At 44.6% G+C, this 72,089-nt stretch overlaps 1 protein-coding gene across 2 annotated transcripts; it reads left to right on the plus strand.

The window, feature by feature from the left end:
- Window positions 1-26,225: 26,225 nt before the first annotated feature.
- On the plus strand, window positions 26,226-42,667 carry LOC103650329 (uncharacterized). 2 transcript variants are annotated; one of them, XM_008675925.4, is made up of 15 exons: window positions 26,241-26,621; window positions 26,825-26,896; window positions 27,036-27,164; window positions 27,249-27,322; window positions 27,949-28,042; window positions 28,308-28,350; window positions 28,838-28,900; window positions 39,496-39,725; window positions 40,289-40,409; window positions 40,486-40,583; window positions 40,700-40,813; window positions 41,020-41,190; window positions 41,269-41,412; window positions 41,480-41,625; window positions 42,036-42,667. In XM_008675925.4, exons 1-15 carry the CDS (start codon window positions 26,314-26,316, stop codon window positions 42,182-42,184), a joined length of 1,956 nt encoding a protein of 651 aa, XP_008674147.1. In that variant the 5' UTR covers window positions 26,241-26,313; the 3' UTR covers window positions 42,185-42,667. The 2 variants fall into 2 exon arrangements, with proteins under 2 accessions (XP_020405844.1, XP_008674147.1); XM_020550255.3 differs by lacking the exons at window positions 39,496-39,725; window positions 40,289-40,409 and having other exon boundaries at window positions 26,226-26,621.
- The last annotated feature ends 29,422 nt before the right edge of the window (window positions 42,668-72,089 follow it).

A 72,089-nucleotide genomic window follows, 5' to 3' on the forward strand; every position in this document is an offset into this window, starting at 1 on the left:
TGCCAAAGAAGATAGTGTCGGACAGAGGAACGCAGTTCACCTCTCATTTCTAGCAGCAGTTGCATGAGGCTTTGGGCACACATCTGAATTTCAGTTCCGCCTATCATCCGCAGACAGATGGTTAGACCGAAAGGACCAATCAAATCCTTGAAGACATGTTGAGAGCCTGTGCGTTGCAAGATCAGTCCGGATGGGACAAGAGGTTGCCTTATGCAGAGTTCTCCTATAACAATAGTTACCAGGCCAGCTTGAAGATGTCACCATTTCAGGCGCTCTATGGAAGGAGTTGTAGAACTCCATTGCAATGGGATCAGCCTGGAGAAAAGCAAGTGTTCGGGCCAGACATTCTGCTTGAAGCTGAAGAGAACGTCAAGATGATCCGAGAGAATCTGAAGATAGCGCAATCGAGGCAGCGAAGCTATGCAGACACAAGAAGAAGAGATCTGAGTTTTGAGGTTGGAGATTTTGTCTATCTGAAAGTGTCACCGATCAGAGGAGTCAGAAGATTCGGAGTCAAAGGCAAGCTAGCATCCCACTACATTGGTCCATATCAGATTCTCGCAAGACGTGGAGAAGTGGCCTATCAGCTCAGTTTGCCAGAAGGCTTGTCTGCAGTGCATGATGTCTTTCATGTGTCTCAGTTGAAGAAATGTCTGCGTGTGCCAGAAGAGCAGTTGCTAGTGGAAGGTCTGAAGGTCCAGGAGGACTTGACCTACATTGAGAAGTCAACACAAATCCTTGAGACTGTAGACAGAGTCACCCGAAGGAAGACCATCAGAATGTGCAAGGTCAGATGGAATCATCACTCTGAGGAAGAAGCAACCTGGGAGCGTGAAGATGATCTAATGGCTAAATACCCTGAGCTCTTTGCTAGCCAACCCTGAATCTCGAGGGCGAGATTCTTTTAAGGGGGATAGGTTTGTAACGCTCCGAATTTTAGAGTTAAATTTTTCTTTCTCCATTACTCACCAAACTTGGGCGTTACCTTTCCTCTTCCTCTTTTCCTCTCGCTATGCCTCGTTCTTTTTCAAAGCTATAGCGAGATTCGGGTTGAGATCTCGTGTAAGTAAAACCCTAGAAATACTTTCTTTTGTTTGTTGCACCATGCCGAACCATGCATTTGTTTTGATTGATTGAAATTGTGAAACCATTCATCTAGAAAATAGAGAAAAAGGAAAAATCTTTTCTTTTCCTCTCTCTCCTCCCCTCCTCCCCTTTCAGCCCAGCCTGGGCGGCGGCCCAGCTCGCCCCTCGCGCGCGGCCCAGCCTGGCCGGCGGCCTAGCTGCCCCCCCCCTTCCCTTCATGGCCTGGCTCGGCGGCCCAGCCGCCCCCCTCCCCCGCTTTGGGCCCATTTAGCAGCCCAGCCCCCCCCCCCCCCCCGCTCCCCTCGCGTGTGGTGCGCGCGCGGGGGTTACGCCACCGCCGCCTTCCCCCTGCGGGCCCCACCCGTCAGCCCCCCTCCCCAAACCCCTCTCTCTCTTCTCCCCTGCTCGACCCGTCTCCTCCGCCTAGCTCGCCCGCTGCCCGGAAACCGCCGCCCGCCTGCACCCTCGCCCCTCGAGCGGTGAGCCCTCCTCCCCCTCCTCCTCCCCGCTTCCCTCTTCTTCTTCTTCCTCGGTCCACGACGCGACCCCCCCTTCCTCTCCCTTGCGCCTGCCCTGGCCATGGCGCCGCTCGGCCCGGCGCGGCCGAACATGTTGTGAGCGCCCGCCCTGCCCATCGCCGGCGCGGCTCCGCCGAGCCCCATCCCCGCGCGGCGGCTCGCCCCGGTCCAGCGTTCCGCCCTGGCCCGGCGTCCCGCCCTCCCCTCCTCAGTGTGGGCGCGGCCTGGCCTTGGCGTGCTCACGGCGGCCCAGTGCCCCCGCCCGGCTCTCCCTCCCTCGCGCCCCATCCTGGCGCGGCCTCGGCCCGACGCGCTCGCACAGCCCCGCCCCGGCGCGGCTCGCCCCCACCCGACCTCGCCCCTGCCCCGGCGTGCCCCCGCCCGGCGCGACTTCCCTGCCCCGTCCACGTTTCCCTGCCCCTGCGCGCGAGCACTCTCGCGGCCCATCTACCCCCGTAGACGTGCCCGTCTACCCCCGTGTATTTCATGCGTAGTGATCGCGTTATTTAATTCAGTAAATGGAAACTCAATTTAGAAATTGGTTACGTTAGTTAATTCAAGTAGTTAATCATTTACCTTGTTTTACGTTGAGCAATTGAAAATGGTTATAATTCTATTAGTGCATGTGCCTAATACCTGTCATTGGAACTAAGTGGAACTAGATCATGTAATGACTGGTTATGTATCTGCCCGTAATATGCTTCGATTATAGCTTTGACCACTGCGAGACCTTCTTTCTTCTCTTTCTAGCCATGGCGAATGCAATATCATATGTCATACTCTATGCATATTCAATCTATCTGTTCTCTTGTATGGTGTACTGTTTATTTCCTAATTCGAATGGATGGATGTATGTATGTTTGCGCTCGCATAGAGAACGATCTGGTTGAGGAGCCCGAAGAACTCGCAGGAGAAGCCCCTGAGCAGCAGTCGGTTGGTGGAGGCAAGTGTCCCTTAACCCATCTTTGTCCTATACATTCTTTAATTCACCTCCCGCATTTCACATTTATGCCTAAGGATTGACTAGCTTTTGTTATACATGTCCTTGTTTACCTATTTGGGTTGGATTATTATTGTTTAGCTTTATGCTATTGCTCAACTCTAATCAATGAACATGATGAGAATTATCAATGATACACTGTTTTCCCCTCCTTTATTATGATGTTATACTTGTGGTATTCAAGGGGGCTCGAGCGGTTTCTCGAGTGCCTCTCCGTAAGGACTTGTTTGTTGGATGACCGCCCGAGAAAACAGTGCAACCATGAGGGTGGAATGGTATGCCCTTAGCTGAATAATTAGAGGAACTGGGGTGTAGTTCGCTTAGCTGTCGTGCCATTAATGGGGCTCGTTGTATGAGGCTCGCTCTGCCAAGTTGGTTCGCCCCTTGGGGAGGAGTGCGGTGCATTTAGGAAACCTAACGGGTGGCTACAGCCCCGAGGTGTCTTTGTAAAGGTTATGTAGTGATGCCCTGCTGGGTCACCTTGGTAGTGATCAATGGAGAGTCATGATCTCCGGGCAGAAAGGGAATCACGGCTTGTGGGTAAAGTGCACAACCTCTGCAGAGTGTATGAAAACTGATATATTAGCCGTGCTCGTGGTTATGAGCGGCCAAGGGAGCTCCAATGATTAGTGGTACTTGATCAGAGATGTTCGGATTACAGGTGGCAATGAGATTGATGGTTCTTGGTATTGACTCTGGTATTGGTAAGTGGTACTCTTTCCGTTTGGAAAGGAGTACGTTTGGGTTAATAACGTGGGTTAATTCTAAAACTTGGCTTTCTATACTAGTAATAATAATCTCACCAACTAAAAGCAACTGCTTGACTTACCCCTCCCCCCACATAAAGCTAGTCCACTACAGCCAAATAGGATACTTGCTGAGTATGTTGATGTGTACTCACCCTTGCTCTACACACCAAACCCCCCATCCCCAGGTTGTTAGCATTGCAACCACTGCTCAGGAGAAGATGAAGCCGTGGGAGGAGACTTCCAGGAGTTCCAAGACTACGACGAGTTTTAGGCGTGGGTTAGCGGCAACCCCCCAGTCGACTGCCTGTGAAGGCCGCGTGTATCTACGTTTCTTTTTCGCACTTTGATTATTGTAAAGACTATATGGATGTCTCAGACATATGATGTAATCGACTATTTTCCCCTTTTTTAATACTATTCGAGCACTGTGTGATGATGTCCATGTTATGTAACTGCTGTGTACGTGAATTGCTGATCCTGGCATGTACATGGTTCGCATTCGGTTTGCCTTCTAAAACCAGGTGTGACAGCTTAATCATTTCCTATAATCGATTTTGGTGTTTGACGTTCATCACAAACCACGTGGACTAACTAGTTTGCCTAGTTGATCATTTCTCAGGTGCATAAGTTCATCTACAACTATTCTAAGTCGACTGTCCGGAATACAATAGATTATTCCGGACAGGAGAAGCTTTTTGGAAAAACACCTATGAGCGGACCGTCCGGGCCCTTGCGGCGAACCATCCGCAACACCAGGGTGAGCCACGGACAGGAACACTGCAAAAACACGAGTTAACACTATGGACCGTCCGATGGAGAAGCAAGCACCATCTGAGACCAAGCGCGGACCGTCCGTGCAACCAGAAAAACCTGAAGGTGACGGGTTGAGTAAAAATGCATTCTTAGCGTCCTCGCGGACCGTCCGAGGTGCACGACCAAACCGTCCGCGACTGCTTTATCTGACATCTGACGACGCATTAAATGCTCTATAGCCGTTGATATAGCCGTTACTGCTGACCGTTGCGATTTCAGCCGTTGATGTGCAGGGGCGAACCGTTCGGACCAGGGGCGCGGACCGTCCGCGGTCGGCAAAAAGGAGCAATGGCTAGGAAGTGGTTGGAGGCTATAAATACAACCCCAACCACCTCCATTCATCACATCCAAGCACTCCACTCACTCACATTCAATACAAGAGCTAGCAATCCATTCCAAGACACACTCAAAGCTTTCAATCCCTCAAAGTCCCATGATTTAGACAAGTGATCATTAGTGCTCAGTGACTTGAGAGAGTGTGATATGTGTATTTTTTTTGTCGCTCCTGTTGCTTGGCTTTCACAATCGTGCCTTCTTCATCTCTTTCTCAACTTACTAAGTGAATTGTAAAGCTAGCAAGAGACACCTAATTGTGTGGTCATCCTTGCGGGGTCTTAGTGACTCGTGTGATTAAGAAGAAGCACTCGACTGGTCTAAGTGACTGATTGAGAGAGGAAAAGGGTTGGATTAGACCCGGCCTTTGTGGCCTCCTCAACGGGGACTAGGTTCTTTGGAACCGAACCTCGGTAAACAAATCATCGTGTTCATTTGTGTTGATCTCCATTCGATTTGTTTATCCCCTCTCCTCTCTCTAAAAGTTCCCTTGCTCATATTCATTTGAGTTGGCTCCAAAGTTATCCACATTGATTGAGCAACTCTTGGCAAGGAGATCTATCTTCCACACTCTGAATTATCTCTAACACTAACCCCGAGTATAGTGTGTGTTTAAAGTTTGTAAATTTCAAGTTTCGCCTATTCACCCCCTCTAGGCGACTTCCAGTGAGGACATTGATACAGAAGGTGATCCCACTACATATGAAGAAGTTTTGAGAAGCACAAATTCATCCAAATGGTTATCGGCCATGGAAGATGAATTAGAATCCATCAGAATGAACAAAGTTTGGGACTTAGAGGTCATTTCCCAAGGAACCAAAATAGTAGGTTGTAAGTGGGTCTACAAGACCAAGCATGACTTTAGAGGAAATGTAGAAAGATACAAGGCTAGACTTGTGGCCAAAGGGTTCACATAGAGAGAAGGCATTGACTACCATGAAACCTTCTCATATGTCACAACAAAAGATTCATTCAGGATCATTATGGCACTAGTGGCTCATTTTGATCTAGAGCTCCATCAAATGGATGTAAAGACAACATTCATAAATGGAGAGTTAGTAGAAAATATGTTCATGGGACAACCAAAGGGTTTTGTCATGAGCGGTAAAGAACACATGGGATGTCACTTAAGGAGGTCCATTTATGGATTAAAACTAGCCTCTAGACATTGGTGTATCAAGTTTGACTAGACTATCAGAAAGTTTGGTTTTGAGGAAAACAAGGAAGACAATTGCATTTATGCAAAATTTAGGAAAGGAAAGTATATCTTCCTTGTTCTGTATGTCGATGACATACTTTTAGCTAGTAGTGATAAGGATCTATTGGCAGAAACAAAAAGGTTTCTTTCCTCGAACTTAGATATGAAAGACATGGGAGAAGCCTCTTATGTTCTTGGAATAGAAATTCACAGAGACATACAAAAGGGAGTATTAGGACTCTCATAGGAGTCATATATAGAAAATGTACTAAAGAGGTACAATATGCACAAGTGTAATGCCTCGCCTAGTCCAATAGTAAAGGCTCATAAGTTTGGGGAATATCAGTGTCCCAAGAATCAGTATGAGAAAAATAAGATGAAGTCAGTACCATATGCTTCAACTATCGGAAGCATTATGTATGCTCAAGTATGTACTCGCCCTGACTTAGCATTTAACACCGGGATGCTTGGACGCTATCAGAAGAATCTAGGCATAGATCACTGGAAAGCAGTCAAGAAGGCTCTAAGGTACCTTCAAGGTACTAAAGGTCTCATGCTTACATACAGAAGATCTAGTCGCCTACAAATAGTTGGCTATGAAGATGCCGACTAGGGAGGGTGTAGAGATACACTGAAGTCCACTTTAGGGTATATATTTATGCTCTCTAGAGGGGCTATCTCTTGGAAGAGTTGTAAACAGACAACGAGAGCATCATCAACAATGCACGATGAGTTTGTAGCTACATATGAGGCAACTGGACAGGCGATATGGATAAAGAAATTCATACTCGGATTAAGAGTGGTTGATAGCATAGAGCGACCACTAAGAATTTACTGCGACAATGAGCCAACGGTTTTTTCTCCCATAACAATAAGTCAAGTGGCGCTACCAAGTATATTAACATTAAGTGTTATATTGTTAAGGAGAAGATTCTGGATCAAACTATTGAAGTTGAGCATATAAGAACCCATCAGATTCTTGCGAATCTGCTTAAAAAAGGCCTTCCACCCAGCGTGTTTAGTAAGCACGTAGCCGGCATGGGATTAAGGGAGTGCCTATGATCTTGAATCATAGGGGCTACATATTTCACCTAGTAAAGTCTTTTCATTCTGAAGAAGGGGAGCATGTTGTTGTCAATGAGTGTGATGATACTAATAGATCATTGTCACACATTGGTCTCTATGTGTAAACTTGTCGAAGGATGGAATTCATAAAAGTTTGAGTGATAGGTATGTAGAGAACAAAGGGGAGATTATTAGGATGTGTCCTCTACACTAGCCGGTTAACAGTAACCAGGGTAGGGTTAATCCTAACCGTCTAATTGTGCTCCTGATGGGGGGGCTATCCTAACCGTTTGTTGTAGCCCCCGGTCACACGACGCCATATAAATAGATTAAGGGGGCTGACGGGTTTAGCTAATGCTAATCACTTGACCACAAAACCCTAATCGACACTCTGTGAGGTACCGATCACCTAGGTGGAGTGACTAGAAGAGCTGCGACCTATGTCTCAGATCCCCATCTCCCCATCAGGAATGGGATCTGAGCCTCCCCTGTAGGTGCCACTAGAGGAGCCGATCCGCTGCCGATCAATGACAGGAACCAGTCTCCTTGTCACACGCAGGGAGATCGAGGAGGAGGAGGCGGGTCTTTGCTGCAAGACACTGCCGCAATGCCTGTCGCTATGAACAACAATGAAGGTATGTATACCTATTCCTCTTAGTAGAATAGATCTACTCATCATCGAGGACTTGTAGTTACGGATTGGTATTCTAGGGGATTAGGAATCGATCCTAGGCACCATAGAATATAATAGTTTGCTCATTTCGGTTAGAAACTACCGCTGAGCCTTTTCCTACATTCCTTTCTCAAAAAGAGAAACTTTATTGGGACCATTATAGTTCATACGTTACCCAACATTTTTTATAAGTACAAAGGCAGGTCTACCGTCGATAATGTCCTCTTTTATTTTTAGCAAATGGAGGCTTACTTAATCCTAGCACTGATGGCATCATGATTCCTTTTGTTACCAACGTCTAGAGCCCTCGTAGGGGTGACCTCATGTGTTGAGGTGCCTTAAGAGTGTGACCGAAAGTCGACCTCATCACGCGCCAACACTAGGTGGTAGCTTACCCCACTCGACGGGGGTGTCGAGGTCGAAGTCCGAGTTTGTCGAAAGGCCGTTAAAGACCAAATCTCCCATCTTGTCAGTCATCCCCGTGAACTCGAGGTCACCGAGCGTGGGCATGGATCCTTGATTTATGAGGGAGGCTATCATGCCCGCTGCTTTGCGGAGGTCGGGGTGGAAAGTTGGTGTGATCGCTACCACTGAGGGCATCCAGAGAGATCAACCCTTCCTCGACGAGCTACAACATTAGGTTAACAAAGCAAAAGGAGAAAGCCTGCAAATCCCTCTAAGGTGTATCAGACCCCACGTGGATCGTGGGCTGTCGCCTCAATTCCTCGATGGGAGAGGGACAGAGCGGGCCTCACAACAGGACGTAGTCCTGTGGGGGGTTGATTTGAAGGTCCATGAATGCCTCATTGATTGCACCAAGATCTTCCGCTAGGGGTGCTTGGGGGCCCAAGCCTTGACCAGTTCTCTCGCGGTGGTGACGATGAAGTCGAGGCTCCCAAAGAGTACAGTCGCTACGAGGACCCATGCGATGTCATGGCTGGCCATTCGGTACCTAATGAGGAGGATGGTGAAAACATGCAAGGCCCCTATCTAGTGTGCCAACTATCAGTTTTTCAAACAAGCACCGGTGAGTAAATTAATGTATGCGTGTTTTAGGATCGGATGAGGCACTCATACTTGTTTAGAATGAATGTCTCTACTCCAGTATTCGGTGGCTTGTGCTACCAGCACTTGATTGTTTGTAGTAGGAGGTTATAAACAAGTGAGAGAGAGAGAGGAAAAGTTCCCATGTCTATGTGTTATTGTTTCGTGCCTCATGAGATTGACCCTTCCTTTAATAGAGTAAGGAGGGACCTCTTACAATGGCTTCTCTGATAATGGAGCGTAAAAAGGGTAAAAAGATATCACTCCTCGGTAACTCTTGTCATGTGTCATTGCTCTTCCCTGCGTGGGTCCTTGATCCTATCCTGGAGACCTTGCAGAGATGGCATGATCTGCACTGATGGCGCGTGCCTCGGCTGGTCATCATTACAGAGTTTTTTCTGTATCCTCCTCCTACACCGACCTTCCTACTTTGTAGCCTATAGGTTCTATTTCCCATGTGGGGGTTGTATGTCTCCCCAGTAGGCTTAGACCTAAGGGGCGTAGGTCACAAGTGGAGAAGAGACGAGTTTGCCCATGTCGTGCCCTATCGGCTGGCAAAGTAGTGGGGAGCACGTAAAGCTGGCGGCTCAGTCGGTCTAAACACGTTGAATCCACTCGACTAAATCTTCATAAGTTTGCTCGATCCTCCTGCTAGTTTTTCGCCTCTCCCGACCCTCGCGGCTCGACCCGTGGGGGTGCCCTCTATGCTGGGCGGAGGCCAGTAGCCTATAAGAGGCTTGCACGAGATATCTCTCTTTGCTGACCCTTGGGCCCAAAAGGTTCAGGGTTTTGCACCCTGACAATCACATTGGAGAAGTTCAACGTAGAAGCTCTCCCCGATTTGAGGGGTCTACCGTTGGGCCTGCCAAATACAAGGATTCTAGATCCTAGTTTCATGACGGGTAGGACTTTGACCTTCGGCCTCTGTTAGGGGCCTTCTTCACCGCCGAAGGTCCTTTAAGAAAAAACACCTTCGGCAAGACGATGTGCAAATAGATACGACATGAAGATATATGCCGAAGCTACAATTGAAAGAGCTTCGACATGATGGCATGCATAAGACGAAGGATGGCACCGACTTAAAGAGGAAAAGACCACATAGTCCCTGATGATTTGTATTATGGTTATGATTAGTTGTCAAGGACACAAATGTAATTTTGTCCGGGCTGTGTCCCGTGCCTATAAATAGATGAACAGTACCCCTGTACTGTTCACGCTGACTCGTAATCACTCACGCGTCATTCTCGGATTTTTACCTTCTGCCAAGCAGAAGGTACAAATGTAATTTATATATCATTGATGTTTGTTTATGATTATATAATGATGATATGAGTAATCTAATGATTCAAGATGAGTATTCATACTTTTTCTGTGTTTCATATGTCCCTATTTATATCTTTATACATTGAAGTGATGAAGGTATGTCCTTCATGACCTTCGTCTAAAGATCATTATATCCTAAGGGAGATCATGCTTCGAAGGACGAAGGTCTTTAACCATTAACATTTGTATTGCCTTGTTCTTAATTCATAGCATTTGAGAACAAGTGACCAACATTGGCGCCCACCTCCGCTGAACTCACTTCCACTGTTGTGACGATGGCTTCGTACAACAACCAAGCTGTAGCACCTCCGGTCACGAAGCTGGTGCTCCCAATCACAGGTGGTTCAAGCTCAGAACCAGCCAACAAGAAGCAGAAGAAGGAAGCACAAAGAAGAGTGCAGCATGTTGGGGTGCAAGGACCCTTTATCAGATCCATGTGGTCTCACATCCCAATTACCTTCTCCCAGGAAGACCTTTAGCTTAAAGATTATCCTCATAATGATGCCATGGTTATATCTTGTGTCAGGAAGCTTCAGCAGAATGACTGTCAAGGTTCTTCACTCCCAAATAGGCAGAAATGTGCTAACTTATGTTGATGACATTATAGTAAAAAGCACAAAACAAGAGAATCATGTTGTCGACTTGCAAGAGACATTTGCCAATTTTAGGCAAGCTGGTCTCAAGTTGAATCCAGAAATGTGCGTCTTTGGAGTGAAGAAGGGTAAGTTTCTTGGCTGTCTGGTGTCAACAAAGGGTATCGAAGCTAATCCAAGCAAGATCGAAGCTATCCTTCGAATGGAACCGCCAAACTCGAAGAAGGGGGCTCAACGGTTGGCAGCGAGACTGGCATCGTTGAATAGATTTATATCAAGATCAGCAGAAAGAAACTTACCATTCTTTGAAATACTAAAGTCAGCTGAAGTCTTCCAATGGGGTCCGTCTGAACAGAAAGCCTTCGAAGAGGTAAAACAATATATGATAGATTTGACAACTCTAACTCCACCTTCATCAGGAACTCCATTACTCCTGTATGTGGCTACCGCCCATTCTGCAGTTAGTGCGGCACTGGTACAAGAGAAGCAAGATGTCCAAGTAAAAAGACAAGCACCGGTATACTTCGTCTCCGAAGTACTCAGTTTATCAAAGAAAAACTACACAGAGTTGGAGAAGGTATTGTATGCTATGTTGATGGCCTCTAGGAAACTTCGGCATTATTTTCAAGCATATCATATAATAGTACCGTCATCACAACCTCTGAAAGATACAATGAGAAACAGAGAAGCTACAGGAAGAATTGGAAAATGGGCTGCAGAGCTTAATGAATTCACCATTGATTATGTACATAGATCCTCAATCCAATCTCAGGCGTTAGCAGATTTCATTGATGATTGGGCGCCCGGGGCTCAAGGAGAAGAAGCAACAAAAGATGCCGAAGCCTGGACGATAGTCTGTGACGGTTCTTGGGGAACCTTCGGTGCAGGAGCGGCTGCTGTTCTAGTAGCGCCTGTTGGGAACCTTTCCGTCCGGGTAGGTTAATCCAACGGGGAAACAGAAAGTGTTTTTGTAAGGTTTAGTATGGAATGCCAAAAGCTTTTCTCATCATTGTTGTGGGCACTGTACAGGGGTATTTATAGGCACTTGAGCGGTCGCCTATCCCTTGACAAAGACGTTTATGCCCTCGAGTACCTGGTTTATCCCTAGAATATTCCCACGAGGGGAGGTTACATGCAGTCATTATGGTAAGGCTATTACAGACATGGCCCTTAACGAGCTTATCCTCGCGGGGCCCATTACAATGGGCTGAATCCCACATGGTCCTCCCGTGGCAGTGACGACGTGGGAGACCTGTAGACTTCGACAAAGCCTTCATCTTGCAACCCGTCTGCAAAGGGGACCGCACAGGTCTCCATCTGGTCGGTGCCTTTGGCATGTTCGGACGCGTTGTGGATGTGGCTATCCGCACAATGGGCAGGCGAAGTCATAGAGCGAAGGGTAGCGTGTTCGTCCTCACCCCAACTTTTGCCCTCCGAGGGACTAGTTCGACCAAGTCAGCTGGTGCCGAAGACGCCGCTAGATGGTGAAGACGGTTCCCTCGCTCGAAGTGGTCCCGCGGGGGTTTTTGAAATGACCGTTGATGGACGTGTTACTGTTGGACTGCGTGTTTTCCAAGGCGTCGTGTCCTGTCTATAAAAAGGCGACTAGCCTGGTCCCGTCTTCTGCTCGCGCTGTAGAAACCCTAGCTTTCCTGAACTGCTCGCTTTCCCTCCTTGGTCTCCCACTTCGGAATTCTGGCTCACATCAAGCAGACCGCGCGACGCCGCCGATGGTACGTTCTGATGCCTTCTATGGAGGTCTTTGCTAAGAATTATTGCCTGCATTAGCAAAAGAGGAAGATAGGGAATAAGATTGCTCAATTTGGATCGTGCACCTTCACGCCGAGGACTGGAAAGACTTCAGCGGAGGTCATTGAGATAGTTCCTTGCACCAGGAACAAGTGAGGCAACTGGTGGGATTACTGGTTCTATGTTTCTCCTAGTGATGTCGAAGACCTGCCTGGCCTACCTCCGGCCAATCTTTGCTCACATTGCTATGTGGCGTTCCCTCGATTCGAGGTGGCAGAAGATGACGAGGATGAGGGGGCCCTTTGGTATGCTGCCCGCTTAGGTAGCGGGCGCGATTTGGTGGAGTTTATCGGGTATGGTGTGTGGCCCTTGGCACATGGCTGGGTGCTAGGCGAAGTATGCCCCCAGCAGATGCCGACCCTGGGCGACCGGTTGGTGCGAAGTCCTGTCTTCGATGTGGATTTGCGTGGTCGAAACCCGGCCGCATTTGTGCGCGAAGTGGAGGCCGAGGCAGTGAAGATTGTGGGGAAGTATGTGCCAAGGATGGAGACCCTGAGGAGTTGGGATATCCACGGTTCAAACATTCGGTTGAACCGCGTCTTTTTTTGAATAGTTTGCCTTATGCTGGCTACCCGGGGAACGACGACACCGATACTGCTGTCCGCCGGGGGAAAAGGCGATGGCGACGGTTGATGAAGGCCCGTCGCGGGGAACAGCGCCGAGCGCGCCCGCCGGGAAGAGGAAATTAGGTACAACGACCGAAGGGTTGTGGGCTTCCGAACGTTTTGCTGCAGAATTGTTAGAGACCTGCGCAACTCCCGGGGAGACGATGTCTTTGCCCGAGCTCCGGGAGTCTTCTGCACGAATGCTGAAGGTCACCGGAGGTCACTGGCCTAGGAATGTTCCGATTCCCCGGGCCGCTGGCGAGGGCATTTTTACATCTCGATTAGCTTGTGAGATGAAAATTTTCCCTCACGGACGGAATGTTGCTACTGTTGTGACGACAGTGATGGAGAAGGATCGCCAAGACACGCCGCAGAAACGTTGGGCTTTCGCGAGGTCAAAATGGCGCGGGCAAGCACGAAGCCTGCTGCCCCTGGCACCAACATGCCTCCGCTTGGCGCTCCGGGCCCCAGTGCATCGCTGCCTGCCCTGCCCACGCAAGAACGAAGGCTGTCGGCTGTGGTGCAGGAGAGGAGACTAGGCAGCTGGTGTAACACCCCTGGTGTTACTACCACTAAAACTTGAGCATAACATCATGAGCATCAGCATATGATGTGGTTGTTACACTTAGAATGCATTCACTAGGCAAAAATTTCAAACAAGTTGTATTGATGTGACTGGTCATGGGTAAAACCCTAGAGTAGGGTACTTAACCCTAAACTGAGCTTAAAAGAGTAAACAAAGCCTAAATAAGAGAAAACTTCAAAACTCATTAGTAATGATCATAAAATGTCACCATTAATGGACTTAAGTGGCATTCAAACCCTAGAAGTACCAAAAACTCTAAATAGACCCCTGGAAAACCCTAGACGGAAACCCTAGGGGGTTATATGTAAATTTTGCACACTTTTGGACCTAAGTGCAAAAACCAAGGTGTTAGGGTACCTCAAGTCATATGGTTCACATGTTTGATGATTTACAAGTCAAAAGATGTGAATTGGGCTTATTTGCAAAAAGCCACTCAACTTCCCTCACATGACTAAGTCTGAAAACTGATGAGCCAAGCTGACTTTGGAGCTCTATAGATCTATAATATTAGGAATTTGCCAAGGGTCAACACATCAAAATTCTAGAGCTATAATAGGAGTACAACTTTGCTTAAGGGATTAAGCATTGTTGTTAAACAAAGTTGGGAGAAAACTAGGCTCAAAGTTGTGCTGTCAGTCAGCCTTGTGTCCGAATTTTCAGAAACATTGAAGTTGGATGAACTTAGAGCTCGATTTAGAGTAAGATCTATTGCTCGATTGAGGATAGTTGCCATAGTCGATTTGTAGCTGGATCATAGGACTATAAGTTTGCTGCAGACGGATTGGCATGTTCTAGCACAAAAATCCGAGATCTAGGCGTTGCAAGTTGCTCTGTCAGGCGCTCTGTTGAACGTTTCCGATGGTACAATGACCTGATCAGAACGCCAGCGCAAAGAAGCTCACCGCCAGCGACCGTGCGCCTGGATTCGCGCTCGCTGCGATGATTCGTGCTCGGCTCAGTTAGAGAGGGGTAAGGAAATATCGCGTCATGGATGAACTCTGGCCACTATTTTACTCCGGTCGCCGTACCCGAGCATGTCACGGCCGCTTTGGATACGTTCGCCGGAGTTAGCCACCTCGCGGCCTTGCACCACGTGCCTCGGCATTTACCACGTCGCAGTCGCTCGCGTTATGCATGTCCGGTGATTGCCGGTGAACCCGCCACGGTGAAAGCCACTAATCGCTTGTGCCAGTGCAATTCTTCTCTCCGGCCGCCACCGCGCCAACTCCAATTCACAAGCCACCGCCCCCAAACCCTATAAATTGAGCACACCGTCGGCTCCGTTAGGTACTCAAGCATCCAATCCACCCGCTCGTGCCTCCAATTACTCACCAGAGAGCCCCAATTTCGGATTTCCCCCAAATTGGTCTGAAACACCGCGCGTTGTGACCTCATCGTGGTCAGCGTGCTCCAGGTCCGCTCATGCCCCCTGCTCTTTAGTTTCAGTATCCTTGTGTGTCCCTGATGCTCCCTGACCCAGCCGATTAAGCTAGAACCTATTAGATCGCCGGGAACACTCGGTGTTGTTCTTGTATTGCATGGACACCGTGAGCAGAGAGTTTGGGAGCCTGAATGGTGGAATTGAGCGGGTGAAAACGGTTGTTAAGGGTTGAATTAGGTGTCAGCCATGTTGGAACACTGGCCAGTGCAAGCTCGCCGGAGTTCCTGCTCCGCCGTCCACGGTCGTGGACTTCCCCTTGTGAAGAATTAGAACGTTGGGGGTCTCTGTGTAAATGTCAGTGACCCATGGAAATAGTGCATGGGACTTTTAATCAGTTCTTCAAATAGCCAAGGGCCTCTGCGCAAAGTTGGCACCGCGAGCGCGTGCGGGTGCGCGTTCTCCCCGTTTCTAGGCCGGCTTGGACTAGATTCGGTCCAACACGATTCATAATTTCTCTTTTTCTTTTTCTTCTGGACTTAGAGAATTTCTAGAAAATTGTAGAAAAATGCTAAAAATGCAAGACCAATTTTGCTAGGTTTCTAATTCTCTATAGTATTTAACGAAAATAGTTTTATGATTTTTATTCCAGATAGGTAATTATGGAGTATTTAAAATAGCCAAAACTCATACCCCTGGAATTTTAGAAATTAATTAATAATTTCAAAAATCACCAAATTTTTTAGATAAGTCTTAAATATTATTTAGAAGCCTTGGGTAAAGTTTGGCATGATTTGGACCATGTTTGGTACCGAAACCCAAAACCCTAGTCTTCTGCCCTATGAACTTCACTATTGACTCCAAAAACCCTAGTTTCCTGGAAATTCGTGAAGAAAAAATATATTCAAGACCTAAGATAATATACTTTTATTATCTTTGAATTTTCATGAACATTACATGAGCATTCATGATTATATATGGCTATATATAGAAAATGAAGAAGAGATAGAAGTTGAAGAAGCAAGGACTATACCACCACCACCTGAAGAACCCCAGGCCGGGAACTGCTTTTATTTTGACATCTGTGGAGCAGAGGTTGACTCACCTATAACACAAGGCAAGCCCCGGTGCATTTGCCACCTCCTTGCTATTTTAAAATCTTTCTTACTTGCTTGATGCATTAGGTGATAGGAGTTGTGTGCTAAACCAGTTGCTGCATTTCCTTCCTTGAGGATTTGATTACCTTTCCTTAATCCCCTATTTTACAAAAAGGTTTTTATTATGCTTAGCTTTGCTCTAGAAAAACAAAATGTTTTGTTTTGACAAAAGATGATGCTTCAAGTGGGTGGGATGTTTTCAAAAATAAAACTTGATGGTGGATCCATCATGGCCGTGATGGGTTCAACATCGGAAAAGATGTACCTCTGCCAGGTACCAAACTTTGGGTTTGAAATGATAAAGCTGAGACCAGGCGGTTGACTTGCACGAGAAGGGAGTCTCGGTGTAGTGTCTCCGTCTGAGTCGATTAAGGACCTTATCGATGTAGGCTTGATGATCGAGGACCCTTTAACTGGTCACATGCCTCATCATGGGTAAGCTTTGCCTTGGGCAAACTAATACCAGAATAAGATAACACACAATGGGAGTGGAGAGATGGCGAGAGTAGCGTGTACCCTCCGTGGCAAGAGGCTGGACTGTGGTGTATCTGTGCTCTCGGTTGGTGTGAACCTGATCTGGTCTTAAGAACCCTGGTGGCGAGTTGACATATGCAAGGGTTAAGTGCTACATATGTCGTGTGATCGGAGATCCCCAGCTGGGTATTAATCGATTCGGATCGCCGTTACTTCTCGGATATGAAGACTTGGTCATTGCCCTACACGTAGCAATCCAGTGAACAAGAAGGGTTGATAAGAAATTGGCTAGTATAGGTCAAGTGCTTGAACTAGGGTAGAAAGAACTCTAGAACTCAGGTAATGACTTAACTTGCTAATAAAACTAGACTTTTAAGGATCCACTATTAGTAAGCATTTCTACAAACAGAGTCTTTGATTATTGATAAGCCATACCTTGATCCCCAAAGGCCAGCATATCCTTGAGAGTCTTTTATTTTGACAGGTAAGACTTGCAAAAGTACACTTCGTACTCAGGGTTTTCAAACCCATGTTGTTGTAGGTGAGGAAGCAGCAATTTTTTGTTGCTTTTGTTCCAAGGTGGTGCCTAAGGAAGAAAGTCAAGACTGAAGCCTTGGGAAAAAGTGTCCTCCTTTAAAACTTTTTACTGTTTATCGGGAGGGGTTTTTGCCTCCCAGGTTATGTAATAATATTACCCCAGCACTCTTATAGTTACTGGTCTATAATAATACTAATCTTCCTATACTTTAATCTAAAATAAAGTTGTTGTAACTGCTTCCGTATACTCGTACCTCCGATGTGTTGTAATATCTGCGTGACGGGTGAAACGCTCTTGGGCAAGGTAAAGAATACAGATACCAAACTTGTCAAGTGATCAGGTGCACCTGCAGGGTTGTTTGAGGTCCGATGGACAAGGACAACTGTAGGTGGGCCTAATGACTTGGGAGGTTCTGTCACAGCTGGTATCGGAGCGAAGCCCATCTCTGCAGATGTTATGAGGCATTTTCAAAAAGAATTTTCAAAGACTTATCTAAGAAAATTTCTTTCCTTCTTATCTAACTACCTTCTGAAGTACTTATTTTAAAAGGACCAGATAATAGAGTGCAATGTATAAGAAGGTCGTGAATCAACTAAGGTTGATTCTATAATTATGCATGCATCATGATAAAAACTATACTAATAAGAATTTCCCCCTTATGGAGATATGCCACCGCGCACAAGGAAAACTGCGCGCAAGTCCACTGGACCGATTGGCGTGCCTCGCCATCAGCTAGCTCCAAGGCATGAGGGTAGCAGCAGCGGCAGCAATGATCCCATTGGAGATCTAGAAGCTCAGGTAGAGCAGCTTCGAACGGAGCTCCGCCACAGGAACAGTGTGTGGGTCGAGGATGGTCAGCGCATAAATGAGTTAAGAACTGACATCCGACATCTGCAAGACGAGCTTGTTGAACGAGATTTGGCACTCGATTGGGCCGCCAACTCACATTCCATTGCTTGGGACCGAGAGGCCAGGCTCGAGCCTGTGTGGAGGAGCTTAGCACGACTGTTGATAACTTGCAGGTGTACTGCAATACATTGCATGAGGAAGTTCATGAATTGTATTCGCGACTGCACCCTGACGTACCTGCAGACCCTGTCGGAATGGGAGCTGGACCTTCTGGAACAGCAGGTGAAGCTTTTGGTGGGGAACTGGATCTTTTCAAGCCCCCTCCTTCAATGAACCTGGCTGATGAATGGACTCCTACACCCGACAACGAAGCTGCTAAGGATAATAAGTGCTAGTAGTAGTATAGTTTAAAAATAATGTAAAATAGGTAATGTAGTCATGTTGTACTATGAGTTTGTAATATTACATCTTAAGTAATGTAAAATGATGGTATGTGTCAGCATGTGATATTTTCCAAATATTTCTTTGCTTCAGATGCCATCCCGAACTCGTGCACATGACGGCGCGGGAACATTCCGTGGCCAAGAAGATACACCAAATCCACCGCTGGTACCGCCCATGCTGGTCGAGGCTATCGCCGCCTTGGTCACCGCAATCGCTGACAACACCCGCTTCCTTCGTGAAATGGTGGGACAACAACTTCAACAGCAAGGCGGGAGGGCTTATCCGCAGGGACCCCGCGAAACTTCATATTTGGATTTCTCAGAAACCCGTCCCCACTATTTGTCAAGGTTGAGGATCCTCTCGAAGCTGACGAATGGATTCGGGTCATTGAGCAAAAGTTTAGACTCATCCGATGCACGGAGACCCAGAAGCCATTATTTGTGGCTCAGCAGTTAAGAGGCCCTGCCAGCACCTGGTGGGGAAATTATGTGGCCATTCAGCCTGCCGGCCATCAAGTCACCTGGGATGAATTTAAATTGGCATTTCGGGAGCACTACATTCCCGAAGGAGTGCTCCATATGAAGCAAGAAGAATTCATGAAACTCAAACAAGGTGGAGGTATCTCAACAAGTTCAATCATTTGTCCCAGTACGCCATTGACCAGGTCAACATTGACCTGAAGAAAAGAAATTGTTTCATGAGAGGCCTCAATGACCGGCTACAACAAAAGATGGCCACCTGCCTCGACCTCTCCTACAGCAGGGCTATCAACACCGCGCTGGCAGTTGAAGCCAAGTATGCAGGCCCAAGGAAGTCAAAGGGATTTGGAGGTGACAGGCCCAACCAAGGGCCTGAGCGACAAAGGTTGGTGATCCGACCATTCAATCAAAACTGTTCTTCACCTCGTCCACCCTCCTACCCCTTTAAACAGCATGTATTCATCCACCCTGCCACTGCCCCCCACTTCAACAACTCAGCCGAGTGCCCCTGGTACTCGTTTCCCTGCACTCCCGAGTTCCTCTACTGGTTGCTTCAATTGTGGGAAGTCTGGACATTTCATCAAAGACTGCCCATATTTGAGGTGGAACAACTCCAATAATCGGCAGAACCTGGGGAGTTCCATCCAAGGCAAGGGAAACACGACAAACAATGCAGCAGGCAAGAATATGAAGAAAACTGGGCGAATCTATTATACACAAGTGGCCACTACGCCGGAGAGAGAGCCGGTCATGATGGGTACGTTTCTCGTGGCCAATCACCCTGCAGTCATTCTCTTTGATTTTGGTGCTTCACATACATTCATAAGCAAGAAGTTTGTGGAGAAATATTGCATTCCATGCATTTAATCAAGGGAAGGGTTCATTATTCATTCACCTGGGGGACAAATATTCACTAAAGAAATGGCTTTCCATTTGCCCGTAACATTGGCTGAACGGGACTTTCCTACATATATGATTGTTCTAAAAGGCCAAGATACAGATGTAATTCTGGGCATGAATTGGTTAGCCCAGCATAAAGCTATCCTCAACACTGATTTGAGAACCATCAGGTTGAGCTATGGCTAGGAAGAGGTTCTCTTGTCCATCCCTGTAGCTATTCCAGCTAAACCATTTGGCAGAGTTTATGAAGCCATCATATCAGAGATCCAAGATATTCCGGTAGTATGTGAATTCCCGGATGTCTTTCCGGAAGATATGCCTGGATTGCCTCCAGAGAGATGTAGAATTTGTGATTGAATTAAAGCCTGATACGGCTCCTATTTCTAGAAGGTCGTACCGAATGCCCCCGAATGAGTTGGCAGAGATCAAGACACAATTACAAGATCTGTTAGAAAAGAGATTCATCCGACCAAGCTCATCACCATGGGGTTGTCCAGCCATCTTTGTCAAGAAGGACCAAACGCTTCGGATGTGCGTGGATTACAGACCCCTTAATGAGGTCACAATCAAGAATAAGTACCCTATTCCCCGGATTGATATCTTATTTGATCAGCTTACCAGAGCTCAGATATTTTCCAAAATTGACCTTAGGTCGGGTTACCATCAGATTCGTATCCGACCCAAAGATATACCCAAGACCACATTCACTATGCGGTATGGATTATTTGAATATCTGGTTATGTCTTTCGGATTAACAAATGCTCCCGCCCACTTCACATATCTTATGAACTCGGTATTCATTCCCAAGTTGGATAAATTCATGGTAGTCTTCATTGATGATATATTGATATATTCCAAGAATGAAGAGGAGCATGCTCGACATTTGCAGATCGTATTAACGCGCCTAAGGGAGCATCAATTATATGCTAAATTCAGTAAATGCGCGTTTTGGCTGGAGGAAATCCAATTTTTGGGACATGTATTGTTTGCCAAGGGGATTGCGGTTGATCCCAGCAAGGTCAAGGATATTTTGGAGTGGAAACCACCAACCACTGTACATCAAGTCCGAAGTTTCCTTGGACTGGCTGGTTATTACCGCCGATTTATTCCAGATTTTTCCAAGCTTGTGAAACCAATCACAAGTTTATTGAAGAACGATACCAAATTTAATTGGTCTTCAAGATGCAATGAAGCCTTCGAGCAGCTGAAGGTGTTATTGACCACTGCTCCGGTATTAGCTCAACCGGACATTGAAAAGCCTTTTGATGTGTATTGTGACGCATCAGACAGTGGTTTAGGTTGTGTCTTGATGCAAGAACGCCGAGTTGTAGCATACGCCTCAAGACAGTTGCGCTGGCATGAGGAACATTATCCAACTCATGACCTGGAATTAGCTGTTGTGGTTCATGCCCTGAAAATATGGCGTCATTATCTGCTGGGGAATATCTGTCATATCAATACAGATCATAAAAGTTTGAAGTACATCTTTACCCAGTCAGAGCTAAATATGAGGCAAAGGAGATGGCTCGAGCTGATTAAGGATTATGACTGGAAATTCACTATCACCCAGGCAAGGCCAATGTAGTGGCAGATGCACTAAGTCGCAAGGCTTCCTGCCATTGTCTTACGATGAAGGCTTCTGACATTATATTATGCCAAGAAATGGAGAAGTTGAACCTGGAAATGATTCAACATGGAACTTTCAATCACCTGAAGCTTGAGTCAGTTCTTCTGCAGAGAATAATTGATGCACAAAGAAATGATGAGGGTATGAAACACATTCATGAGAAAATAAAGGCCGGTAAGGCAAACTGTTTTAGAGAAGATGATCAAGGCATTATATGGTTTAACAACCGCATAGTTGTGCCCAAGAATGATGAGATCCGCCAGCAAATTTTAGATGAAGCACATCTTAGTTGCTATTCTATTCATCCTGGAAGCACTAAGATTTATCATGATCTAAAGCAGCATTATTGCTGGACGAAGATGAAGATTGAAATTGCACGCTATGTGGCGAGATGCGACACTTGCAGACGTGTCAAGGCCATACATATGAAAACTGCTGGTCCATTGCAATCTTTACCGATCCCAACTTGGAAATGGGAGGATATAAGCATGGACTTTATTGTGGGATTGCCCATGACAACAAAAGGATTTGACTCTATTTGGGTTATCATTGATCGACTTACGAAGGTCGCCCACTTTCTCCCAGTCAAAGTAAAGTATCCAGTAATCGCATATGCAGAACTGTATATCGCTCGTATTCTCAGTTTGCACGGTGTTCCGAAGACAATAGTGTCGTATTGTGGACCTCAATTTGTATCCAAATTCTGGGAAGAACTTCACAAATCCTTTGGTACTAAGTTGCTCCACAGTTCGGCCTATCATCCTCAAACTAGTGGGCAATCTGAGAGAGTAAATCAGATACTTGAAGATATGTTGCGAGCGTGTGTTCTGGAATTCCCACAGAAATGGGATGACTGCTTACCATTAGCGAAGTTCTCATACAACAACAGCTATCAAGAGAGCATCAAAATGGCACCCTTTGAAGCTTTGTATGGACAACAGTGTCGTACTCCGTTAAACTGGTCTGAACCAGGAGAGCGATGGTTTTTCAGGCCTGATATGGTAAAAGAAACAGAAGAGAAGGTTCAATGAATAATACATAATTTGAAAGAAGCCCAAGCTCGCCAAAAGAGTTACGCAGACAAACGGCGCAAACCCTTGTACTTTCAAGTTGAAGATTATGTCTACCTGAAAGTCTCTCCAATGAAGGGTGTATCACGTTACGGGGTAAAAGGGAAGTTTGCACCTCGGTACATTGGTCCTTTTCCTATTCTTGAACAATGTGGACCAGTGGCATACCGACTCCAATTACCCGAAACATTGTCTGCGGTGCACAATGTGTTCCACGTATCTCAATTGAAGAAGTGTCTTCGGGTTCCAGATCGAACCGTTGAAGTGACGGATGTTGCCTTAGGACCAGACTTGACATATTCAGAACATCCTATTCGAGTCTTGGATCAAAAAGACAAAATTACCCGAAGGAGAACTCTCAAGTTTTATAAGATACAATGGAACCAACACACGGAAGACGAAGCTACTTGGGAAACTCAAGACTTCTTAGAAAAGAATTTCCCAGGCTTTTTAGCTTCATGTAAGTTGTAAGATATGTACACTTATTGTAAATGAGGAATGAACCCCATACCACCCCATGCTGGTAGCCACAAGATATCCCATATTCCTGTAGCTCATTCTTCTCAGCCTCGGACAATTCTTGACCTACCAGGTTCCGAAGGATAAAGTCCCTTTCTTCTGAAGCAGCATCAACAATCTTTTTCCCCTTGTCAGGCACTACGGCCATATTCTTCTCTGTAGCCACAGCTGTCTCTTCTGCAGCCATATCCGAAAGAATTTTATCAACCCCTGACAGTGTACTTTCAAGATTAGCAGCTTCGGCACCATCTGCAGCTTCGGCAGAGGTATCAGCTTCGGCAGTGGCCTCGGCACTTGCAATAGGTGCTATTTTGGATGCCGAGGCTAGCGATGGTGTCCGCTCATTGGCTTGCATGACATTAACAATTCTTCGTTTTTATGACCGTTAGCCTTCTCCTTTGTAGCCGAAGGCTCATCCTTCTTCTGTAAAAGTTTTGTCAGTTCTAGCCCCAGAGGACTTAGCAACTTGATGGGTAAAGATTCAGTCATTACCTTTAAAATTTCTGCTATTTCAGCAACAGGAGGCGTTGAAGGAGTCTCCTCTGTTGCCTAAGTTATCTTTGGCTCCGGAGTTTCAGCTTTCCTCTTCTTCGAAACTACCGCCTTCGGCTCAGGAGTGGATTTTCTCTTATTTGAAGCCTTCTCATCATCCTTTACCATTCTAGCAACTTGCCTGCTCAGAATGCTGACAATTCTTTTTCTTTTTACCCCTTCGGCACCTTTGTCAAGCCTTTCATTATCAGGGTATTCAAATTTCAAGGCGTCCATTACCCGGTTCAACCTTCGTTTTGGTCGGGTGCCGAAGGCTGCGGTCATCAATTGATCTTCCTTTTTGGTGTAATTCCCAAGTATCTCGTTGCACATAGTCTCAATCATGTCTAGCCATTCTTTGCAAGGCTTCTTGAATTGTTTTTCAAATTTGAAACGGTAAGCAAGACGAACAAGTTCATGCTTCTTCCATGCTTCTTTCTTCTTCAGCATTCCCCAGCCACTTGACGTTGGATATGTTCTATTCGCCAAGTATTCTTGCACCAAGTCCCTGGTACTGATTTGCTCAGCTACCACTCTAAATTCTACTTTGGGCAGCTGTTAGGGTGACCCCAGTTGCATATTGCTTAGAGGTCGGGTCATTCCGAAGCTCAAACTCAGTGGACTCATGACCATGGTCATCAGCTTCTCCCTCTTTTTCTCGTCAGCCTTCATATAGAACCATTCATTTTTCCAACCGGTCCGCCACTTCGTATGGTAGCTGAGGACTGGTGCCTTTGTATCCTTTCGATACGCAAAATTGTAACAGCCAAAATTTTCGTGAAGGCCATCTGCCCTGGCCTTCGTCTGATAGTGCAGCTCGTGCACTCGGCAGAAAGCTTCGCCATCTGGGCTCATCCCTTGGCTTTGGAGGGCCCAGATAAAGACGCTGAGCCTAACAATAGCGTTCGGAGTCAGCTGATGAAGATATATTTCGAAGTTCTTTAAAACCACCCATATCATCTCATTCAGGGGAACCGCAACCCTGCTCTAAAAAAGCTCTTAAAAACAACAACTTCATCTTTCTTCGGCTCTGGGATGGTCTCTTCTCCAGCAAATCAAACAAGTTTACTCTCCGCCTCTCCAAAATAGCCCAATTTCATCATCATAGGCATGTCATCTTCTGTCACAGTAGATTTTTCACTGTTGGGGGCCTTCTTCGCCGCCGAACATCCTTTAAGCAAAAACACCTTCGGCAAGACGATGTGCAAACAGATACGACATGAAGATATATGCCGAAGCTACAATCGAAAGAGCTTCGGCATGATGGCATGCATAAGACGAAGGATGGCACCGACATAAAGAGGAAAATACCACATAGTCCCTGATGATTTGTATTATGGTTATGATTAGTTGTCAAGGACACGAATGTAATTTTGTCTGGGTTGTGTCCCGTGCTTATAAATAGATGAACAATACCCCCGTACTGTTCATGCCGACTTGTAATCACTCACGCGTCATTCTCGGATTTTTACCTTCTGCCAAGCCGAAGGTACAAATGTAATTTATATATCATTGATGTTTGTTTATGATTATACAATGATGATATGAATAATCTAATGATTCAAGATGATTATTCATACTTTTTCTGTGTTTCATATGTCCCAGTTTATATCTTTATACATTGAAGTGATGAAGGTATGTCCTTCATGACCTTCGTCTGAAGATCACTATATCCTAAGGGAGATAATGCTTCAAAGGACGAAGGTCTTTAACCATTAACATTTGTGTTGCCTTGTTCTTAATTCATAGCATTTGAGAACAAGTGATCAACAACCTCCGACCAGGATGATGTAGTGTGTGAAGGAAGATGAGCGTGAAGGGAAGATTTTGAGCAGGCGCGGGAGGGAGAGGGATTGAGATCCTCTACAGTCGAGTGTTTGTAGTCTACCAGGTGGGCCTGGCAGGTGCCAGGGTCCACCTGGAGTCACAAATGCCTAGAGGAATCGATTTCAAGGAGAGAGGCAAGCGTAGAGAGCAACCTCAGCGACACTATGTTTATCGCAAGCAGTAGTGGACGTTGATGGAGGCGTAGGAGAGGTCTCCATCCGCTAATTTTAGAGAAATATTTGCAATTTTGCAATCCACAAAAGTGGTGCCTCTTTGCTATTATGTCATATATGTCGATGATTCATGGGTTCATCTGTGTCTATAATTTATAGATCCTATAGCATATTAGCGAATAACTCTTTTAGGCTTAGTTTGCGTAATCTAGTATTGATCCTAATCCACATGTATTGAGATGGATTGGGGTGTAACTTAAACTAATTTACACCCAAATCCACCTCAACACACGTGGATTGGGGTCAATACTAAAGTATCCAAACAAAACTTTAGGATGTTTGGCTTCTACAATATATTTCTGGAGAGATCCCCACACTTAGAATTTTTTTTATATATGGATTTAAATGTACGTTGTAGCTGCTAATCGAGACCGAGGTCAGCTGACCCTATAGATGGCCAATAAGCATGAGGCCCATGAGCCCGACACGAAGCCCGCTGTTTGGGTTCGATCCGAGCCCGACACGGCTCGGTTCTATGTGGGCCCGGTCCGACCAGGCATAAATAAGCGGGCCGGGCCCGGACAGGAAACTAAGCACGGTGGGCTGGCTCGGCACGACCGTTTATCTCTAAGCCCGCCAAACCCGCTTTTTCCACTAAATCGTGCTTACCGGCTCGTTTAGTCCGTTTTTTTCGTGTTTACCGGGCCAATCTGGTCCGTTTACACCCGCTGTGGGCCGGGGTCGGACAGAGAAACAAGTCCGCGTGTTTAAATGAACCCGCCCGATTTTTTAACCGTGGCTGACGGACCGGGTCTAAAATGGGCTGGACCCGGGCGGCCCGTTTGGCAATGACCCTAAGGACTGTAGATTCGCCGGGCGGCCGGTGGCGACCGGCACATCAACATCAGAGAGAGGGTGGAACAGACAGAGAAAGAGGGACTGTGGTGTGCACATGGAGGAGCTCTCCAACAAGGCTCTGGCACCAAGCTTGCTTTCGCTGTGCCTGGATGCGGTAGCTGATCGTCTCATCAGCGACAACGCCGCCGCAGGCGGCGGCGTGGGCCGAACGGGTTCGTCAGGAGGGTGCAGCGGCGGCGGCGGTCTCGCCGGATTCTCGGAAGATGATGGAGGGGAGGCAGACGAGGACCGCCTGCATCCACAGGAGTTGGCGGAGGGGCTTCCCTGGGAGCTTCTCCATCGGCTGGCGTCCCGGCTCCCGCCTGTCGTACTTGAGTCACTCCATCACGCTGCACATGCCCGGTACCCTGCCGGCCTGCCCCTCTCCATTTATGTACCAATTCGTAAACATTAACAGACAACATCACGCCCATTCCTGTGCCCGTTTACCTTCTATTGCTACTCCAATTTCCACATCTTCTGTATCATATGTTCCTTCCTCTGAGAAAATCGTGCATCTTCATAAAGGAAGAGCTAAATGTTATGCTCATTATTTCTCGTTTCAGATACTGTTCTGCTGAAACTACTTCTGGACTTGGAGTGCAAGATGGAGAAAGACGTGGGGTGAAACGTTCAAGGTTTTGCACGCATTCATGCAACAAAAAACGTGTTTTTATAATACTATGTTAATAGTATTGCAATGGAATGAAGACAATAATCGGTAGCACCAACATATGTTTGAATATCTGACCAGACATATATGATGTCTGCTCTCAGGTGTGAAGATTTCAACAGCACTTGGCAGTTGTTGTTCAAACTTCGCTGGCCCCTGGGTGGTAATACTGGACATAATAATTTGGTCACTGTGGATTGGCAGCAAAAGTATTGGGAAAAGCATTTACAAGAGTAAGCTATCAGTGATTGGAATTTATGAATGAAATGCTTTAACCCCTTAAAACACAAATTACCAATCCTTTTTCGCCTCCACAGGTGTTTAAATGAAGCTGCAGAACATGCTTTTCTTCCTTTTTTTTGTGGGAGTATTGGTGAGCTGAGTATATCAGGCTAGTATCCTATATTCCTTCATGACATGTTTATCGTATTGAACATTCATTTGTTACCAACTTGACATTGCTTGGTTGAGTTGAGTAATTTGCTTCTTAGTTTTAGAAAGTAACCTGAATTATTAAAAAAAATTCTTTCGCTAACAATGTGATACCCATTGACTCCCTCCGTTCTGGTGTAGAAGGTGTAACCGTTTTTATTCATGCGTTCCGCAATAGAGGGTCTGGTTCACTTACTCTTTTTTTATGGTCATGCAAACACGCACCATTTATTGCTCCTTCTACCATGCTGCTGCACTGCAGAGGGTCCGTTTGATTGGCCAAGTGTGCCTGGATGAGAGACCACCAAGCTAAATGCAATAATGCATGATTAAAAAGAACAGCAGCATGGCCATCAACATACGGTAAATTAGTTGTTAGATGGTGTAAAAGTGGTTCTTGGTCTTTGCTTGGAAGGAATTACGCCTTCTATAGCAGGAGAGGGAGTACTTTTAAATGACTACTGTTTATAGTTTTGTATAGTATTGGAGAACTGTCATTAGTTACTAGAAATTACCTTCAACTAAAAAAGTGATATCCTATTTACTGCTGCAATAACCTTTCTGTTTTTGTTCATGATTGAGCAGCTAAAATCATGAATTCCATCTACCAGAGCATGGGCACATCTCAACAACATTCAAGATTAGCATATCAATGCAGCAAATTTGGTTGCTATGTGAGGTGCCAGCATACAACGATTGTTGTACATATGCATTTCTTTTTTGACTAACATTTTTTTTTAAAATATTTTCAGCAATACTTGCCAATTATGAATATTCTGTTAATTAAAAATACACATGACATGATTGAGGACCCTGTGATATATGTTGGACTTTATATGTCCTACAATTTTGATGTAACAATGAATCTATGTTGGACTTGCTTGTTTGGTTGTTTGTTATTCGCTTGTAGTTCTTCACTATCAATGTTGCCCCCTATGTTTCAGGAGCTTGAGACTGCAAGGTGTTCTTTGCACTGCAGAAACTTATGTAAGTGCTAAACTGCTGATCCGTTGAATAGTAGCTTAGAGCTCTTTGCATTTATACTCTATTTTCTTTTATATAACTGATGTAAGTTTGTTGTATTAGTTGTGCTCGAGTATGCATCCATGTTCTCATTTTGCCAAATGGTAGTATCTATATAAAAGGGGCAGACCTAGTGCCGAAAGCTCCCACATGAGTGGGGTCCTAGGAAGGGATAAGCCGAGGCATGTCCCCCCCCCCCCCCCCCCCCCCCCACAAATGTGGAGGGTCTGCTTCAGACGCGCAATGGTGACTCAACAAGACAGCTATCACCATTGCAGCAAGCCTACCCTTCCAAATGGAAGTATCTATATCATCTGCGTAGTTATATTTGCATATGGTTCCATAATACATTTATTATCCTTGTCATCACATATCTGTTGTATTATGATGTTTTGATGTTCATATGATTGTATGTTGAATTGTTGACTGTGGGGTATCCTTTGTTTCTCAGGTCTTGTTGCAACAATGCAAGCTGGAAAGATTAATGTTCATAAGAATTATATCAGACCTAGAGGTAATGTTAAGGGTGTGTTTGGTAACGATCTAGATTCTCGTAGAAACGTTACAAATCTTGATTCTCTCAAGAAACGTTTCTGGTGATGAATCAGAATCACTTCTTCAAACCGTTAGCCTAATAGACTAGATTCCAATTGAAAAATATTTTTTCTTTAAAAATCATATAGATAAAAATATCCTTAAATAATTTAGCACCTTTTGTGGGCGAAGATGTCATCAATACAGCACCAGACGTGCATTGGGTGGCATGCAAGGAAGGCCAACGTGTGTGTGCATTGTGCCTATAAAGGACAGGGTGCTGTGCGGTGTGATAAGGGGTGATTAGTGTTGCCGGGTCGTTAGTGTATGCTTTGTGTTGAGAATGAAACAATACGAGTGGTGTGTGCGCACTGGTGTGCAACACATAAATTCCTTGTGTTCTTCTTCCTCACTGAGTTGTGCTTCATGTGTGCGTGTTCCAAAGAAGAGACAGAGAGGGACTGGGCCAGCAAGCAGCAGCTTGGAGTGCCCTCATCTTGCATCACAGGGAATTTGAACATGTTACTAACCTTGGGATTGATAATGGATAATTAGTCCCTAAGGACTGTAGGTAATATATATAGCCAGTAGGCCTGGGCCTAATGGGCCTTAACACCCCTCCTCAAACTCAAGGTGGAAATGGAGGATCTGAAGCTTTGAGTTTGATCAAGTGAAACTGATGTTGAGCTCTTGTTTGTGCTTTGGTGAAGAAATCTGCCAATTGATATTCTGAGGGCACATATTGAAGATCAATAGTCTTCTGTTGACAATGGGATCGAGTAAAGGATGCATCAACACCTATGTGTTTAGTAAGTTCATGCTTCACTGGATCATGAGCAATCTGTATAGCGCTCAAGTTATCACATAACAGAGGTGTAGAAGTGTCACAAGAGACGCCAAGATCAGCCAAGAGCCAGCGCAACCAAATAATTTCAGCAGTGGTAGTAGCAACTGCCCGAAGTTCGGCTTCAGCACTAGAACGTGATATGGCCGCTTGCTTCTTGGATTTCCATGCAATGGGAGATGATCCAAGGAGAATACAGTAACCTGTAGTAGAACAACGATCAACAGGATCACTTGCCCAAGTGGCATCTGAATACGCATGAAGCTGAAGTGGGCTATCTGAAGCATAGAGTAAACATCTGGATCTTGTCGCACGTAAATATCGAAGCACACGAAGCAAATGACCATAATGAACTGAAGTAGGTGTTGATACAAATTGGCTCAACATATGAACAACATGAACAATATCAGGTCTGGTGATGGTGAGATAAACAAGACTACCCACAATGTGACGATACCGAGTTGGATCTGCTAGTGGTGTCCCATCCTTCGGACGAAGTTTTAAATGAATATCCATCGGTGTTGCAACAGTGCGTGTATCAGTAAGTCCAGAGCGATCAAGAAGATCTTGTATATATTTGGATTGAGACAGATAAAAGCCTTTTTGAGTCTGCTGAACTTCAATGCCCAAGAAATAGTTAAGCGGTCCCAAATCAGACATCTGAAATTCCTTACTGAGATGCTGCTTGACATGAGAAATATGTTCTGAGTTGTCACCGGTAATCAGCATATCATCCACATATAATAGTAGTAAAGTGCGGCCTTTTGGAGAAACATGAACAAACAATGCAGGATCATGTTCACTAGAAGAAAAACCAGCAGCTGTGATGACAGAGATGAATCGCTCAAACCAAGCACGAGGAGCTTGTTTCAGCCCATACAGTGCGCGACGAAGACGACAAACATGCCCTGAGGGAGTATCAACCCCTGGAGGAGGATGCATATAAACTTCTTGTAGATCACCATTAAGAAAAGCATTCTTGACATCCATCTGGAAGATAGTCCAAGAAGATGAGGCTGCAACTGCAATCAAGGTTTGAACAGTGGTCATATGCGCAACAGGTGCAAAAGTCTCATCATAATCAAGTCCTTGAGTCTGTTGAAAACCACGGGCCACAAGACGAGCTTTATACCTCTCAATGGAACCATCTGATTTTGTCTTAACTTTGAAGACCCACTTACATGTGATAGGGACAACATGCGAGGGTAAATGAACAATATCCCATGTACAAGTGCGTTCAAGAGCAGCCAATTCATCAATCATAGCTAGCTGCCACTCAAGAATCCCAGAAGCTTCCTGATATGTAGTGGGTTCAACGATGGCCACACCAGCCCGTGGAAAACCATAGCGATTTGGAGGTTCAATGGTACCACGGTCACGAAGATGGTATCCCTGATTAAAAACATCATTAGACTCATTATTGTTAGTACAAGAATCAGGTACAGGATCAGTATCAGGACCAGCCGTAGGAATAGAGTGGGAACGACGAATGTAGGTTTGGATGATAGGTGGTTTGGAAGAGTAAGAGGTGGATGACGTGGAGGTGGAAGGTGGTGTGATGGGAATGAGAACATCAGATGTGGATGTAGAGGATGATAGTTCAGATGCAGGAATGGAAGGAAGACACATGAAAGAAGTAGATTCTGTGGGATAATAGGTGGAGTGAGTAGACTGGTTGTGAAAGAAGGGGCGATTTTCATTGAAACTCATGTCTCTAGAAATGCGAATACGACGAGTAGATGGATCATAACAACGATAGCCTCTGTGTTCAGGACTGTATCCAAGGAATACACACTCTACAGATTGAGCAGTCAATTTAGTCCGCTCACGTGGTGGTAACAAGACATAGCATATGCATCCAAACACATGAAGATGATCATATCGTGGAGGAGTCCCAAAAAGAACTTCACCTGGTGATTTACCAGAAAGTTTAGATGAAGGTTGTCTATTAATGAGATACACGACAGTGGAAACAGCTTCACTCCAAAAGTGTGAAGGCACAAAAGAAGATATCAAAAGAGTACGAACACTCTCAATAATATGACGGTGTTTGCGTTCAGCAACACCATTTTGAGCATGAGCACCAGGACAAGAAAGTTGAGCTAGAGTACCCTCTATGGTCAATATCTGGCGAAAATTATCAGATAGGAATTCACCACCAGAATCTGAACGAAAAATTTTAATAGTAGCAGAAAACTGGGTGTGAACCATGCGAGTGAAGGACTTGTAAATAGAAGGCAATTCCGAGCGGCGTTTCATGAAGTAAATCCAAGTATAACGAGAATGATCATCAATAAAAATAACATAATATTTATGACCACCTTTAGAAACAAACGGAGCTGGACCCCAAACATCAGAGTGAATTAGATCAAAAGGTTTAGCAGAATGGGAATTACTAGTAAAATATGGAAGCTGTATTTGTTTTCCAAGATGACAACCTTTACAACGAAAACTAGACTCAACATGAGTAGAGCATAAACATCCTGACTTTATTAGAGTAGACAGACGGGATCCACATAAGTGACCCAGACGATGATGCCACTGGGCGAACGACGTCGTGGGGCCCGAAGTAGCGAGCACGTGAGGTGTAGTGGTAGGGGATGAAGGAAGACACAAATGGTCCAAGATGTAGAGGTGAGGCGAAGATTTACGGCGATGGCCAGTCCCAATCACATCCCCTGTTTTACGATCCTGTACAAAACAAGATGAGTCATCAAATCCAACAAAACAATTGTGATCGGTAATTTGACCTACTGATAGTAGATCCATGGATAACTGAGGTACAAAAAATATATTTGGGACAGTAAAAGTTGGATCAGAAAGAGAACCCTTGTGGGTGACATGACATAATGTACCATCAGCAGTCTGAACAGAAGTGCCCTCGGTGACAGGTGTAGTAGACACCAGCCGTGACTGATCAGATGTCACATGAAAGGAAGCTCCAGAATCAAGAACCCAAGATGATGACAAAGCACCAGCAGATGAAGTAGCAGCAATTGCAACTGAGCCTCTAGGAGATGGTCCTGTATTACGACCACGAGTAGCACGACGGACACGAAAATCAGCCAGCTTCTCTGGAAACTTAGCAAAGCAGTTCTCAGACCGATGAGTGGTCTTTTTGCAGTGTTCACAAGGCTGAAAGGAGGTGTTCCTAGACCTCTGAGCAGCAGCCAACACACTGTGAGAACTCACACAAGTAATAGAGGACATGGACTTCAGACGAGTCTCTTCAGCAAGCAATTCGGACAATGCCTGAGCCATGGTGAGAGTATCCGAACTGTGAAGCAGCCTTGCACGAAGGGAATCAAATTCATGTCGAACTCCCATAACAAATCTGTAGGTAAAGAACTTCTCAATGAACTTGTGAGCTGGACAAGGCACAGTTGTACAAGCGGGCACCATGGAGGTCAATGCACTCATAAGACGATCAAAGGCGTAATAATATTCATCAATGGACATATCATGTTGCTCAATCACATGAGTCTGCTGCATAAGGGTATGTAAAAGAGCACCGCTATCCTGAACAAATCGATCCTTCAGATGTGACCAGATAGCCTTAGCCGTGGTAAATTTGGACAAACTCATAATCATAGTGGGTTTAGTGTTGTTGACCATTGCAGCCATTACCTTGCCATCATTGATCTGCCAACTCTTGATTGCAGCAGCATTGCTTCTATCAGCTGCTAAAACTGGAGAATCTTCAGTCAAATGAAATAGTAACCCGTGACCTCTTAGTGCAGTCTAGACACAAAAAGCCCATTCTGGGTAATTCTGCCCATCAAGCACAATGTTGACAACAATAGCGTTGGCCGACATAATGTAGAGTAATAAAACACTGAAGACTAACAGCTGAAAGGTACCTACGTGGGCAGACACCAGCAGAAAATGATGTGAAGAGGAGATAACCAGTGGTGCGACCTGAAGAGTAGAAAACCGGTGATGCGTGCTGACTGTCCGCAGCGGCAGCTAGCGTCGTGTGGCGGCAGGGACTGCACGCACGACAGACGCAGAGAGGTGACGCACAGGGACCGCGCGCAGAGGGCGCAGTCGGCTGACGAAGACGGCGGGTGGTGCGTGCTGACTGCCCGCGGCGGCAGAACTGCACGCAGAGGGCCCTCGCAGACGTCCCCGCGCGACCCGCGCACGGAAGCCGGCGGACAGTGGCGCGGCCCGTACACGGAGGCCGGCTGATGGCAGCGCGGCCCACACAGGGAGGCTGGCGGACAGTTGCGCGGCCCGCACACGATGAAGGGTGGCGGCGGCGCGACCCGCACACGCGCGGCCCACACACGGAGGAAGTGCGGCGGCGGCGCGACCCGCACACGATGAAGGGCGGCGGCGGCACGACCCGCACACGGAAGAAGAACGACGACAGCGGACTGCTGAAGAATGGCGACACGATGCAGACGACGCGCCGGCGGTCCGCGACGGCGGCTGCAGCAGGGGAGATCCGGGACGCCGTGACGGAGGATGGGGGAGGTCCGAGCCACGATGTCATGTACGGTAAGTCGTACACAAGGCGCGGGCGTGCGCGCGATATCCGGCGGGCAGCAGATCGCGCGGCCAGGGAGCGCGCCAGGGATGCTACAGCGCCACAGATGGCAGGCGCCCAAGTTTAGGAAAGCACCACTTATGGCAAGGGATAAGTAGGAAAGTAGCAATTTGGCACTTATGGCAAGGAATAAATAGGAAAGTAGCACTTATGACAAGGAATAATTAGGAAAGTAGCATTTTGGCAAGAAGGATAATTAGGGAGCTTGCTCCATTTGTGTGGCCGCCGGCCTTATATATTCTCAGGTGCTCAGCACCGTTGAAGGCAATAAAGAATCAAGTCATCTCCTCTCTCCCTCTCTCAAGCCTGCGACTAGGAAGAATACTCCTACCGGAGAAGACGACCGAGGGCTACGAGCTACGTAGCCGAGGCCCGACGAGTCAAGGGTTCGACGCTCTTGACAGCTTTATGTTTGGCACGTGCCGCACGCCCTGACGAATTCCTACACAACACGACGCATGTTGGGAAAATGAAAGTCCCGTCTTAGTCGATGTAGGGTGCGGTGGACGCCTTCGTGGCCGTCGTCGTGAACAGCGGTCACGATCTCCCGTAGTAGTGGTGAAGTGGCTGGGATATAGAGGCGCCCCTCCATGGCGATCATTCCACCCACGATGGACCATGGTGCCGCGCGCGTGCCTGCGCGGATCTCTTCGTAGATGGCGACGAGGGCCGGATCCGTAGCCTGTGCCTGGCGCAGGCGCCCGACGAAGTCGAAACGGGGTGCTGAAATGGCCATCAGTGTGCCCTCGTCAGGGTCCCTCCTGGATAGAGCGTCGGCGACAGTGTTCGTGGCGCCCGAGCGGTATTCAACCGTAAAGTCGAATCCCAGGAGTTTGCCCACCCAATGGTGTTGGGGAATCGTGGCCAACCTCTGGTCAAGGAGATACTTGAGACTGAAGTGATCCGTCTTGACGATGAAGTGTCGTCCCCATAGGTACGACCGCCAGTGCCGGACGGCCTGGACCAGGCCGATAAGTTCGCGCTCGTAGGCGGCGAGGGCGCGGTGGTGGGGTGCGATAGGTCGGCTGAAGAACGCGACCGGGTGTCCCTCCTGGACGAGCACCCCACCGAAGCCTGTGGAGGATGCATCGCACTCCACCACGAACCGCTTGCCGAAGTCTGGCATGGCGAGGACAGGAGCGGACGACACGGCTGCCTTGAGCGCCGTAAAGGCAGTCATGGCCGCGTCATCCCAGACGAAGCCATCCTTCTTGAGGAGGGCCGTTAAGGGGGCAGCCACCGTGCCATAGTTGTGGACGAAGTGGCGGTAGTACCCGGCGAGGCCGAGGAACCCTCGAATGGCCCGGACCGAGCGCGGCGGCGGCCAGTCGTGAATGGCAGCCACCTTGGCCGGGTCCATGGCCACCCCTGCGGCCGAGATGATGTGGCCAAGGTAGGCGACAGATGGTGCGCCGAAAGAACACTTCGAGCGCTTGATGAACAGCTGATGGCGTTGTAGCTCATCGAGGACGACCCGTAGATGGCGGAGGTGATCGGCCCACGTGCTGCTGTAAATTAGGATGTCATCAAAGAATACCAGGACGAACCGTCGGAGGAATGGTCGGAGCACGTCATTCATCAGGGCCTGGAACATGGCGGGGGCGTTGCAGAGCCCGAACGCCATCACGAGGAACTCGTACAAGCCGTCGTGTGTGCGGAACGCGGTCTTGTGCACGTCCTCTGGCCGCATCCGGACCTGGTGATAGCCCGACCGTAGATCCAGTTTGGTGAAGAATTTGGCGCCGTGGAGCTCGTCGAGAAGCTCCTCCACGACCGGGATGGGGAACACGTCTTTGATGGTGAGGGCGTTCAGGGCCCGGTAGTCGACGCAGAAGCGCCACGAGCCATCGGGCTTCTTTACCAGGAGCACGGGCGACGAGAATGGGGAGTCGTTGCGTCGCACGATCCCCTGGTCAATCATGGCGGTGCACTGCCGCTTCAGCTCGTCCTTGTGTGCAGCCGGGTAGCGGTACGATTGGACAGCCACCGGCGACGCATCGGGCTTGAGGAGGATGCGATGATCATGGGCGCGCTTGGGGGGCAAACCCATCGGAGCTGCGAAGAGCCCCCCGAACGAGGCGAGGAGGGCCTCTAGTAGGGCGTCCGTCCTGTTGGTGGCGCGCAACGCTGGCTCCTTGGGGCTGGGCATGCCCGTCCAGGAGATGGAGCGCCCCTGGCGCTGGAACGTCATGCGGCGATTGGCGAGGTTCCACACGATTGGCCCCAACGCCCCAAGCCATCGTGTGCCGAGGACGACGTCGTACCCGGCCAAAGGCATGACGAAGAGGTCAGCCTGGTAGAGTTCGCCCTCGACGTGGAGCAGCGCATTGCGAAGAACGCCCGCGCAGGTGATCCGTTCGCCGTTGGCCACCATGGCCGTGAGGCGGGGTCGGCGCTGGATGGGGATGCCAGACTGGTGCGCCGCCGCCGCGGATATAAAATTGTGGGTGCTTCTCGAGTCGAGCAGTGCCACCAGGGAGACCGGACCGAGGGTGACGGCGATCTGCATGGTGTCCCCTGGCGCGACCCCGACCACGGCCTGGAGGGAGAAACAGGGAGCGTCGATCTCCACGGCTCCCGTTTCCGCCTCGGCCTCCTCAATTTCGACGCCATCCAAGAAGAAAATGTGCCTACAAAAACGGTTGTGGCCACGAGAATATTTCTCGTTACAATTAAAACACAGGCCTTGGCGGCGCCGATCCGCCATCTCCTCTGGAGATAAGCGCCTGGAGCCGTCGCCACGGCCCATTGCTGCGCCCAGTGGCGGCGCTGGAAACGCCAGGGGGGCCTGTGGCGCCTGGGGCGCTGGCCGCGGTGGTGGCGGCGGTAGGAGGCCGCGCGGCCCTGTCTTGGCTGGTGCTTGGATCTTGGCGAGCTCCATCTGCTCCACCTGCCGCGCTAGGCTCATAGCGGTGTTGAGGTTGCCGGGGTTGAGTATCCGCACTGCGTGGCTGAGCGGTGGCAGCAAGCCGCCGGTGTAGAGTTGGACGCGTTGCTCCTCCGCCATTCTGCCAGCACGGGTAGGAGCTCCTGGAATCGGTTGGAGTACTCCTCGACCGTGCCGGTGCGTCGGCACTCGGTGAGCTCGAAGAACGGCGCTGAACGGAGGGCTGGCCCGAAGCACAGGTTGAGCAGTTCCTTGAATCTGCTCCAGGACGGGGTGCCCTCGTCTTCCTGTAGTTGTATGTACCAGTGCTGTGCGATGCCCTCAAGGTTATACGAGGCCATCCACACTTGCTCCTCCACCATCGTACGCTGCTGTCGAAAATACGACTCACATTTGTTGATGAAGAGGGGATCGGTCTTGCCATCAAACCGTGGAAAGTCCCATTTCTGGAACCTTGGCGGGCGATCGATGTTGCGATGACGCTCGGGCTGGGCGCCGCTTGAGGATGAGGAATCGGACTTCTCCTTCAGCCTGGTGATGTCGGCCTACATGGCCTTCATCATCTCGATGACGTCGGCTAAAGTGGGCTCGGCCATGTTGATGGAGGGTGGCGAACCGTTGGTGGACGTGGTCGGGGATGGTGGTGTGGTGAGTGGATCGATGGGTAGGACTGGGTGAGGCGAGGATCTCCGGACTCGGGATACCAAGCTGTTCATGTCCTCCGCCTTCCACCCACAAACCGACGGCCAATCGGAGGCAGCCAACCGCGTCATCGTTATGTACCTCCACTGCTTCACCGGCGATCGACCCCGACAGTGGCTCCGGTGGCTTCCATGGGCGGAGTACACCTACAACACGGCCTACCAGTCCTCACTCCGCGAGACGCCGTTCCGGGTGGTCTACGGCCGCGACCCACCGACCATCCGGTCCTATGAGCCGGGTGATGCACGTGTGCCCGCGGTGGCGCAGGAGAGGGAGGCACGGACCGCCTTCCTCGACGACGTTCGTTACCGTCTCCATCAGGCGCAAGAGTCTCAGAAACGCGCCTACGATCAACATCACAGGCAGGTCCTCTACAACGTAGGTGACTGGGCCCTTCTTCGTCTTCGCCAAAGGCCATCGGCATCTCTACCACGTTCACCCACTGGCAAGCTGAAATCCCGCTACGTCGGCCCCTACCGTGTCGAGGAAATCATCAACGACGCGGCCGTACGCCTGCAGCTCCCGTCCGACGCCAGAATTCACGACGTCTTCCATGTGGGCGTCCTTAAGAAATTCGTTGGGGCGCCACCAACTGAACCACCTGCGCTACCGGCCACACTCAACGGCGCAGCGGTGTCCACACCTTCCCGTGTCCTGGCGGGTCGCCTGGCTCGCGGCATCAAACAAGTTCTGGTACAGTGGCACGACGAACTAGTAGCGTCTGCGACCTGGGAGGATTTCGAGGACTTCAGGGCCAGTTTCCCAGCTTTCCAGCTCGAGGACGAGCTGACTTTCGAGGACGGGAGACGCGAGATCCCAGCCGTGACGGCGGCTAGGGCAGGGTACAGCCACGACGGCGGCTAGGGTGGGTAACAGGCGCGACGGCGGCTAAGAAATTAGGGTTTAGGGTTTCGTAACCTGCTCTGTTCAGCCAGTAGGCCTGGGCCTAATGGGCCTTAACAGAACAGAGCCCTTTTGATTTCCTCTTCCTGTCACTCTTCCCTTGGGCCCGATCCCACTTGAGTCACTTTTGGCGCAACACTCCTGAATTGCTACCTTTACCTTGATGCAAGGCTGCATCAGTACCCTATTTCATCACCGCAGATGCTTGGAAACGCCATGGTGAAACGCTTCTGTTCATCGACGTGGAATCTCGACCTGCACAAGTACGAGCAAACCTCCCCCAAATGCCAAAAGGAACTAACAAGACCGAAATCAGGGGCAATTACCTCCATCCACCAAGTTGCTCAAGCTGTTCAGCGTCATCACCCGCACAGGATTCCCTGCTTTCTGTCGAGCCGTTGCCAGAGAAGCAGCCTCGCTGCCATGTTCGTCAGGAACCAGAGAAAATAAAAAACAACGATTTTACCATCTTTGCCAAAAAGAAGTAATAATTTCCCAGTTTTATTTTTGCATGTTCTGTTTAAGTTTGAATATTAAAACAAACTGATATTGTTAGTCATTAACTTGTGTCAGTAGAACCAGTCTGCATGAGATCGAGTTGTCCATGTGTGCTCTTTTTAGTGGGATGATAGTAAGTCAGCAATGGTTCATTGGGTTTTGAAGTTTCTTCTGAATTTTCATTGACAGGTTAATGGTGCATGTTTGCTTCTGAGCTGGCATGCAGAGACACTGCTTTCTCTTGAATTCATCCATTGTCAGCTTTATCCTACCGTCATGGATAAAATTTGCATGAGTGTGTACCTGAAGGGATCTCAAAGCCATGGAATCCAACAATTTAGTATTAAGTCGTCACAAATCTGTGAAACCAAGCCTCTGACCATCTCTTCTGGTCTGTTCAAAATTTTGTCATCTGGCAAGTAAGCTGCATGCCCTTCAATATTCACAATTGAAATATTATGGATTGAAAAACAAATGAACCATACTTTTAGTTTATTTTTTCTACTTCTACAGAAGCATCCCATTAGTATTAATCACGGGGTATTGATCATTTATGTGTTTCTGAATAGTTTTACTTATATGCATTTGTCATATCGATACTTTTTTTTTGGGAAAACGCAGGAGAACTGCGCCTCAATATATTAAGAAGAAGAGATAAATCCAGATCAAAGAGATCTGGACAAATTACAAGGCCTCCTCATGGGGGCCAGAAACACAGCAAACTGAAAAAATCCATCAAACTAAACAACTCCCTAGTCTCCAGGAATTAGGGCAGCAAGGTATGAAAGACCCTTAGCCCCAGCCATCTCCCAAGACTGCCTCTCCTCCCTGGCTAAATTAATGGACAGATCTAAACTAGGAGTACAACCATCAAAAACACAACTATTACCATCAAAGACACAACTGTTAAGTCATATCGATACTTTATAGTCCATTTCAATGTGAAACATTTAAACACCGTTCAATCCTTACAATTGTTCAGGTCGTTGCACCTGCTGTCACTTCGTGATATTAAGATGCAGTCACCATTTGCTCGGATGATTATTCACACTCTTCTCGAGTCGTCATGTGATTTACACACACTTGAGATATCAGAAAACAATGTGGGTTGACATGAAAAATATATTCTTAATTTCCTTTTACTTATTTTCTATCTGGTAAATTGGTTGTTTTTTGTAGATTGCTGGCTGGCTTTCGGAATTGAACAAATGTTCTACAAACTTATTAGCGCTGAAATCAGATATTTTTATGAACTCCCTGTCTGTTCTTAACCTGAGGTATTACTTTGTACCTAGCATAACCTAGCTGTTCAAGAAACTTCTGTAGCAGGTTATTTTCAGAATTTCTGTGGCCTAATTGTGTGTTTCACATTTCTTGATTCTTATCATTCCAGGGAAAATAATTTGCAAAAGGATGATGTTGTAGATCTTCACAAAATTCTAATAAAAATGCCTAACTTAAGAGATTTAGATATAAGTGGCAATCCAGTCATGGATGAAGGTATCAGGTACTAGCTGACTTAACAGAATATCCATCAGTATTCTACAATGATCAATACAGGCTGTCCAATTGTTTTTTCATGTCTGTGTTCGGTTGCCTTCAATTTTGTTGCATATGCACAGTACTTCTGAATATTTGTGAATAATTGTTGCCTCAGCCAAGCTGTCTATTGTTGATTTACTGAAGCACTCACCAGTTTCTCTTAAATTGCAGATCATTGATCCCTTTCATTTCATGGTCTATTCAAAAGGAAAATCCACTTCTGAGATTAACAGTTGAGAACTGTGAGTTGTCCAGTATTGGTGTGATTATACTTCTGGAGTGCCTCACAAATGCGAAGCAACTCCTTGATGTGCTATCTATTGCAGACAATCATCTAGGGAGGTGAGTTGTATGTCTTTTCATGCATTTTGTTCTGCTGTGCTGTATTAAGTCAACATATTAATTGAAATGCGATTGCAGTTCTGTGGCAGCTGCATTGGCCAGATTCTTGGGTTCACATGTACGGGCTTTAAATGCTACAGATATCGGCTTGGGAACAGTAGGCTTCCAAATACTTGAGGAAACATTGCCAACAGAAGTAGCTCTTTCCCACATCAACATCAGGTAGAACCAAGCACTTCCACTCAGCATAGATGTCTGTTTCCTCACTGACATTATTTATATTTTGTAGTAAGAATCGTGGTGGGATCAGAGCAGCATATTTTGTTTCCAGATTAATATGTCGAGCACCAGACCTTGTCTCAGTCAATGCAGCAGGGAACCTTTTACCACCTGAATCATTGGAAGTCATCTGTAACTCCTTGAAGCAAGGGACTTGTAAGAAATAAATGCTTTACCAAATTCACCTTTACTTCTTTTGCCTAACGCTTTACCAAATTCACCTTTACTTCTTTTGCATTAGGAAAATCCATACATGTAGGAATAAAAACTGATTGTATAAAATGGGCTTGTATGGACATGAATGTGTACCTTTTCTTTTTCTCATATTCAGAGTTAGATATGGACCCAGACAGTTTTGGGTATGCTTGGATATTGATACCCATCCCATATAATGTATATGATATTTGACTAAGTTTTCAGATTCAAATGTGATAGTCTGGATTTAGACGCGGATTATTCATTTATTATTTGAATCCCTTTTGAACTGATGGATATCAGGAAATATCCTTCCTGTTTTCAACCGTACATACAGGCACCAGCTGATCTCTAGTCTTTCTTTGTTTTAGGTAATTTGGAGCGAGTGGACCTGACTGGCAACATGCATTTATCAAGCAATATTTTTCCTGCATTCCTTGAATTCAAGAAGCATGGAAAGCCAATTCTGGTAGTACCACCAAACTTGAGCACTTCTGCTCCATATGATGATGACCCATGACTACTATGTACCGTATAAGCCCTAGTGCTGCTCAAGTCACTTCAGTTGGAACTAAATAAATAGTGATAGTATTTTTTTGGATCATTCCCAAGAATCCTAACCACTAGATCAAAACACAACACAAATTGTACATCTGTTTAGATTCGACACGGCTTTCGTCGGTGAAGCTTTGCGCTAGGGCAGCGACGGTCGGGAAAGCGAGCTTGATGTCGACGGTGGACTTTCTGTTGCTGACAGACTTCCCTCTAGATCGGTTAAGGTTTGAGGTGGAGATCGAAAATGATTGTGAATCTTGTACCTTTAGGTGTCGGCCTCCACCTCTTTATTTATAGGGCTACGCAACAGATGCTCAACAACCTTGATGCTCTCGATCAGGGCGTGAGGTCAGGGGTCTAGTTTTCGGTTGGGTCAAGTTGGGTCAACTAGTGGAGATCAATTCTAACATTTTCCCCTTTAATCTCATTTTATACCTTCAGCTTTATACCTTTAATTTTTTTGATATTCCATTATAGATAAGTGCATAGAGCATGTTTCATCGTCACGATTAATCACCGATAGACTTAGCAACTACAGTACATATCTCTATCCTGAAATAGATTCTTTAACTTTGGGCCTTTTATTGTTCGGAAAACATAGGCTATACTATAAACCCATGTCGATTGTGTGTTTTCTGAACGCACTGGTTGGTTAGTCTTTAGTAAGCGGATCTGCAAGCACTTGCCTATTACATATATGTTCAATACTTTGGTATGATTCTAGGCTTTTTTCTTTACAACATATAACTTTGTATCAATGTGTTTGGTTGCACACTTGACCTGTTGTCATAGGAGTGAACTATCTGAAATTTCCATTAACCATTTGCATCTCCCTTAGCCTCATATTATGATATATCACTTATTTGCATCACAATGATAATAACTGTTTGTTTGAAGCTTTTCGACACAAAAACTCAAACTGTGAACGTTATTGACAATTATGGATGTCACTACATATTTCATAAGATTCTACCTTTATACTCACAATCTTTGAGAGCACTAGTTATTTCTTTTTAGCATGAGACCAACATTCGTAACTCCCTTATATTTAGACTGGACTACCAAAATAACTCGGAAACGTGAACTATGTTAGGGTAATACCATACTTGTGCATTCATTGAACTTTCAACAGCTTAAGCATATGATATCATATTAATTTATTCTATTCCAAATTGTCTCTTGCAACATTAAAGTTTCCAAATCCATTACCCTTGATTACAAGAACAAGCGTAGGTTTTCTCGCATGCATACTTCATTTCTTTAGAACCTTTTTGAGCATGCCTATGCGATAATCCTAATACCCCTTTTTATTTCTATCTCGGTGAATCTCAATTCTTAGAACAAAATACACTTTACTGAGACTAATTTCATTTAATCTTAAGGACAAGAACTTTTTAACAGTAGATTGACATATCACTACTAACAAATAAGGTGTCATCCATATAACCAGAATTAGGGAATGAATTTCCAATTCTATAACTTTGCACAAATTCAATTGGCCTCTCATTCTCTTTAATCTAAACATTCAACAACTTTAAATGCTACTTTCTAGAGACTTACTCTAATCTGTAAATGATTTTTAGGTGCCCTTATGTACTTTTACTTCCATAGCAAAACATTTCACTTATGCCATATAATCGTTTCATACAAATCCCATTACGGAAAGTCATATTTACTTTTAACTAATGTAACTCAGATCATGGTGTGCTACTAGCATTCATTAATCTATTCATTCTTTTTTGCGTAAAAACTTTCCATTCAAGTTGCACTTTTCATCTTTACATATTTCCTTTAGAGTCACATTTCATCTTGTATACCCTTTATATCCTACTGTTTTGGCTCCATTAGGAATTATTTCAAAGTCTCAAACATCATTGGTAATCAGTGATTCTTTCGCTAATTAGACGAGCGAGCGCCTCCATAGCTTCCTTAAATGAAGTGGGATTGCCCTCCAACTGAATTTCACTAATATAGACTTTGTACTCATAAAAATATTTGATTTCCTTATTCTTTAATACCATTTAGGCCTCAGCTATTGGTACTTCTTTCATATGCGGTTGTTGTTGTTCGTGTTGCCAATAGGCAATTGATTCTACAATCTCCTATATCATAAGGTCCTTGTTTACTTTTTTATTATCTTTGAAGGCTAACAACATGTGTTGTATCAGTCATACAACATGTATTGAACAATTTGTCATTCTTCAACCATTGGAGTAGGAACATAGACCCACTTCTCTTTAAGTCTTAGGTTTTTATATATCATGCTCCCCCAGATTACTGCATCTTCTGTAAAGAAAGTGTATCTTCAACCTTTCTCAGTTTTGGTTGGGTTTACTCCGTTAAACTCAAATGGTGCCTTAAGAACCACCTTTAAGTTATATTCTTTGCTAGTATGAATACCGGTTCACTACGCTATTTTCCTATCGGAACCATAAAATGCCCATTTAGGAATTTAGCCATTTCTTTGCTTTACGGGTATCGTTGTTATGACCATCGTACTCCCCCGACAATCACATTCATCTTTTATGATCACCCTTGCCAATGCATCTCATTATCTAAACTATAGGGGAGTATGGAGTATCTTTCTTAACTAATATTACATTCCTCCCCCTTGAAATGCGGCATGAACTTTTCCGTCACAATTTCGAAAACCATTCAGAACTCTTGTGAATGAAGAACTTTGATTACTTTCTTCATCCACATGATTACATCATGTAGAATGAAGTTATTTCTTAATTCGTATGGGAGTACTTATTTCTCTCATTTTACTTAAAGAACTCAATATAGTCCTTTATTATCAGTACTTGTGCAAGTCACACTTGCATATCATTATTATCCTTAAGTTCGTGTGTAACTTTCTATTTTTCTTAAACTCATTAAGTGCTTAATGACTATGACACAATAGAAGTGCACAATCAATACTATAATAGCATAAAAGCTACACCATACTTTTCTTATAGTGTGGGTTACACTAAAAAAATACACGAGTCATCACATATTTCTCCTGTTATGCAGGACAAGCTTTATGCCAACTTTACCTCCATGTGCGAGTATCAACCTTAGACTTTTCCCACCATGTGTGTATTATCTCAAACTTTTTTTTGCCATGCGGGTAATTCCCTTGAAGGGACATAAATGCTAAGATTGGCTCATATTCAATCATCAAATTTAGAAATAAATCCAAAATTCTATAACACACATGCTTATTCCAATGTTCGTCAAATCAAACATGCATGTTACTTATTACAACTCTTACCATAATGACTGAAACAAAGACAAAATCTTCTTTATAGAGAGTACATAAAATACATTTTTTAAACTATACTTCCATATCAATTTATTTGACGCTATTGGCTACTCTTACTGTTTTTATCATCTTTTCTTGGATGAACATCCAAGATTTTTTTTTCATTTCAAGCCATTCTTTAATTTGAACGCACTCCCCCATGCAATTGTCTTCTTTCTGAGTAACAAGAACCCAATATATTTTCTTACTGCCTTCAAGAATGAAAGCATGAAGATCTTTGTCTGAAAAACTTTCAACAATAATCAACAATAATGCTCATTAAAATTTGAAATCTTTATGTTATATTCTATATCACTATGGGCAGAAATAGAATAAAACATTCTTCTACATTAATTCCATATCACCGTTGGGTAGAAATGAAATAACATACTCAATTATCTTGAAAACATGTGATTACTCGTCAATCAAATTCTCCCATTAGTTTGAATTTAACTAGAAGATAATCATCATCATTGCAGTGAAAACATGAAAATACATTTATCTAGTTTAAGAGCATTTTTAATCTTTATCTATTCTTTGAAAATTGGTCACTTTGATGCAAAATTTATCAGAGATTTAAATTTCAAATATAAACTCATAAAATTGTAATATTGTTATCATCAACATTGGTTAGACAATAACAATACCACAATCCACTTTGAACAAATATCTTTCTTCTCTAATTAAATAGAGGATAAACATAATCTCAATTCTCTAAATAACTTCGCGGTGGAAAACAATAAATATTATATTTTTCCAGAGATTTAAACTTCAAACAAAATGCATCTATTTTGCTTCTGAAAACTAAACAACAATATTACAATAATTTGAAAACTATATCTATATTTCAAAATTAAAATTTTCCATTGATTCAAATTTAATAATAATAAAAAACTTTAATATGCAATGAAAACATGAAATAACTTTTATTCATAAGCAAAACCTTATTATTTATTCTCTAATCAAATAATCCCATTGATTTAAATAAGTTTGTATACATTGGCAAGAGTGAAAACATGAAATTCTCTAAGCAAAACCTGAAATAATATATATCTTTTGAAAATAAGCCTGTATACATTTTCTTTTCTTTATTTGACTAAAACCAGCGCAAAAGGGGCCATCTTGATTCATATAGGCGGCCCGACCTATTTAAGATGAGAAAACCCTAGGGCTACTGTTGGGGGCCTTCCTCTTCCGAAGGTCCTCAAAAGTATAATTAATCAATTGTTTTCATCATAAGCTATTACAGGGTGCATCTCTAGGATGCAAGCCTTTTCATTATGATGAAGGCATACGAGATGAAAGTGTGATCTAAGGATGACAGGAATAAACGGCGAAGCTATCGCCAGATCGACAACTTCGGCTCTTAATGGAGATGAAATACGATGGTGATGCTGACCAAAGGGGAAAAAGACTATTTAGTCCTTAATGATTTGTATTACGATCATAAGTGAATATTGAGGACATAAATGTACTTTTACTCGGGTTAAGTCCTGTGCATATAAATAGATGAACAGTAGCACCGTACTGTTCATGTTGGTTGTAATCTCCCTCGCGTCAACACCTTCGAACAAGACAAATGTATCAATGTAATATAAATTCTATTGATATTCATACATGTTTTAGAGAATGTAAATATGAATGAATCAATGAATTATACTTGTTGTTTTCATCTCTCTGCATTCTTGTTTATCTATAAGATCATGAAGGCGTGTCCTTCATGACCTTTGTCTAATGATCATTATATCCATGAGGAGATAATGCTTTAGAAGACGAAGGTCTTTAATACTTAACAATTGTGTTGTCTTGTTCTTGATTCATAGCATTTGAGAACAAGTGACCAACATTGGCGCTCACCTATGGTGAACTCACTTCTGTAACCTTCGGCAAGCTTCCACCTTCGTCATGCTGCCGAAGAAGGCAACAACGCCAGGGGCTACTCTGCAGCCACTGGACACCAATCAGGAGACGCTCTCTCTAACCTAGTGTTTGGTTGAGGAGTGGAGGAGAATAGAGTGGATCCATTCCAATTTTCTAGATGTTTGGTTTTCAACAAAATAAGAGCGAAGCGACTCCTCCATCTCCATATGGAAAATTTAACATAAATAGTTGGAGCGCTCCCGCACACAAACGACCGGATGCGAGCGCTCTCCCGGACGCAAGCGATCTCCCCCTCTCATCCCCTCTACACTCATACGACTCTCCAACCAAATAAAGAATAACACGGGTACTCTTTAACCAAACAAAAAATGGAGTGGCTCTATTCTTCTTGCCAAATGCAGAATATAACGACTCCATTCTCAAATGCTGGAATGGAACCACTCCATTCCATTTGACTCTCTAACCAAACGCACCCTAAGAGAAGTTAGGAGCCAGAAGAGAGGCTACCGACCCAACACCCCACGAGGAAGAGTTGGACCAGGAGATCAGGGATTTAGAAGCTCTACATCACCAAGTGCAAAGGAAAAAAAAGAAAAGATGCTTCGGTTAGCCGAGCTTCAACGAAGCATATGAAGAAATGCGCCACATCGCACAGGACGATCAAGGACGAGGGCCTCAACACAGAGAGCTTCGTTAAGAAACTCCAATCGACGATGATTGATGGTATGATGATCTGTATTATGGTAATTTTGCTTTTGATGATGCTTCTCCCCTGGCAGCAGAGTTGCAGGCTACCACATGGCCACCTTCATACAAGCCGCCACAGCTCCCCATGTATGATGGGCACTCTGACCCGAAGCAATTCCTCATGAGCTATGAAGCAACCATATCATTATATGGTGGCAACACTGCTGTCATGGCAAAATCCTTCGTCATGGCAGTCAGGAGCATGACTCAAACTTGGTATTTTTCTCTTCGACCGGAACAATTACATCATGGTAGAAGCTGAAGGATATGCTAGTCACAAGCTTCCAGGGCTTCCAAACGAAGCCAGTGACTGCTCAAGCTTTGTTCTAGTGCACACAAGACCACGAGGAGTACTTGTAGACATACGTCCGAAGGTTCTTGCGGTTGAGAGCCTAGGCGCCAATGATGTCTAATGAAATCGTCATCGAGGCCATGATCAAGGGGCTCCGGTCAGGACCAACAGCACAATATTTTGTAAGGAAGCCACCACAGACCTTGGAGAATCTTCTCCATAAGATAGATGAATACATCCGAGCTGATAACGATTTCTGCCAGAGAAGGGAGGAAGCGTACAGGTATTTTGAGATGACTAGGGGCTTCGGAGGAAGACTCCACCCTAGGCATGTCAGAACGATCCACAATCCCAGCACAAATGATGGCAGGGCAAATCATACCCAAAGCAGCCAGCAAAGCTCACAATCTTCGGGAATGCAACCAACTTCCTACACGCCACCAGCCCCAAGAGGCAGAGGGGGAAGGAACTTCGAAGGAAGGTTTGATACTCAACCCAGAAGATTGTTCTGCTTATTCTGTGGGAAGGATAATGGACACACGACAAGGACGTGTCAAGTCACGATCCAAAAGCAGAAGGAGATTGCTGAAGCTAAAGCAGGTCTTACATACTGCTTCATGCTATTCCCCATATATCCCTGAATATGTGGGCAATCAGCAACCTACGGCGTTTGTTGCTTCGGCGAGTCATTCCCAAGCTTCCTAGGCTCAGTTGCCACCACCACCATCATTGGCCCCTACCTTGGTCCATAACCAATAGCCAGAAGAGCATCGCTAGGCGCAACAACAACATGATACTCAGGAGGAGTCCGAAGCTCGTACAGTCAACAACATTGTGCCCGAGTCAAGGCACATCTACTGAAGGTAGCGCAACACTTTGACTAGAGAGTGTCCTAATCCAATGTATTTTTACCTTTTGCCTTTATATTTTCTCTTCAAAAGACAATACAAGGAGGTTTAACCTTCAGCTTGATGTAATAAGTCTGTGGTTACACCATCGAGTGTAACAAGAAAAGTGAAGAAGCTCCAAAATCGTTCCTAAGGGAATGCATAACTAAGTTACCACCTAAGTGAAAGGTGAAGAAGCTCCAAAGTCATTCCTAAGGGGATGCAGAGCTTAAATGCCACCTAAGTCAAAGGTGAAGAAGCTCCAAAGTCGTTCCTAAGGGGATGCAGAGCTTAAATGCCACCTAAGTCAAAGGTGAAGAAGCTCCAAAGTCGTTTCTAAGGGGATGCAGAGCTTAGTTCCAAAGTCGTTGCTAAAGGAATGAAGAGATGAAATACCATCTAAGTCAAAGGTGAAGAGACTCCAAAGTCGTTCCTAAGGGGATGCAGAGTCTTATCTTTTATGTTTCGTGCGCCAACATCATTTGCATCACACCATCACATCATATTGCATCATGACATTGCATCATACATCATTCTGCATCAACAAAAGCAATGAAAAAACGAGGATTCCTCCTTCAGCTTCGGCAAAGACTCATGAAAAGAGTACTAAAGATGCACAATTCATGCTTGTGACTGTACTGTTATGCGAAGTTTGAGCTTCCGACAATACTATTCCTACGCAATGTCTACAGCAAGAAGCAAACATCATACAGTAGCTTCGGCGAAGAAGGGGGATTTCTTTTTGAAGCGTGAAAACAAGGAAATGTGTTTTTTCGCCACTAGCTCAAAAACGGTATGTACGAAGGTTCCACGCTTCATAAAGAAATATATTACATCAATATACATATAAATTGTTTACAAGTGTCTCTTACAAAACTAGGGATCATGTTCAAGGACATTAAAATACCAAAAATACAAAGTTTTAGTCTTCCCAAAGGACTTTATCGGCAGCTTTGTTCAGAAGCATGTCGACAGCTTCGTCAATAGCGTCATTAGAAATTTTAACTATATCCAGCGCCTCTTTAACGGATGGGTTAGCTTCAGGATTGTATGGTTCAGGAGGTGGAGAAAGCTCAGCTGCATTGAGACACAAATATCTATCAGTGTCGAAGCTAAAAACTTACGACAATGAGTTAAAAAGTGCATACCCATAAGTCTAGCCTGCTCAACAGCTTCTTCAGTTCTTTTTTGCTTCTTCTGAAGCATCATGAGATTCCTTCTCATTTCTTTTGATAGCTTCATCAAAGATTTCTCGTCCACCCTTCAGCCATACTTCGGAATAAAATTTCCCACCTTTGGAATAATAGAAGCAGTATCTGTGACTAGGGGGTAGTTTCTGCCTTTTCAATTAGTTTCGACACATCGACCGTCTCGATGCGCCGAGGTCTACGTGTCAAGACCTTGATTTTCTTTGTTTTCGGCGCACTAGCAGATGCCGAAGCAGCAACTTTCATTTCTCTCCCTTATTTCTGGACGGGATAGCAATAGTCTGGGTGAACGAACCCAATAACCTCAAACACTCTATTCAACCTCTTCTTGCCGCGAGCGCCGAAGGCAACCGTCATGACTTCATCTTCTGCCTTCGAGTACGCTCCAAGTATTTTATTACTTGTTGCCTCTATAACATCCAACCAATCATCATTTGACTCATCAAATTGGTTTCTGAACCAAAAAGTATACTTTAGATAAACCAGGCCACCTTGACTGGAACCAGCGGCGACTTCCTTCGGCATTTCCCATTCGCTCACAAGAGGCCATACTTTGTAAGCAATATGGTCTTGAACTAAGTCTCTTGTGCCAATACAGGTGCATACTATGTTAAAAACAGCTTGGCATGCTTGCACGTCATTTCCAAGTGCGTTGGACGACCTTCTAATGCCGAAGCGTGACGATATAGGACGCTGAATAATGCCCTTAACATCTTCCCTCTGGCTCAACTCATTCTTCATGTAAAACCATTCCTTCATCCAAGAACCTTGCCACTTCTTCCAAAATGTGGGCATAGGGAAATTCGCCTCAGACCGAGGCACGAAGCTGTAGCAACCAAAATTGTTAATATACTGCTCCTTTCTGATTGCCTTCGTCTGATAGGATAGCTCATGAATATTGCAGAAGCATCTCACTTATGGCTCCAGTTCTTGGCTCCTCATAACCCATATAAAAACTCCCACTCTAATAAGAGCCTCGAGGTAACCTGATGAAGGTATATTTCAAACGTCTTCAAGACTTCGACCAGCATCTTGTGGAGCGGAAAGCGAAGCCCAGCTTTCATGAAGCTCCTGAAGACTACCACTTCATCTCCTGCTGGTAGAGGAACGATGTCTTCTCCTCTAGCCCTCACTATAGAAACATCATGAAAATATTTGCCTTTCATTGCTTCAATTTGACCTTGCCTAATCGTGGATTTTCCAAAAACAATGGGGCTTGGTCTCCACGGCTGATCTTCGGCATTTTCATTCTCACTCTCAACATCGAAGCTCTCACTGTCGCTTAAATCACCAGACAGACCAGCTAGCATTTCGTTGGTGATCTTCTCTACGTTGGTCCTTTCCATGGCTTCGTAAAAGCATACTAGCCGTGCTCGCGGTCATGAGCAGCTCAGGACTCTTGCATGATTAAATTATGAAACTAAATTCAATTTGTCATTTGCATTGCATGAAATTTATTATTCATTTGTTCTATTATTATTCTGGTATGGTATCTACTTATACTTAGTAATTGTAATAAAATTTTGACCAACTTTAAAAGCAATGCTCAACTACAACCATCCTCTTGGTAAGCCTTACACTTCATGAGCTCCCATCTTTGGCGAGTTCATGCACATTATTCCTCACAACTTGTTGAGCGATGAAAATATGTGAGCTCACCCTTATTGTCTCACACCCCCACAGGTCAAGAACAGGTACCATAGGATGAGGCGCTCGAAGGATGCTGCGATGTGTTTGTGAGAGGTCTAAGCTGTCGTCTCCCAGTCAACTTTTGGTTGCTAGATCGTTGTCTCCTTATGATGTAATTATTTATTTATTTTATACAAACTTCTATTATATAGTAAAGATGTGACATTCGTTCCTACACCATGATTCATCATATGTGTGAGACTTGGTCCCAGCACACCTGGTGAATATGTTCGTGCCCGGGTCTTGGTGCCCCGAAACCCGGATGTGACAGAAGTGGTATCAGAGGAATGTTAACTGTAGGACGAAACCTAGATAGAACTGGATAACCAATACTTACTTACCTTGTGCTAATCTGATTCTTTCTAAATTTTTCTTAATCTTTTCTCATCTATTTCTGCTTTACTCTGATTATTCTTACCTTTTCCTTCTAAAGACAAATGTGGATTTCACACTTTGAAATCCTGTGCCTAAAGTGACCTTTAGGAATAGAAGACCTACTCTTAGGAACAAAAACAAAACTATTTTTATAAGTATCTATATGCTTGAATGCTTGTTCTTATGATATTTGTCTGATTTGGATCTTTGATTGAGTGTGATGAGTTATGGAGTAATGTCCACAATTGCATCTGCATATACACCTAGACATAAGGGAAAATATTTATAAACTAGACCAACTAAGAATATCCCCACTAGAATATATCAAGCCTAATAGATCCATCTTATCTTAAAAGACACTCTCTTATCTTAATAGATTCATCTATCTTGAAGGATTCATATTATCCAAACCACTTGACTTATCCCACCATGATCATGATCTAACTCAAATAATGAGATCTTATCTAGTCTAATCTAGTCACACAAATATAACTTAGATCTGAATCAAGGTGACAGATTAATCTAACCTAACAAAGGCTAACCTCAAGTGGAGCTAATATAATGTAAGTTGCTTAACAAGAAGGATAATACTGATGAAATAAATGAGACTATACTCCTATAAAATATGTTTTAACTTAATTCACTCTGCACTAAGTTAAGAATGACCAACCGACTCGGCCTCATGCAACTACCTTAACCATCCGATAGTTGCATAACCCCTCTATTTTGACCTAACAGAGATTCTGACTCACCCGCACCATATAATTCATTCTATCTCAAAAGATTGTAACATATATTAATAATATATATCCTACCCTGGTTGATCTATCTAACTTAAACTAGTCTAATCTAGTTATATCCAATCTAATCTAGACCTTACCTAATCTAATATGATCTAATCTAAAGGAAGTTACTTAAACAAGTTATTTAATACTGGTAACATAGATTGGACCATATTCCTATAAATGGGTTTTAAACCTAAATTGGTGTCTTAGACCAACTCGTCCGTGAAACCACAACCTAGCCTATGTTATATGTTGCCCAACCCATTTATCTCAAAAGCAAAGTAAAATTCTGTTTAATCTACCTACCCATGTACCCGCAATTGTTATCCCAACTCAGATAATAGCATCTAACACCACAACCGATGGTCCCTAAATCAGACCCAAGAAGAAGGTTAACCTCGACAATGAAGGATATGAGTAGAAACAGATCTTCAGATGAATCAAGATCCACCTCCCAGAATAAAAGTCTCCATTACTTAACTTTCTTTTATCCCCAAATCTTCTCTACACTCACCTAAAACCTGAGGTACCCTTATTTTCTATGCCACACCTGCTAATGGCATGAAAATTTTATGTGTATAAAAAATTACTAATCGGAAGTTCCACTTAAATATATATATATATATATACACTAGAATTTCATAAAGAAAGTCAGCTTGATATGCTTAAGTAAATGATATTACTAAATAGGATTATAGAATCTAACATGATCTAATCTAATGTTGTCTACTTAAACAGATTATTGATGCTGGTAGAAGATATTAGACCCTACTAGCCAGGTATTAACTTAACTTAACACATTAGACCAACTCAAACATGAGAAGAAGAGCTAACCCAACCAATAGAGTCATGATGGATTGCATAATCTGTCTATCCTCACCTAACATCATACAAATTTTTACCTACATCATGTAGTCTATCTCATCTTGATAGATTTTATTTTACCTTTGGATATTCACCTTATACGACTAGTTATCCCAATCCTGATATAAAACAATAGATTAAGCCCTGCCAAAGAATCTTCAGTTCATAACTAGCTATTAGCCTATTCGTTCTGCCTACCAAATAATTTCTCTTGCAAAACTATATTACCATATGCTTCTAACTCAGATGGTCAATGACAGGAAGAGAGGACTATCAGGCAAAAGCAAACATAAATGAATCCTCCACCGGCTGGAACCGATCCAGTGGTTGCCGCCCAAATGCTGGTACTACAACAAATGACAAACATGGTGAACGAAATGCAAAATCAGATAAGGCAAGAACGCCAGGAAATGCGTCAGGACCGGTTGGAGATGCGACAAGCAATGAGACAAGCACGGTTGGAAAGATAACAACAACAACAACCACTACCTCCACCACCACCAGCCCCACCAAGATACATAAATATATATATTTTACTATTTATAAGACCTAAATATTACTTTAGTTATTAGTTAGTATTTTACTATTTTAGGAATAATAATAAGGTCCAATTAACCCTATGTGTTGCTAATAAATTATGCATAATGCTGAGATTCTGTTTGCGCATATGTTCTCAGATAACATGGTTATACATCCCTTTTTCCTACAAATCTCGAGGATGAGATTTCTGTTAAGGGGGTAGGATTTGTAAAGCCCAAAATTGGTCAAAAAATGATGATAAACTAAATGAATAAATATATTTGAGGATTTTTGAAACCTTGGGAAATCTATTAGGACCCTTCCTTTTTGTAACCGGTTAATGGTATTAAATTAACCAAGTAGCCAAATAACAAAATAAATAAATACAGAAATATGCACCTCATGATGAAGCTCTTGCATTTTTTATTTGCATTCAAATTGTTCGACAAGTTCAAATTAGGAAAATAGAATTTGAAAAATAGAAAAAGAAAAAATAAATGGGAAGGGGAGGAAAGAAAAATAATATTAGTGCAAATAATGGATGTTATATCCTCATTAGGGATGAACTTTATATTTGGAAATTGGAAGTTCAAAATGTGACTTTGAATTTGGTTTGGATATTCCAAATTTGAAATAGGAAAGAAAATAGAAGAGAAAAAGGAAAAATTCCCTGTGCTTGGGCCAACATTCGTCTGTTTTGGTCCATCTCTAGTTTCTATTTCCGTGCGGCCGAGAACTCCCTCCACGCTCGACCCATCCATTCCCGTATGGGCTCTCCGCGTCGGTCACTGCCGTGTGGACCTGCCCAGCGCACGCACGTAGCTTCCCTTCCTGTCACTGCCTTGGGGACCCGTAGTGTCAGCCTCCTTACCATCGCGCTTGCACATCTGCGCTCTCCTACATCTATCATATGGGCCCGGGTGTACAGATTCTTTGTCTACTCCTCTACCGGTGGCGTGTAATCCTTGCGGCTCAACGACTTGGCTAGAGATTGCACGACCCGCTTCCACCTCAACCACCCCCGGTATTCTAGCTCGGACTTCGCCATAGGGTTATAAATCACAAGTGTCGCGACCTCCTCGTCCTCCCAACCCTACGTCGAGCTCAACTGGGACCCGCCTCGTGGAGAAGCTGAGGGGAGCACTGCTGTTGGGGACTTGTTCTCAAATACTATGAGTTATGAACAAGGCAACACAGATAATATTAAACGTTAAAGTCCTTCGTCCTTCGAAGCATTATTTCCCTTAGGAAATAATGATCTTCGGACGAAGGTTATGAAGGTCATACCTTCGTAAGTCACGACATATAATAATGAAGAAAGAATCATGCAGAAAATAAAAGATAATATAAACAGTCATGCATTATTATTATCTCATTTCTATTTTATTACTAAGGAAAAATAGAAATGATATCAAATTACAAGTGTACCTTCAGCTTGAAAGAAGGTAAGAGTACAAGTGTGACGCAAAGGCAAATGCCAAATCAGCGTGAACAGTACATGAGCACTGTTCATCTATTTATAAGCACGAGACACAGCCCATGTAAAATTACATCCATGCCCTTTACGTCCACAAATAACTCTATAGTAATCCATCGAGGTCTAAATGGCCTTTTCATCTTTAAGTCGGTTTCCTTTTCTGCTACCATGCCGAAGCTCTCCTGCTCACAGCTTCGGCGCTGCATCAACCTTCGTATTCTTTGTGCTTCTCCCACAGTGGTACTGATTCGAATCCGAAGATACCTATCCACACATTATACTCCAGAAACATTGTTAAATCATGTTTTTGAGGACCTTCGGAAGCCGAAGGCCCTCAACAGTAGCCCCTCGCAATATTAATTTGTTAGAATGATAAATTCAGATTGCGACATGGACGAAGGCCCTAAGCCGAAGGTCCGAAAAAACACCTTCCCTTTGCTAGAATAGCAACAGTCACTGACAAGTGGGGCCTTCCGATTTTCAACGCACTAGGCGTATAAATAAGAGCGCACCACGAGCTCATTTGGCACACTTTTTTGCCATCTGCTCTTGCTTACTCAACTTTTAGCTCTTTGCGCACCAACACTTGCTTGGCTTTTTACGTTTTTTAAGCTTTGGCTTTGAGAGCAGTTTTTTAGCATTTCCGAAGGTGTCTGAAGATAAAAAAGCTGTTGCTAAAATGAAGCTGAGTCTTTCTGAGGAGAAGAATCTTGGCTTTCTTGAGTCAATAGCAAAGACGAATACAGAGAAGATTACTAGGGAGATTTTAGAAGGTTTATCTGAAGATACTGGTGATAGTGACAGTTATGATGTGGAAAGCGGCGAGGAAGACTCCGAAGATCGACCCTGGCGACCAAGCCATGCAGTTTTTGGAAAATCAACTATTAAACAGAGTCATCTTGACAATATGAGGGGGAGATATTTTCGGGATATGTCTATTGTGAGAGCTGACAACGGAGACAAGACTTGTCCTACTCCCGAAGAAAATGAAGTCGTGATCTTCCGAAGCTTCTTCAAGGCTGGGTTTCGGCTCCCTCTAAGCAGTTTCGTGGTTGAGGTTTTGAAGATATTCCAGATTTTTCTTCACTAGATTACTCCCGAAGCCATTATAAGGATGGGAGTCTTCGTATGGGCTGTGAGGAGTCAGGGCTTAGAGCCAAATGCTAAAAGTTTCTGTAGCATGCACGAACTTTTATATGAGACGAAACCCCGGGGTAAAGAGCAGTATCACAACAACTTTGGCTGCTATAGCTTCGTTGCCCGCTCTGGGTCAAGCTGCCCTGTGCCGACTTTCCAGAAGCGATGGCCCGGGGATTGGATGAAGGAATGGTTCTATGTGAAAAATGATTTAAAGGCACGAGAGGATATTAAGGAGATTATCATGCGCCCTATCTGACAACGCTTCGTCCTCCGGAAGCCGAAGGTGGAAATTGATGAAGCAGCCGAAGAATGCCGAAAGGCCTTCGACATAGTCTGCTCCTTCATCGGGACAAGGGACTTAGTTCAAGAGCATGTGGCCTACAGGATATGGCCATTGGTAGTGTCACACCCGGTTTTAAGGAACAAAGCCGGGTGCATCTCATACATGCGCCAAGAAGACAACATATACAATAACAGAGTGTATAGAGATAAATGTCATAAAACATCAGAGTATTTATTACATAGCGGAAGACTTAATACAAAATAAAAGAATAAACATAAAACGAACTAAGGATCGTTGGCGCCAATGTCAACTGAGAAACGCCACCTAGATCAGATCATACTCCTCGCCTTGTGGATCCTCCTGAACCACCTGCTCTTCTCCTGTGGGGGGGTGTGAGACAGCAAGGGTGAGCTCACATACGTTCATCGCTCAACAAGTTGTGGGGAATAATGTGGCATAAACTCACCAAAGGTGGGAGTTCATGAAGTGTAAGGCTGATCAATGAAATAAAGGCTGAAGCTGAGCATTGCTTTTATAAGTTGATCAAAATTTTATTAGCAATTACTAAGTGTAAGTAAATACCAACCATTAGAAATAATAAATAAAAGTAATAATGAAATATTCCCAGATGCAATGAAATGACAGATTGAGTTTAAGTTCCATAATTTAATCATGTGAGTGTCCGAGCCGCTCATGACCGTGAGCACGGCTAGTATACCAGTTTTACACTCTGCAGAGGTTGCGCATCTTTACCCACAAGTCGTGTTACCCATTTGCCACGGAGTTGATCAGACTCCATACACCTCTACCAAGGAAGCGAGGCAGGGTACCACTACGAGGCCTTTACAAAGTTCCACTAGCTTCAGACTACCCGCTACAGTTTATAGGAAGCTCCAGTGCAGGGTTCTTGTCTGACCGCCATCGCAGCAAAATCAACCCAAGGACCTCCCTACACTGACCACTCCCCTACTGCCCTTGCCCCTTTCAGGTAAGGTAGCCCTCCACTAGCTTTCCTAGTTAATCAGCCAAGGGCGTCCCATTAAACCCTTGTGGTAGCACTGTTTTCCCGGGTGGTTCTCCATGTTCCCATTAACATAATGATCTTATCATGAATAATAATAATAAACAGATAATAAAAAGTATAACAATGAGTGATGAATATCTTTATACCCAAAGCCACATAAAGCAATAGCATATACTACCCAAAAAGTTTGTAGTAAAACCAGTGGTGATACAAGGTATAAAGATAGTCAAAATCTAGGGTATCCTATTGGGTCCCAGCAAAATTAACCTATGCAGATCATTATGATTAATAAGAACATGAATAGGTAAAAGAAGTGATCAAGGGCACAACTTGCCTTCCACGAGCTCCTGCTCAGCTATCTCTACTTGCTGAACCTCAGATTCCATTGTGGCTTGCTCGTCTACCCGCATCAACACAATACATACATAACATAGCATAAATTAACATTACACCAAACATGCAAATGGAATATACAGTAATAAACTAGACATTAAAATATAATCATAGGAACTGGAATCATTAAATTTGGAGGTATAGATTTTAAGTTATGGATTTTCTAATGTTTTATGTGCTTAATACAAGATTAAGTGAAAGAATAATTTTAATGTGTTTGTCATGTCAGAACAGAGGCACTAATGGGTAGACAATATTATTACAAAAATTTAGGAACTGGAATGGATCAATTTGGAGTTCATATGCATTTTCTATGAATTAAACTAGTTTCTGCCATTAATTTAATATTAAAAATCTATTTATAAATTCATTTCTCTGGTTTTTTTCTGCTCTCTGGACTAGGCCTCAAATACCAGAAAGAGCAGGGGCTCAGGCGCAAAACTTCCTAAGACACAGAAACCCGAGGAGAGGACCGCGGGTTGATTTCCCTAAAGAATAAGGACTTTTCTGAAAAGCGTGCGCAGCGAAGGGGTATCCGACGATCTAGGCCGTCCGATCCACTACAGACGATTGCGATTAGATTGACCGTGGTTAGATTTCAGCCTCCCCTTGCTACCGTCGGATCTATGCTCAAGGACCCAGATTTTACTAAACAATATCAATTCCTGAGCGTCCATCCACAGATCAATGGCTTGGATTTCTTCTAACCGAGCCGGCACCTGGGATCTAATCTTCACCGTCCAACTCACGATCGACGGCAACCTATGTTGCTCCTACCTTGGTCAACAGAGCGCGGCGGCGCCGCCCAGTGGCCACGGCGAGCCATCGCCGGAGGTGCACAACGCTCGACTCAGAGCCCTACGGTTCACCCCGAATGGTGCTACGCGAAGCGAAGAGTAGGGCGAATAGCATGAGGGCATTCTCACCTCGGATTATTGCGCGGGCGAGTTTGGCCACGCGGTGGTGTCGCTCGACGAAGTCCGACGAGCAATTGCCCGCACCGCAGTCCTCTTCCACACCAACGGCGCCCACCAACGACTCCGCGACGTCCTGGTGGATGTACCGGGTGGCGCGTCAGGGTGGAGTGACGGCGGCAATGGAAATCCCTCACCACGCCCAGGTCTCGGTTCGAATGGTGAGAGCGGTCGACAAGTTTAGGATAGGATGTAGCTAAACCTGGGAAGGGGCAGTGTGATGCGCGCGAGGCTTGGAGTCTTATAGCCCGGAGGCTGAGCCGCAGATCCCGGTGACGGCAGTTGCGCCGACCGGATGAGCTCGCGATAGGTGCGGGGGTTAGTTTCATCCCAACACCGGCTTGGGAAAGACCGACCGAGCGGATCACAACAACCCGCCGATTCCTCCCCGATAGGTGCGCGCAAGGAAAATGGAGGAGCTGACCACGCACGCGAGAAGGACGAGAGAGCTTATCGCGCGAGGACGACGGATTTGGTTGCAACAGCCCCGATCCGAGCTGGGAGATGACCCTGGCATGTCGCCCCACCAAACAGCGGCAGCAGAGTAGATCGGCCGACCGGGCCCATGTGTCAGTGGCACAACAGAGTGAGAGGGGCGCGGATGGTTCGTAATGGGCCGAAATTTGGCTCCCGCGGCCCAGGTAATCTTTTATCCCTTTTCTTTTGTTTTTTTCTCTGTTTTCTTTTATTCCTAATCCCTTTGAATTTAAATTCTGAATCCAACTTAAGTGCAAATTCGAATTCGTGTTAACTATGTAATTTGGTCACACCATCATGTGATGAAGTTATCTAATTATATTATTATTTTATATCGGGTAATATTTCTTTCTATCCTCTATTTTCATGGTTTGTTTTCAAGTTAGAGGTTAAATCCCATGGATCCACTGATATATTGTTAATGACACGTTTATTTTATTAATCACAAATGCACGATCAAGTAAAACTCAGCATGATGCAAGATTTAGTGATGTCCTTTGTTAGTCATTTATTGGTTTAAGTGATGTGTCCACATGATATGATAGATGGAGATGGCACACAAGTAATCAAAGGAATATGATTTTCCTCCTTCTAGATTTTTTTTTACAAAGTGGGTATTACAAATCCTACCCCCCTTAAAAATAATCTCGTCCTCGAGATTTAAGGAGATCTAGGGAAAAGATGGGGGAAGTCTATACGAAGCTCTTCTTCTCTTTCCCACGTTGCTTCATCTTCACCGTGGTGACTCCATTGTACCTTGCACATCTTTATCACCTTATTTCTTGTAACTCGAGTCAAAGTGTCCAAAATCTGGATGGGGTACTCAGCATAAGTCAGGTCATCTTGAACGCTAAGGTCCTCTAGTGGTAGCTGCTCCTCAGGTACCCTGAGGCACTTCTTTAGCTGAGACACATGAAACACATCATGAACATCTGCAAGATGATCCGGTAACTCCAATTGATATGCAACCTCTCCCACTCGCTTTAAGATTAAGAAGGGTCCAATAAAGCGAGGGGACAACTTTCCTTTGACTTTAAATCTTCTCATACCCCGGAGTGGTGACACCTTCAAATAGACATGATCACCCTCCCGGAACTCCAGTAGTCTTCTCCTATTATCAGCATAGCTCTTCTGCCTGGATTGTGCAACTCTCAAATTTTCTCTTATCATTCGCACTTGTTCTTCCGCCTCTTGAATAAGTTCAGGCCCAAAGAACTGTCTTTCTCCAGTTTGATCCCAATATAGAGGAGTCCTGCATTTTCTACCATACAGAGCTTCAAATGGTGACATCCTCAAACTGGCCTGGTAGCTATTATTATAAGAAAACTCAGCATATGGTAAACTCTTCTCCCAACTTCCACCATGCTTGAGAGCACAAGCTCTTAACATATCTTCCAGCACTTGATTAGTCCTCTCTGTCTGTCCATCAGTCTGAGGATGGTAGGCTGAACTAAAATTCAACTTAGTGCTCGTATTCTCATGAAAGCTTCTCCAAAACCTTGAGGTAAACTGTGAACCTCGATCAGACACGATCTTCTTAGGTACTCCATGTAAACAAACTATCCGAGTCATATACAATTCTGCTAGCTTGGCCCCCGTGTAATTAGTCCTCACAGGTATGAAATGAGCCACTTTCGTCAATCTGTCCACAATTACCCAAATAGAGTCATATCCTGCTGGAGTGCGGGGTAGTCCAACAATAAAATCCATGCCAATTTCTTCCCATTTCCACTCAGGAATCTTAAGCGGGTGCAATAGTCCAGCGGGTCTTTGATGTTCGGCCTTGACTCTTTGACACACATCACACTTAGCCACATGAGCAGCAACATCTCTTTTCAGTCCATACCACCAATACTTTTGCTTCAAATCTTGATACATCTTAGTGCTACCAGGGTGGATTGAGTAATCAGAATCATGAGCTTCTTTCAATATAGTCTCACGGAGGCTATCAATCTCTGGAACACATATCCGATCTTTAAACCATATAGTACCTTGCTCATCCTCCGTGAATTCCGGAACTCGACCATCCGTGATCAGATCCTTAATCTCTTGAATCTTAGCATCCCCAACCTGACCTTTACGAATCTCTTGCTCCAAGGTAGGTTCCAACTCGATGGTAACTCCTTCAGTGTGTGTAACAATTCCCAAATTGAGTCTCTCAAAGTCTTTTGCTAATTCATCGTGTAGCTGGACAACAAAAGCGGAGTGAACATGTTCTTTCCGACTCAAGGCATCTGCGACCAAATTCGCCTTGCCCGGGTGATAGTGAATCTCCAAATCATAATCCTTGATGAGCTCCAACCAACGGAGTTGCCTAAGGTTGAGATCCTTCTGAGTGAATATATACTTCAAGCTCTTATGATCCATGTATACTTGGCACTTAGTTCCCATAATGTAGTGTCTCCAAATTTTAAGTGCATGCACACTGCTGCCAGCTCTAAATCATGAGTGGGGTAGTTCAATTCATGTTTCCGCGACTGACGAGATGCATAGGCAATCACATGACCTTCTTGCATGAGCACACATCCCAATCCTTGGCCACATGCATCACAATAAATGTCAAATCCCTTCTGCAGATCTGGCATAATCAATACCGGAGGTGACATCAATCTCTCCTTCAATTGATCAAAGCTCTCTTGACATTTCTCATCCCACTTAAATTCTCTTCCCTTCTCCAGAAGCGAGGTCATGGGCTTAGCAATCTTAGAAAATCCTTCAATAAATCTCCGATAATAACCTGCTAGTCCTAAGAAACTCCGAATCTTCTTAACTGTAGTGGGTATGCTCCAAACCACTATATCCTTAACTTTAGCAGGATCCACTAATATCCCTCCATTAGAGATGATATGTCCAAGGAATGACACCTTATCAATTCAAAACACGCATTTTCTATACTTGGCATAGAGTTGATTGTCTCATAGTTTCTATAGCACCAATATCAGATGATCACTAGCACTCTTGGAACAAATAAAAATATCGTCGATGAAAACCATGACGAATCTGTCCAGATTGTGAACACCTTATTCTTTAGACCCATAAAATAGGCTGGTGCATTGGTTAATCCAAATGACATAACAGTAAACTCATATAATCCATATCAGGTCGAGAAAGCCGTCTTAGGAATATCCGATGGTCTAATCTTCATTTGATGGTATCCCGATCAGAGATCAATCTTCGAGAATACCCTAGCATCTCTCATCCGATCAAATAAATCTTCAATGCGGGGTAATGGATACTTGTTCTTCACAGTGACATCATTAAGGGTCCTATAATCCACGCACATCCCTTGCGATCCATCTTTCTTTTGTACAAATAGAACCGGCGCTCCACAAAGTGAAGACTTCGGACGAATATATCCAGCCTCTTGTAATTCCATTAATCGCTTCTTAAGTTCCTTTAGTTCTTCTACGGACATTCTGTATAGCCGTTTAGAAATAGGAACAGTCCCAGGTAAGAGATCAATGACAAACTCAACTTCCCTATCTGGTGGCATCCCTGATAACTCCTCCGGAAAAACATCCGGAAAATCTTTAACCACACAGATGTTGTCACCAACAAACTTCCCATCTACTAAGAATGCCGCTAGTCTGGTGGCGGTAGTTACTGCAATTCCAACTTCAAATCTTTCTCCTTTGGAACTGGTGAGTTCTACGGTTCCCTTAGCATGGTTTATATACTGCCTTTGCCTCTCTTAACCATGACATACCAAGGATCACGTCTATAGTGCTCTCTTTTAACACTATAGGGGTAGGCCATCTTGGTTAGAAACACAGGATAAGAAAGGAAGAATTTGTAGACAAGGCGAGTAATTACGAGAAATGTTACTACGGGGGATTTATTAGCTAAGTAGATTAGTGTGTTATCCACTAAAGCTAATACATTACCTTATAGTGGTACATGCTAAGATGTCCGTCTATACTATTTCAATCAATCAAAGAAGCAAATCAGGCATTGATCATCAGGACAATCAACCAACATTTTAAATAGAGAAAATAGTTTTTTTAAAATTTTTTGTCTTAGGTCTCCTATCTCTTAAAATTTTTATAGGGGTAGAGATTTCAAGGTGTGAAATCCATCTTGTCTCAGAGTAGAAAAGGTAAGAATCATCAGAGTAGAACAGTAGAAGGTGAAACAAGATCAAGATAAGTATAGAGAAAATCAGAGTAAGGTAAGTATAGAATGAATCAGAGTAAGATAAGTAGATAAGGGTTTTGTCCATTTCTATCTAGGTTTCGTCCTACAGTCAACATTTCCTCTGATACCACTTCTGTCACACCCGGTTTTAAGGAACAAAGCCGGGTGCATCTCATACATGCGCCAAGAAGACAACATATACAATAACAGAGTGTATAGAGATAAATGTCATAAAACATCAGAGTATTTATTACATAGCGGAAGACTTAATACAAAATAAAAGAATAAACATAAAACGAACTAAGGATCGTTGGCGCCAATGTCAACTGAGAAACGCCACCTAGATCAGATCATACTCCTCGCCTTGTGGATCCTCCTGAACCACCTGCTCTTCTCCTGTGGGGGGGTGTGAGACAGCAAGGGTGAGCTCACATACGTTCATCGCTCAACAAGTTGTGGGGAATAATGTGGCATAAACTCACCAAAGGTGGGAGTTCATGAAGTGTAAGGCTGATCAATGAAATAAAGGCTGAAGCTGAGCATTGCTTTTATAAGTTGATCAAAATTTTATTAGCAATTACTAAGTGTAAGTAAATACCAACCATTAGAAATAATAAATAAAAGTAATAATGAAATATTCCCAGATGCAATGAAATGACAGATTGAGTTTAAGTTCCATAATTTAATCATGTGAGTGTCCGAGCCGCTCATGACCGTGAGCACGGCTAGTATACCAGTTTTACACTCTGCAGAGGTTGCGCATCTTTACCCACAAGTCGTGTTACCCATTTGCCACGGAGTTGATCAGACTCCATACACCTCTACCAAGGAAGCGAGGCAGGGTACCACTACGAGGCCTTTACAAAGTTCCACTAGCTTCAGACTACCCGCTACAGTTTATAGGAAGCTCCAGTGCAGGGTTCTTGTCTGACCGCCATCGCAGCAAAATCAACCCAAGGACCTCCCTACACTGACCACTCCCCTACTGCCCTTGCCCCTTTCAGGTAAGGTAGCCCTCCACTAGCTTTCCTAGTTAATCAGCCAAGGGCGTCCCATTAAACCCTTGTGGTAGCACTGTTTTCCCGGGTGGTTCTCCATGTTCCCATTAACATAATGATCTTATCATGAATAATAATAATAAACAGATAATAAAAAGTATAACAATGAGTGATGAATATCTTTATACCCAAAGCCACATAAAGCAATAGCATATACTACCCAAAAAGTTTGTAGTAAAACCAGTGGTGATACAAGGTATAAAGATAGTCAAAATCTAGGGTATCCTATTGGGTCCCAGCAAAATTAACCTATGCAGATCATTATGATTAATAAGAACATGAATAGGTAAAAGAAGTGATCAAGGGCACAACTTGCCTTCCACGAGCTCCTGCTCAGCTATCTCTACTTGCTGAACCTCAGATTCCATTGTGGCTTGCTCGTCTACCCGCATCAACACAATACATACATAACATAGCATAAATTAACATTACACCAAACATGCAAATGGAATATACAGTAATAAACTAGACATTAAAATATAATCATAGGAACTGGAATCATTAAATTTGGAGGTATAGATTTTAAGTTATGGATTTTCTAATGTTTTATGTGCTTAATACAAGATTAAGTGAAAGAATAATTTTAATGTGTTTGTCATGTCAGAACAGAGGCACTAATGGGTAGACAATATTATTACAAAAATTTAGGAACTGGAATGGATCAATTTGGAGTTCATATGCATTTTCTATGAATTAAACTAGTTTCTGCCATTAATTTAATATTAAAAATCTATTTATAAATTCATTTCTCTGGTTTTTTTCTGCTCTCTGGACTAGGCCTCAAATACCAGAAAGAGCAGGGGCTCAGGCGCAAAACTTCCTAAGACACAGAAACCCGAGGAGAGGACCGCGGGTTGATTTCCCTAAAGAATAAGGACTTTTCTGAAAAGCGTGCGCAGCGAAGGGGTATCCGACGATCTAGGCCGTCCGATCCACTACAGACGATTGCGATTAGATTGACCGTGGTTAGATTTCAGCCTCCCCTTGCTACCGTCGGATCTATGCTCAAGGACCCAGATTTTACTAAACAATATCAATTCCTGAGCGTCCATCCACAGATCAATGGCTTGGATTTCTTCTAACCGAGCCGGCACCTGGGATCTAATCTTCACCGTCCAACTCACGATCGACGGCAACCTATGTTGCTCCTACCTTGGTCAACAGAGCGCGGCGGCGCCGCCCAGTGGCCACGGCGAGCCATCGCCGGAGGTGCACAACGCTCGACTCAGAGCCCTACGGTTCACCCCGAATGGTGCTACGCGAAGCGAAGAGTAGGGCGAATAGCATGAGGGCATTCTCACCTCGGATTATTGCGCGGGCGAGTTTGGCCACGCGGTGGTGTCGCTCGACGAAGTCCGACGAGCAATTGCCCGCACCGCAGTCCTCTTCCACACCAACGGCGCCCACCAACGACTCCGCGACGTCCTGGTGGATGTACCGGGTGGCGCGTCAGGGTGGAGTGACGGCGGCAATGGAAATCCCTCACCACGCCCAGGTCTCGGTTCGAATGGTGAGAGCGGTCGACAAGTTTAGGATAGGATGTAGCTAAACCTGGGAAGGGGCAGTGTGATGCGCGCGAGGCTTGGAGTCTTATAGCCCGGAGGCTGAGCCGCAGATCCCGGTGACGGCAGTTGCGCCGACCGGATGAGCTCGCGATAGGTGCGGGGGTTAGTTTCATCCCAACACCGGCTTGGGAAAGACCGACCGAGCGGATCACAACAACCCGCCGATTCCTCCCCGATAGGTGCGCGCAAGGAAAATGGAGGAGCTGACCACGCACGCGAGAAGGACGAGAGAGCTTATCGCGCGAGGACGACGGATTTGGTTGCAACAGCCCCGATCCGAGCTGGGAGATGACCCTGGCATGTCGCCCCACCAAACAGCGGCAGCAGAGTAGATCGGCCGACCGGGCCCATGTGTCAGTGGCACAACAGAGTGAGAGGGGCGCGGATGGTTCGTAATGGGCCGAAATTTGGCTCCCGCGGCCCAGGTAATCTTTTATCCCTTTTCTTTTGTTTTTTTCTCTGTTTTCTTTTATTCCTAATCCCTTTGAATTTAAATTCTGAATCCAACTTAAGTGCAAATTCGAATTCGTGTTAACTATGTAATTTGGTCACACCATCATGTGATGAAGTTATCTAATTATATTATTATTTTATATCGGGTAATATTTCTTTCTATCCTCTATTTTCATGGTTTGTTTTCAAGTTAGAGGTTAAATCCCATGGATCCACTGATATATTGTTAATGACACGTTTATTTTATTAATCACAAATGCACGATCAAGTAAAACTCAGCATGATGCAAGATTTAGTGATGTCCTTTGTTAGTCATTTATTGGTTTAAGTGATGTGTCCACATGATATGATAGATGGAGATGGCACACAAGTAATCAAAGGAATATGATTTTCCTCCTTCTAGATTTTTTTTTACAAAGTGGGTATTACAGGTAGCGAACTGGGAGATGCCAAAGGAAACTATCAACAACCCCCACGAAGGTGGTTTGGTTCGACTAAAATACACCTTCAGATTTGGAGACCAGTTTGACGAGCCAGACGATGATTGGCTGAAGAGTGTCGAAGCTACAAGTGATGAACTGCTTGGGCCGTACTCCAAAACAGAAGATAATGCACTATCAGCGGCCTTCGGAAGCCGGAAAAAGAAAAGACTCAACAGAGTTTTCGATGCTATTGGGTTCATGTACCCTGACTACCGCTACCCGTTACGGGGGCAAAAAAGAAAAGGTGCAACTTCTGGGAAAGATGATGCTTCGGCTGCTCCAAGCGAGCCTGCGCCGAAGAGGAAAAAGGTGAAGGTCCTTACTAACCGACCGCGCTTTATTGAACCGGCCATAGTGCCCGAGTTTGTCGGTGAGACCTCTTTGGCTACTGAAGCCAAAGAACCTGCGCTTGCGTAGAAAACTGAAGAGCTGATTGCAACGCCAAAGGTTGAAAAAATTGAAGAGCCGAGAGCTGAAGGGACAAGAACATCAGAAATTTTAAGTCCTTCGTCAGGAGTTGAAGTACTAAAAACCTAGAAAGGTCTAGCAGTGACCCCCAAAAGAAAAAGGATGGTTAAAGTTCTAGATGTACTGGAAACAATAAAGTCTTCAAGCTCTACTACGAGGAAAATTGCCGAAGCTCCAAAAATGCAAATTGAGACAACAGCATCTGAAGCCGAAGCTACAAAGCGGCAGGCTGAGACCGAAGCTGGGCCTTCAGAGCCCGCCAAGGAGAAATCCTTGGAAACCAGAGGAAAAGAAACAGAAGCGGCAGAGCAAATTTTGGCTGAAAAAACTGCCACTGCCACCCCCGAAGCTCTCAATTATATTTTATGACATGCTTCGAGGAAAAAGATGACTGAAAAAGAAAAGCGAGAAGCTCAATTCTATGCCCAAAAATTGAAATATCCAAAGGGGCATTGATTTTCAACGGCAGCGGAGAAGAAGACTTCTTGTATTGTCTCCCGGACAGCAAGGAGATTTCTGTCTGCCGGGAGATGAGCAAAAGCTTCGGATTCCCGACACTAGAGGACGGGCTCTCGGTGCTATCAAAAGATGAATTGGCCGACAGCTTAGCATACAATAGCTTAAAGGTGAGAAAATGAATTTTACTGAAAAGCAAATTTTTTCCATTTGCTTATACTTAATATCGTATTCCTTTTTCAGGGCCTTATTCTTAGCAACGCCCTCAGGGCGCAAAAAAGTGCTGAAGACGAAGGATGTACTATAGCTTTGAACAACCTTCGTTCCGAAGTAATTGAACTAAGGACCGAAGGTCTTGAAAAGATAAAATATTAAACTCATTGGTAGACAAAATAAAAGAAGACGAAGTTACCTTCAAAGCCCAAGCTGAAGCCCAGAAATGCGAAATGGAAGACCTTCGGAAACAGCTGGCAGAAGCAAAATTAAAGTGTGCAATTGCCGAAGCTGACCGAGACGCCAGTAACTATTGGAAAAATTATTGGGAGAAGACAGTTGTAGAACTTCGGTCTTCAAAAGAGAAATGCTACGAAAAATCCATAGAATGTGTGCAAAAAATAAAATCTAGCTTCGCCAACGTTGGCACATTCTCTAGCGAGGACAACTTCGTAAGGGGCAATCCTGAAGGCCCAATTGATTGGATCAGCAACAAAGCTGAAGCCTTTGAAGAAGTTTTGAGTGGTCGCGGGGATGTCTGCGCCTTCTCAGGTGCCAGGGGAATCACGGCTATTTTAGAGAAATCAGGTTGTGATCACGTGAAAGCTTTGGCTCAAACCGAAGCTACCTTATCTATTGAAGATACAAAAAACCCCTTGGCCGAAGCAAGCTTAGTTGGCGGGAAATTCTTTACTGACATCTGGGAGAATGGCGACCGAGAGATGGCACACGAGATAATAAAAAAGAGTGAAAAAGATTCTCATGGTGCAAAAGAAGCGATGAAGGCAACTGAGAAAGCTGCGGAACTTGAAAGGCGGATAGGTATTGCTTAATAACTTTTAACTTTATGTTTTATTTTTGTGACTTCAGACTTATTTACGTTTTCTATCGCAGCTGAGCTATCTCCTTCCCCAGAGCCTTTGGAGCCAACGGCCGACCCAGAAGCAAAGAGAGAGGAAGAAATCACTAAAATGGCCGAAGCTATTTTGGATGAAGCTATTTCTCGACTGTTAATCGAAGCTGCGGAAGCAGTTTTAAAAGAAGAATAGCTGTTATTGTAAAAACAGTTGGAATGTAATATTTGCTGAACAAAGTGTGTAGTATTTTTATAATTTTGAGTGTAATATATAAGCTGCTTGTAACTCAATTCTTTACGATGCATGAAACTTTACGTACATACCGTTTTTGAGCCTTTGGCGAAAAAACACCTTCCCTTCTTTTCATGCTTCGTGAAGAATATCCATATTTCGTAAAAACATCCAATCTCCATAAAAACATTATGCTTCGTAAGCAATAGATCTCCTTTTCATATTAGAGTTGACGAAGCTGTACTTCTTCAAAACTTATTTTGTGCCTTGGCACTGCTTCTTCGAAACAATCTCCGAAGATCAACGTTGTATCCCCTTCTTGTGCCATTGATGCAATATGATGTATGATGTTATGCTATGCAAATGATGTGATGATGTTATGCTATGCAAAATGATATTTGTGCCGAAGATATACACACATTCTCACAGTAGAGCACACAATCTTTTTGCCGTTTATTTTTTAGCTTCACCGCTTATTTTTCGGTGTATCAGCGCTGACTTTTCGCTGTAAGCCTCACTTAGGAGCTTCTTCGCCTTTTACTTCGGCGGTATTCGCGTTGACTTTTTGCGCTTCGCCTTATACTTCGGTGGAATCAGCGTTTATTTTTCGCTGTAAGCTCTGCATTCCCTTTGGAACGACTTTTGAGGAACGACTTTTGAGCAAAAAACTTACGCTGCGCTCCCTTAGGAACGACTTTTTGTAACTTCGGCAAACTTACGCTGCGTTTGTAGAACGACTTTTTTGTAGCTTCGGGGATACTTTCTGTAGCCACGAGCTCTTAAGAAGTTACTTTCTGTAGCCACGAGCTCATGCTTCGGCAACTTTTTGGATTCCGTAAGTCTGTGGAGAAGATATATTTTCAATATGGCAAAAACGAAGCTGTTACAAGAAATTGAAAACGACAAGAAAAACTTAGGCTTTCAATTATTGTTCCTTATTAAAAAAGAAAAATGATAATGAATGCAAGAACTATTTCAGAAGTAGGATATCTTCTAGTAGATGTGCTTCGACTCTGGCACAGTACTGTTGACTGTGCGAGCTTCGGACTCCTCTCTGAAGTCTCGTTGCTGATGAGTGTGTTGGCTCCCTTCTGGCTGCTGGCCTCGTTGTATTGGTGGTGGAGGTGGAAGCTGTTGCCAAGATGCCTGAGGTTGGCTTGCCGAAGCAACAAAAGCTGCAGGATGGTTACCCACATACTCTGAAATGTACGGTGAGTGGTACGAAGCAGTATGCATAACTTGCTTCGGCTGGCTCTGTTGGGCTGCAGCTTCTGCTATCTCTTTCTGTTTCTAGATGGTGACATGGCACATCCTGGTAGTATGGCCCTTGTACTCACCGCAGAATAGGCAATAAATTTTCCTGGGCTGATCCCCAAACCTTCCTCCGAAGCCCCTGGCGCCTCTGCCCCTTGGAGCTAGGGGTCGAGGATAGCTCTGTTGCTGCCCCGAAACATGGGAGGAATATTGCGGCCTCTGTTGCTGACTTCCCCTGTCGTCATTCTGAGTGGAATGAATTGATCTAACGTGCCTAGGGTGGACTCTCCCTCCGAAGCCCCTGGTCATTTCGGAGAACCTGTAAGCTTCCTCCCTTCTCTGTCGAAAGTCATTATCAGCGCGGATGTATTCATCCATCTTCTGAAGCAGTTTCTCCA

Source organism: Zea mays, chromosome 3 (genome assembly GCF_902167145.1).
Source record: "Zea mays cultivar B73 chromosome 3, Zm-B73-REFERENCE-NAM-5.0, whole genome shotgun sequence".
NCBI lineage: Eukaryota > Viridiplantae > Streptophyta > Magnoliopsida > Poales > Poaceae > Zea > Zea mays.

Excerpts from the sequence above, each read along its gene's own strand:
- LOC103650329 (XM_008675925.4), top strand. The coding sequence starts at position 26,314 with ATGGAGGAGCTCTCCAACAAGGCTCTGGCACCAAGCTTGCTTTCGCTG. Across the intron at positions 28,351-28,837 it reads TTTGCACTGCAGAAACTTAT|GTCTTGTTGCAACAATGCAA; the intron begins GTAAGTGCTAAA and ends TTTGTTTCTCAG. Across the intron at positions 40,814-41,019 it reads GTCATGGATGAAGGTATCAG|ATCATTGATCCCTTTCATTT; the intron begins GTACTAGCTGAC and ends CTTAAATTGCAG.